The sequence below is a fragment of the Equus przewalskii genome, chromosome 2 (genome assembly GCF_037783145.1).
Source record: "Equus przewalskii isolate Varuska chromosome 2, EquPr2, whole genome shotgun sequence".
In the NCBI taxonomy this organism is placed as follows: Eukaryota; Metazoa; Chordata; class Mammalia; order Perissodactyla; family Equidae; genus Equus; species Equus przewalskii.
In genome coordinates this window covers 118,138,902-118,210,990 of record NC_091832.1, presented here as the reverse complement: position 1 = coordinate 118,210,990, position 72,089 = coordinate 118,138,902, and the positions used below count along the sequence as shown (strand labels likewise).

General features: G+C 37.4%; 1 long non-coding RNA gene across 1 annotated transcript; it reads right to left on the bottom strand.

Moving 5' to 3' along the window:
* Positions 1-67,167: 67,167 nt before the first annotated feature.
* Positions 67,168-70,252, bottom strand: LOC139081855 (uncharacterized). The gene is made up of 3 exons (XR_011537300.1): positions 70,200-70,252; positions 67,946-68,124; positions 67,168-67,565 (listed from the first exon to the last, which is right to left on the bottom strand). It is a non-coding gene; the product is annotated as an uncharacterized lncRNA (long non-coding RNA).
* Between the last annotated feature and the right edge of the window lie 1,837 nt (positions 70,253-72,089).

The following is a 72,089-nucleotide window of genomic DNA, read 5'->3' as shown; positions in this document are numbered from 1 at the left end:
TCATTGGCTCATTGTGAAGATGAAGTAAGTTAACACCTGTAGTATTTGGAACAGTGTTTGGCACAAAGCGGAGCTCAAAAATACAATTTTATAATATTACTAGGAAGGGCAAAATTCCTATGAGGGAAAATGGGCCAAAAAGCATTCGTTGCTCAAATGCTGTTTTATAATCCCACTGAGCTCTTCAGGTTTCAGCAGTGTGATTGCTAATCCTGGCTCAACAGTGACATTTGAGGATTTAGAATAGAAAATGAGTGGCCTACATCTAATGTTGTGATTTGTGATTGGCCAAGTCAAAACAAATATAAAAGCTTTCCTACATGGTTTTGCCTCTTCTGGACATTGCATGTAAATGGAATCACACAATACGTGACCTTTTGTGTCCGAGCCCTTTCACTAAGCATAATGTTTTCAAGGTTCATCATGCTATAACCTTTAGCACTGTCATTCACTTTCATGGCTAAATAATATTCCACTTTATGAATATACCAAATTTTTCTTATCCATTCATTAATTGATGAGTATTTCAGTTGTCTCCACTTTTAGGTTATTGTAAATAATTAGGTTGCTGTAAACATTGGTGAGTATTTTGCTGTCATACTTTTGGGTATAAATCTGGAAGTGGAATTGCTGGGTAATATGATAACTCTGTTTAACTTTTTGAGGAACTTCCAAAATATTTTCCAAAGTGGTTGCAGTATTTTACATTTCCACCTCAGTTTGTGAGGATTCCAATTTTTCCACATCGTCCAAAAAGAAAACAAACAAACAAACAAAACTTGCTATTATCCATCTCTTTGATTCTAGTCATCCTAGCAGATGTGAAACGATATCTAATCCTAGTTTGGATTCGCCTTTCCCTGATGGCTAATGATGTTGAGCATCTTTTCATATGCTTATTGGCAATTTGAATATATTCTTGAGAAGAGGCATCTATTCAAATCTGAGGCCTGTTTTTAAGTTGGGTTGTTTGTGTTTTTACTGCTGAATTGTAAGAGTTGTTTCTAAATTCTGGATACCTGGTACCTTATCACATATATGAATTGCAAATATTTTCTCCCGTTCTGTAAGTTGTCTTTCTACTTTCTTGATAATGTCGTTTGAAGCAAAAAAGTTTTCAATTTTAATGAAGTCCAATTTTACTGTTTTTTTTCTTTCTGCTTGTGCTTTTGGTATACTTTCCAAGAAACTATTGCCTAATCCAAGTGTGTTAAAATTTATACTTCCATTTTCTTGTAGTAATTTAATACTTTTAGCTCTTACATTTAGGTCTTTGACCCAATTTGTGTTAATTTTTATTTGGGATATCCAGTTGTCCCTGTACTTTTTGTTGAAGAAACTATTCTTTACCCATTCAGTTGTCGTGGCATCCTTAATGAAAATCAACTGTATGTGAGAATTTATTTCTGGACTCTCAATTATATTCAAATGATCTGTCTATTTTTATACCAGTATTGATTACTGTATTGATTAGACACTGTATTGATTACTGTGGCTTTAAGCTAAGTTTTAAAATAGAAAAATATGAGTCCTCCAACATTCTTCTTCTTTTTCAAGATTATTTTGGGTAATCTGGTACTCTTATATTTCATATAAATTTTAGGATCACCTTGTAAAATTCTGCAAAAAAGGGCATCTGGGACTTTGATCGGGGTTGTATAGAATCTGTGGACCAATTTGGAGAGTATTACCGTCTTAACAATATAAAGTCTTCAAATCCACAAACACAAAATGCCTTTCCATTTATTTAGGTCTTCTATAGTTTCTTTCAGTGAAGTTTTATAGTTTTCAGTGTACAGGTTTAACGCTTCTTTTATTAAATTTACTCCTGAGTATTTTTTTGTTTTGATTCTCTTGTAAATGGAATTTTAATTTATTTTTTATTTTTTAAATTAATTTTATTTTTTTATTACAGTAACATTGGTTTATAATATCATATAAATTCTGGGTGCACATCATTATATTTTGATTTCTGTGTAGATTACATCATGTTCACCATGCAAAGACTAATTACAATCCATCACCATACACGTGTGCCTAATCGACCCTTTTGCCATCGCCCCTCCCCCTTTTCCTTCTGGTAACAGCCAATCCAATCGCTGTCTCTATGTGTGTGTTTGTTGTTTTTATCTTATATTTATAAGTGAGATCATAAGGTATTTGACTTTCTCCCTCTGACTTATTTCGCTTAGCATAATACCCTCAATGGCCAGATTTCGTCTGTTTTTATGGCTGAGTAGTATTCCATTGTGTATTTATACCACATCTTCTTTATCCATTCATCCCTTGATGGGCACCTAGGTTGCTTCCAAGTCTAGGCTGTTGTGAATAATACTGCAATGAACATAGGGGTGCATGTATCTTTATGCATTTGTGTTTTCATGTTCTTTGGATAAATACCCACCAGTGGAATAGGTGGATTGTATAGTAGTTCTATTCTTAATTCTCTGAGGATTCTCCATACCGTTTTCCATAGTGGTTGCACCAGTTTGCACTCCCACCAGCAGTGTACGAGGGTTCCCTTCTCTCCACATCCTCTCTAACACTTGTCGTTTCCTGTCTTGTTAATTATAGCCATTCTGATGGGAGTGAGGTGATATCTCATTCTAGTTTTGGTTTGCATTTCCCTGACAGTTAATGATGTTGAACATCCTTTCATGTGCCTATTGGCCATCTGTATGTCTTCTTTGGAGAAATGTCTGTTCTGATCTTTTGCCCATTTTTTAATTGAGTTGTTAGTTTTTTTGTTGTTGAGATGTATGAGTTCTTTGTATATTTTGAATATTAACCCCTTATCAGATATATGGTTTGCAAATATCTTCTCCCAATTGTTAGGTTGTCTTTTCGTTTTGTTGATGGTTTCCTTTGCTGTGCAGAAGCTTTTTAGTTGGATTTGGTCCCATCTGCTTATTTTTTCTATTGCTTCCCTTGCCTGGTCAGATATGGTACTTGAAAGTATGCTAAGACCAACATCAAGGAATATACTGCCTATATTTTCTTCTAGAGGTTTCATGGTTTCAGGTCTTACATTCAAGTCTTTAATCCATTTTGAGTTAATTTTTGTGTAAGGCGTGACGTAATGGTCTACTTTCATTCTTTTGCATGTGGCTGTCTAGTTTTCCTAACACCATTTATTGAACAGCTTTTCCTTTCTCCATTGTATGTTCTTGGCTCCTTTGTCAAAACTTAGCTGTCCATAGATGTGTGAGTTTTTTTCTGGGCTTTCAATTCTGTCCCATTGATCTGTGTGTCTGTTCTCGTGACAATACCATGCTGTTTTGATTAATATAGCTTTGTAGTATGTTTTGAAGTCAGGGAGTGCGATACCTCCAGCTTTGTTCTTTTTTCTCTGGATTCTTTTGCCTATTCGTGGTCTTTTATTGTTCCATATAAATTTTAGGATTTTTTCTTCTATTTCTGTGAAAAATGTCATTGGAACTTTGATAGGGATTGCATTGAAACTGTAGACTGCTTTAGGAAGTATGGACATTTTAACTATGTTAATTCTTCCCATCCAAGAGCATGGAATATCTTTCCATTTCTTTGTGTCTTTTTCAAGTTCTTTCAACAATGTTTTATAGTTTTCAGTGTACAGGTCTTTCACTTCTTTGGTTAAGTTTATTCCTAGGTGTTTTATTCTTTTTGTTGCAATTGTAAGTGGGATTGTATTCTTGATTTCTCTTTCTGCTACTTTGTTGTTAGTATAGAAATGCAACTGATTTTTCTGTGTTGATTTTGTGTCCTGCAACTTTACTGTACTCATTTATTGTTTCTGAAAGTTTTCTGGTGGATTCTTTAGGGTTTTCTATCTATAAAATCATGTCATCTGCAAATAGTGACAATTTCACTTCTTTCTTTCCTTCCAATCTGGATCCATTTTATTTCTTTTTATTGACTTATTTCTCTGGCTAGGACTTCTAATACTATATTAAATAAGACTGGTGAAAGTGGGCATCCTTGTCTGGTTCCTGTTCTTGGAGGGATAGCTTTCAGTTTTTCTCCATTGAGAATGATATTAGCTGTGGGTCTGTCATATATGGGCTTTATTATGTTGAAGTATTTTCCTTATATACTCATTTTATTTAGAATTTTTATCATAAATCAATGCTGAATCTCATCAAAGGCTTTCTCTGCATCTATTGAGATGATCATGGGATTTTTATTCTTCATTTTGTTAATGTGGTGAATCATGTTGGTTGATTTGCAGATGTTGAACCATCTCTGCATCCCTGGAATAAATCCTACTTGATCATGCTGTATGATCTTTTTAATGGATTGTTGTATTCGATTTGCTAGTATTTTATTGAGGATTCTCACATTGATGTTCATCAGTGGTATTGAATTTTAATTTTATTTTTTTGTGTTGTCCTTGTCTGGTTTTGGTATCAGGGTAATGTTGGCTTCATAGAATGAATTACGAAGCTTCCCCTCCTCTGAAATTTCTTGGATGAGTTTGAGAAGAATAAGTATTAAGTCTTCTTTGAATGTTTGGTAGAATTCACGAGGGAAGCCATCTGCTCCTGGACTTTTATTTTTTGGGACGTTTTTGATTACCCTTTCCATCTCCTTAACAGGTGATTGGTCTATTCAAATTCTCTATTTCTTCTTGATTTAGTTTTGGAAGGTTGTATGAGTCTAAGAATTTATCCATTTCTCCTAGATTATCCAATTTGTTGGTGTATAGCTTTGTGTAGTATTCTCGTATAATCTTCTGTATTTCTGAGGTGTCTGTTGTAATTTCTCCTCTTTCATTTCTGATTTTATTTATTTGAGCCTTCTTTCTTTTTTTCTTGGTGAGTCTAGCTAAAGGTTTGTCAATTTTGTTTATCTTTGCAAAGTACCAGCTCTTGGTTTTATTGATTTTTTCTATTTTTTTCTAGTTCCTATTTCATTTATTCCTGCTCTGATTTTTATTATTTCCTTCCTTCTACTGATTTTGGGCTTTGTTTGTTCTTCTTCTTTTCCAGTTCCTTTAAGTGCAGATTTAGATTGTTTATTTGAGATTTTTCTTGTTTTTTTGATGTAGGCCTGTAATTGCTATAAACTTCCCTCTTAGAACTACCTTTGCTATATCCCATAAATTTTGTCATGTGCTATTTTCACTTTTATTTGTCTCCAGGTATTTTTTGATTTCTCCTTTGATTTCTTCATTGACCCAATCGTTGTTTAGCAGCGTTTTGTTTAATCTCCACATTTTTGTGGCTTTTCTGATTTTCTTCCTGTAGTTGATTTCTAGTTTCATACTGTTGTGGTCAGAAAAGATGTGCTATTATTTCAATCTTCTTAAATTTATTGAGATTTGTCTTGTGGCCTAATATGTCATCAATCTTGGAGAATGCTCCATGTGCATTAAAAATTAATATGTATTCTGTGGTTTTTGGATAGAATGTTCTGTATATATCTACTAAGTCCATCTGGTCTAATGTGTCATTTAAGGCCAGTGTTTCCTTGTTCATCTTCTGTTTGGACGATCTATCCATTGGTATAAGTGGAGTGTTAAAGTCCCCTACTATTATTGTGTTACTGTCTGTTTCTCCTTTTACATCTGTTAATAATTTCTTTATATATTTAGGTGCTCCTACGTTGGATGCATAGATATTTGCAAGTGTTATATCCTGTTGGTGGATTGTTCCCTTTATCATTATGCAGTGCCCATCCTTGTCTCTTGTTGCAGTTTTTGTTTTAAAGTCTATTTTGTCTCGTATAAGTATTGCTACTGCAGCTTTCTTTTCATTGCCGTTTTCATAGAGTATCTTTCTCCATCCCTTCACTTTCATTTTGTGAGTGTCTTTAGTTCTGAAGTATGTCTCTTGTATGCAGCATATATATGGATCTTGTTTTTTTATCCAATGGGCCACCTCATGACTTTTGACTGGAGCATTTAGTGTATTGACATTTAAAGTAGCTATTGATAAGAATGTACTTATTGCATTTTGTTACTTTTTTTCTGGGTGTTTTAGTAGTTCTTCTCTGTTCCTTTATTCTTCTCTTGCTCTCTTCCCCTGTGTTTTGATGGCTTTCTTTAGTAGTATGTTTAGGGTCCTTTCTCTTAACTTTTTGTGTATATAGGTTTCTGGTTTGTGATTATCATGATGTTCATATATAATAACCTATGTATATAACAATCTATATTAGGCTCATGGTTTCTTTAATTTGACCTTGTAAAAGGTCTACTCTTTGTCTCCCCTGCTCCTACATTTTATGTTTTCAACATCAACCTTTTGTGTGTGTGTGTGTATCCATTACCCTCTTATCATAGAAATAGATAATTTTAATACTTTTGTCTTTTGACTTTCATATTACCTTCATGCTTGGTTGATCTGCCACCTTTACTGTATATTTGCTTTTACCAGTTGTTTATCTCTTTGGATAATTTCCTTATTGCTGTTTGTGGTCTTTTCTTTTCCACTTAAATAAGTCCCTTTAGCATTTCTTGTAAGGCTGGTTTCTTACTGATGACCTCCATTAGTTTTCTCTTGTCTGGGAAACTCTTTATCTTTCCTTCCATTCCAAATGATAACTTTCCTGGGTAGACTATTCTTGGCTGTAGGTTTTTCCTTTCAGAACTTTAAATATATTGTGCCACTCTCTTCTAGCCTGTAGGTTTCTGCCCAGAGGTCAGCTAATAGCCTTATGGGGGTTCTGTTGAATGTCACTTGTTGCCTTTCTCTTGCAGCTTTTAGGATTCTCTCTACCTTTAATTCTTGACATTTTAATTATAATGTGTCTTGGTGTGGGCCTCTTTGGGTTCATCTTATTTGGTGCTCTCTGTGCTTCCTGTACTTGGACGTCTGTTTCCTTCCTTAGGTTAGGAAAGGTTTCAGTTATTATTTCTTCGAATAGATTCTATGCACCTTTGTCTCTCTCTTCTCCTTCTGGGTCACCTAGAATGCAGATGTTAGTGCACTTGAAGTTGTACCAGAGATTCCTCAGACTGTCCTCATTCTTTTTAATTCCTTTTTCTTTTATCTGTTCAGCTTGGGTGATTTCCTCTAGTCTTTTGTCCAGCTTGCTGATCCATTCTTCTGTATCATCTTCTCTGCTATTGAGTGCCTCTTGTGAATTTTTGTTTTCCTGTATTGTGTTTTTCATTTATGCTTGGTTCTTTTTTATATTTTCCAATTCTTTGTTGAAGTTCTCACTGAATTCATCCAGTCTTCTCCTAAGATCAGTGAGCATCCTTATGACTATTAGTTTCTACTCTTTGTCAGATAGATTGTTTATCTCTTTTTCATTTAGTTCTTTTTCTGGGGTTTTGTCCTGTTGCCTTACTTGGAATGTATTCCTTTGTTTCCTCATTTTGCCTTTCTATCTGTGCTTATATCTATGTATCAGGTGGGTCAGCTAAGTTATATCTTTCTTCCATCCCCTAACTTTAAATATTTTCATGTCTTTGAATGTAAAGTGAATCTCTTCTAGGATTCATATGTTTGGACTGTGGGGCTTTTTGTTTGTTTGTTTTTGTTTTTATTTTTATTATATTCAGCATTCTCTGTCTGTTGATTTTCATCTTTAATCCATTTGTATTTTATGTAGTTGCTGATAAGGTAGGATTTATTCTGCCATTTTGTTAGTTATTTTCTATATGTCTTTATGTCCCTCTATTCCTCTGTTACTGCCTTCTTTTCTGTTAAATATTTTCTAGGGTATCATTTTAATTTCCTGTAATTTACTATATATTTTGAATCATTTTCTTGGTGGTTTCCCTAATGGTTATTATAATTAGCATCTTAATTTATAAATATCAATTTAATTTCATTAATATACAAAAACTTTGTTCCTGTATAAGTCTGTTACCTCCCCCCATGTGCTACATTGTCATAAAGATTTCATCTTTATAAATTATGTACCTGTCAACACAAAATTCCAATTACTAAAATTGGGAATGAAAAAGGTAACATTACTATTGACCTAACAGAAATATAAAAAACAATTATAAGTGAAGATAGGAATAATGGTATGCAAAAAGATTAGATAACCTAGATGTCCTAGATGAAATGGACAGATTCCTATAAAGACACAAACTACCAAAACTAATTCAAGGAGAAATAGAAAATTTAAATAAGACTATAGCCAATAAAGAGATTGAATCAGTAATCAAAACCCTCCCAACAAAGGAAAGCTCATGGCCAGATGGCTTCACTGATATATTCCACATAATGTTTAAAGAAGAATTAATACCAATCCTTCAGAAACTCTTAAGAAATAAAAGAGGAGTGAAAACTTAGCTCATTCTATGAAGCTAGTATTACTCTGATACTAGAATTAGACAAAGACATCAAAAGAAAAGAAAGTTACAGACAAATATCACTTATATAGACACCAAATCCACAACGTAATATTAGCAATCAAAATCTCTCAACATGTACAAGGGATAACACCTTGTCACCAAGTTTGAATCAGCCCAGAAATGCTGGATTGGTTCAACATAGAAAGTCAATGAATGTATACACCACATTAATAAAATAAAATTTAAAAACATAGTCATCCCAACAGGTACAGAAAAAAGCATTTGACATAATCCAACAGCTTTTCAGGACAAAAACATTAAAAAAAAAAGAAGAATAGAAGGCAACTTCTCCAACCTAATAAAGAGCATCTATGGAAAACACACAGCTAACAGACATCAAGATAGAAGACAGAAGTTTTCCCTTTAAGATCAGGAACAGGACAAGGACGTCTGTGTTTGCCACTTCTAATCAGCACAATACTAGAGGATCTAGCCAGCAAAATTAGGCAAGAAAAAGAAAAGACTTCCCTATTGGAGAGGAAAAAGTAAAACTATTGCTTATTGCAAATAACATAAGCATGCTAAATAGAAAATCCTCGGGGATCTACCAAAAAATTATTGGAGCCAATTAACAAGTTTAATTAAGTTTTAAAATACTAGATCAATAAGCGAAAAGCAATTGTATTTCTCTGGCAATGTCTTCATTTCTTTGTCTTTTGACAATTTGATTACAAGGTGTCTAGGTGTGGATATTTTTGGCTTTATCACACTTGGAGTTTCTATAGCATCTTAAATGTGTAAATTAGTGATTTTCATCAAATTTGAGTTTTTAGCTGTCATGTTTTCAAAAAATTTTTCCCCCTTTCTCTTTCTTCTTTCCTTCTATGATTCTCATTTTGCTTTTGTTGGCACGCTGGGTGGTACCTGAGGCACTGTTCCTTTTTTGTTTGTTCTTTTTCTTTCTGCTCCTCTGATGCAGCAATCTCAGTTGACCTCACTTCAAGTTTGTTCATTCTTTCTTCTGCTGACTCAAGTCTCCTATTGAGCTCCTTCAGTAAAATTTTTATTCCAGTAATTTTCATTGAAAATTCCATTTGGTTCTTTTCTAAAAATACTTTTAGTCTCCTTTTTGAATTCTCTATTTGGTGAGACATTATTTTCATACTTTTCTTCAGTTCTTTACACATAGTTATCTTCAGTTCTTCAAACACACTTAAAATAGCTGCTTTAAAGTCTTTGTCCAGTAAGTCTGATAGCTGGGTTTCCTCAGGGACAGTTTCAATTGACTTCTTTTTTTCCTGTGTATGGGGCATACTTTTTTATTTCTTTGCATATCTCATCAATTTTTATTGAAAAGTAGGCATTTAAAATAGTGTTATGTGGTAACTCTGAAATCAGATACCAAACACACATCCAGAATTTGTCATTGTTGTTGTTGTAGCTGTTTGTTTATTTAGTGACTTTTCTGAACTAATTTAGTAAAGTGTGTATATTTTATTGTTTGTAGCCACTGAAGTATTTACTCAGTGATCAGCATATGACCAGCTTATAACTGGACAGAGATTTAATTAAATGCCTGGAACTAAAACATCTTCCAGCTTTTGCTGAGGAGCTCTCTGTGCATGTTTGGGTATTCCTTTAATGTTCCAGGATTCAGTTTGCAGCTCTGCCTTAGCCTTCACTTATTGCTTGTGCAGAACCTCAAGCTCAGCCACATGTGAGACCTTAAGATTGTCTCAGACTTTTTCTGAGGATATCCACAACCCTAGGCACACATAGCTCTGCACATGTGGTTGGCCTTCCAGACTCCCAAGAATACACTGAAGTTTTCAAAGACCCCTGTAGACATCTCATTTCAAGATTTTCCTTTTTTTCTGATTTTCTGATTTTCCAGATTTGGGGGCCTAAGGAAAATCCTTTTATAATTGACAGTCAAACTGTCACTGCTTATAACTTACTCAAGTTAAGAAAATTTCATAAATACAGAGAGTTAAGACAAAATAAAAAATCATTAGATAGGGTAAAACATCTGTAGCAAACTGATTACTGAAGAGAAAGAAAAAAATTAATTAAAATTTAATAGAACAAAATATTTCCTGAAAGATAAAAAAGGGAATCTTAGATAATTTACTGCATTTTAGAAAAAAAAATGGATAAAGAATTATCAACACATATACTTATGTTGATGAAATTTTTATTTGGAATGATAAAGATTTATAAATAAGCAGGCAGAAGTTGAATGTCACTTGCAAAGGATCAAATAAAAATCAGGTTGTCTCAGATTCCATCACAATTTTAGGTGCTAGAATAAAGCGTAGCTATTGAATGGAATATAGAGTGGGTGAGTGGGTGAGTGAGTGTAAAAATAGACATTCTCTATTATGCTGTTCACAGAAAAAGAAATAGACATTCTCAAATATCACAAATAAAATTGGAAATAACAGTGATAAACTGACAGTCCATAAAAATTATATTAATTAAATAAACTGTAAGTAATTATGATAAATTGTTACAAAATAAAGTATGACAGTTTAAATTTTTAAAAGGAAAGAAAATTCACAAAATATAAATATGCCAATATGTACATAAATATTGTTAACATGCCATAAGCATTTACATTAAAATGTTAATATGCCAAAAAAACCTTCCAGAAAGCTCTACGTGCTCAGTAAATGTAATTTTTTATTGGTAGATGGCAGTATATCTAATTTCATTTTGGTTGCTGAAAGTATATATATATGTATTTGTATTAGTTTCCTATTATTGCTGTGATAATTACTACAAATTTAGTGTCTTGAAACAACACAGATACATTGTCTTAAACTCCCATGGGTCATAAGTTCGACACGGATCTCACTGGGCTGAGATCAAGGTGTCAGCAGAGCGATTCCTTCTGAAATCTCTAGGAAAGGATCCGGTTCCCTGCCTTTTCCAGCTCCTAAAGGCTGCTGGCTTTCTTTGGCTCATTCCTTCCTTCCTCCACCCTCAAAGCCAACCCCACTAGGCTGAGTTCTTCTCATGCTGTCATTGCTTCGGCTTTTTCTCTTCTGCCTCCTTCTTTCTCATATAGGGACCCTTGAGATGACATGGGACCCACCCATATAATCCATGTTAATATTTCCATTTTACGTTCAGTTGACTTGTGACCTTATTCCATCTGCAACCATAAATCCCCCTTTGTCATGCAACCTAACGTATTCCCAGTTTCTCAGGACTAAGACAAGGACATTTTTGGCGTGCCATTATTTTGCCTGCCACAGCGTGCCTCCTAGTTCTCAAAGGTTTACATCCCAAAGTCCCCCAAAGTCTCAGCTGATTACAGCAGCAAATCAAGTCCAAAACTGCATCCAGTCTCATCAGTTCAAAAATTCCAACTCTCATTTCAACCACGTATGAGTGAGCCTCTGGGTACAATTCATCCTGAGTCACAACTCTCTCCATCTGTGGACTTGTGAAAGTCAAGCAACAATTTATTTGCTCCCAAAAGCCTGGGACAGGCTTGGGCACTAGTTATAAACATTCTGGTTCAGAAAGGGAAAAACTAGAAGGAGAAATCACCTCTTTCAAGCAATTTCAAAATCCAGCTAGGCGAACTCTATTTGATTTCAAGGACTGGAATTCATTCTCTGCTCTAAGCTCAGATGATCCTCTGAGTCATCCTTCCTTATTCTTGAAATGCCATGCATGTTCACAGCTGAATTTTATTTTTCTGTTTCCCACCTGTAGAATTTTGATGGTCTGACAGCCTTCTTTCATTCCGTACTCTATCAATCCCTTTCAGTTCACGTTGGCAGAGTTTCTGCTGACATATGAAACTTGTGGATCTCCTATGTGTATCACATGGGTTCACTCCGTTAGATAAGAGGCTCCTGATAATCTTGAAAAAGATTATCTTTGATGTCTTTCCTAGATAATCCCATATGTATCTTTGTCTTCTGCTGAGATGATTCAATGGACATCTGAATCACATGCTTAATTCTTTCAAAGAGGCTTTTGTGTGATTGAATGTACTGACCTTTTGATCTTTCTCATCCTCCTGAGGTATTAGCAAAAGGTTGACCAGCCACACCCTCAGTTTATATTCTAGAGCACACTTTCCTGACAGTGAGAAAATCTCTCAATTTTAGTGTTTATGTGATCTGAACAGGCTGAGTACTTCCTAAATCACCAAGTTCCAGTTCCTTTTTTCCTGTTGCATTTTACTATAAGCAGAAAGAAGAAACTTGGCCACACCTACAATGCTTTGCTTGGTAAGTCCCTCATCTAAATGTACAATTTCATCATTTAAAGTTCTGCTGCCATGTAACTGTAGGACATAATTTTGCTAAACTTTCTACCACTATGTAACAAGGATCCTCTTTCTCCCGTTTCCAATAACGTGTTCTTTATTTACTTATGATCCCTCCCTAGCACTACCTTTAACATGCATATTTCTACCAACAGTCTGTTCATGATACTTTAAGTATTCTCAAAAGTAATACGTTTTCCCTACCACACTTCTCGCTTCTCTCTTTCTTCTGATCCCTCCCTAACAGAGTTTTTAAATCCATGTATCTACTAAGAATCTGTTCAAGGGAATCCAAATTTTTTTATTATGCTCCTCAAAATTCTTCCAGCCTCTGCTGCCATCCAATTCCAAAGACGTGTCTACATCTATAAGTTTTTGTTACAGCAGTACCCCACTTCCAAGTACCAAATCTGATTAGTTTCCCATTACTGCTGTGATAAATCACAAACTTAGTGGCTTTAAACAACACAAATTCATTGTCTTAAAATTCTCCAGATCAGAAGTCCAAAACAAATCTCACTCGGCCAAGAGCAAGGTGTTGGCAGAGGCTCGAGAAGAGAGTCTATTTCCTTGCCTTTTCCAGCTTCTAGAGGCTGCCCACTTTCCTTGGCTCATTCTCTCTTTCTCTCTTCCAAGCCAGTAATAACAGGCTGAGTCCTTTTCACACTCATCTCTCTGGTTCTTTCTTCTGCTTCCCGCTTCCACTTATAAAGTCTCTTGAGATTATGTTGGGCCCACTCAAATAATCCAAAATAATCTCCCTATAAGATCATCTGATTAACAACCTTAATTTCATCTGCAACCATAATTCCTCTTTGCCATGTAGCCTAACAGTCACAGGTCCTGGGATGATGGATGGACATCTTTGGAGAGCCTTTATACTGCCTACCACAGTTTTATAAATATCTCGTAAGCATTGGTAGACTAAACATATGTTATATACTAGAACAATATTGAGAGAGAATTACACCGGCTTAACCCTGTGTTTGGGGTTGGGGGATAACAAGGTAAATCATCCCTTTCCTAACCTAGTCAATAAAAATAAAAATAGGAAGCACAGGTAATATTAGGAATGAGAAAGGGAAGATTACTGTTGGAGATTAAAAGAATTATAAGGCAATACTTTCTAGAGTAATATAAATTTAAAATTTTAAGTGAAATAAATAATTTCTTTCGATAATACATAAGGAAGGCTATGATCTGGGTTACTGCCTTGAAACCCGAAGCAGGTCAGAAGACATGTAAGAAATAAAATATGGAAATAACTAGATTACGTAATTGTATTGAGAATACAAATTTCCTTTTACTGTAAGAGGATGCACCAAATGTCTTTGCTTAAACCTAGAGTTGTATAAAAGGTATCAAGTTTGTGCTTCTTAGATCTTTGGTTTGCAAATTCCTAACCCAGCATGGCCTAGTGAGATGTTTAAATATGCTCAAAATGTACCAAAATCTAAACAATGTGATGCTAAAATAGCCTCCAGACTTGGGTGTCAAAGGGCAAAACGGAGGATGCTATTGAGACATGGGGATTAAAATAGGGTTGTGTGAAAGTCTGCATACTAAATGGTAGATATTTAGTCACTTCCTCCAATCTTCCTCCTGGAATGCTGTTGGTGTGGCTTTTGCCAATGAGGAATATGTTTTCTACAAGAGAAGTTAACCACACAGAAAAATCACTGGATAATAAAACACGGAACTCCCATAAGAAAATAGCCAGCTTGCTACCTGATTACCCTGTAATGAATCCCAAGAGTTGACAGGGTCTACCTTCTTATTACAAAGCTTCCAACCAGCTTGTACTGACAAGCTTAAATATGAAGCGATAGTCATATTTGAGGAAAGTCTCCAAGAAGAAAGTGAAAAACAAACAAGGCAAAACAAACAAACAAAAACAAAGAGAGAAGCGAAATATTGGGTTGTAGAAGAAACAAAGCTGCTGGTGGAACACACACACGCAGATGAGCCGTGCCGTACAAGTGAGGCTACCAAAGAGGTAAGACAAGGTATTCATCTGAAAGCAAACTGAGAAAGGATCACTCCTACAGAGAGAATGAACTCTTAGAAGTTAAAAATATTATTGTCAAATAAAAAATGTAGTATGTTTTGGAATAATAATTTAAAAGTGTCCCCAGAAAATAACATAAGACAAAAAGATTTTTATTAATAAGACAGAAAATATAAGAGACCTGGAGGATCAATCCAATAGATCCATTATGTAATAAGAGTTCAAGAAAAAGGAAAGAGATAAAAATGTTAAGAAGTAACACATGGAGCTTTCTCGGAATAGATACAAGTCATTTTATTAAAGGGATCTGGTAAATAAAAACAATGCATGAAAATAGATTCATATTATATGTGAAAGATTCAAGAAAAAAATGTCTGGTATTATACAAATTAGTCATTAGAAAGGCAATTTCTTTTTGTGTGTGTGTGAGGAAAATTGGCCCTGGGCTGACAATTAACTGCTTAAAAATTCTGAGAAAACAGATTTGAATAAACAGCTAAATTAACAATAAAGTTAGAAGGTAGAATAAACATATTTTCAGAAAGCAAAGAGTCACAAAATTGACCTCCCATCCGCCTTTTCTTTGGAAGTCGTATAATAATGTGTTCAGCAGAACAAAGGGTGCAAACAAAAAGAAGAATTAGAATTCAAGAAAGAAGTGTTCCGCCACAGGATGTCTGGGGAAGCAGTTCTCAGCGTGGCAGCTGTGTTGCTCCTGGGTGATCACGTGGTTCCTTCTTATACCAGTCACTGTGCCTGGGTTAAGGGCAATGGTTTGATTGGCCAGACTTGCCCAATAGCTCCACCTCATCCCTCACCTGAGTCAAGTCTGGGGCTGAACTCAAATCTCCGAATTCTGAGAGGGAGAGGTGGGACAGCAGAATCCCAGTTTGCTGGAGAAGGCAGGATAGGAATACAATCGCCAGATGAGTCATGCCATGGTTATAGCATCTTTTTGAAATTTCCTATTTTGGTTGAAAATTGTAATATCACACTATTATAGAGCAAATAGAACTATTTTTTTATATGATAGATATAGATTTCATGTATCAGCAATGATGTGTCTTGTTTATAACCCTTATTTTGCGTTTCTGGAATTTGGAGAGTGGAGGTGAGGCGTTAGTGCCTCAGCACCCTCCATCCAGTCATGATGATAAACACCATTGTGGAAAAGGGGACGTGGAGCAAGAAGAAATATCTGCTATAGCTTTTGTAACAACTGCTTTACAGCCTTTTATTGTTTATAAAAGGTTGCTTCCCAGCCTTGACTTCATCTTTCTTGTCTTGTGGGATTCCTCAGTGTGTGAGTGCTGGGAGCCACAGTCCTGCCCAGACTCTCTCTGCCCACCCCCACCCCCCCAATAGCAGAGGAGAAATCCTTCCTCTCCTATCAAGGAGGCAGCCGGAGCCCCATGGTGGCTTCAGCAGTGGCACCCTATTTTAACGACTTTGAACCATGGATGAGTGTAGAGAAGACAAGTGGAAGCTGAGATTTGATCCGTCGCTGTTTGGTCTGTGGTCAGTGGTGGGATGTGGAAATAATGAGGACACAGTCCTTTTGACTAGGTCAGTTGTGCTACACTGCTTCATTTGGATTCATCTTGTTTGCTTAGTCTGATTTTCCAGTCTTCATATAGACTCAGGATTGAGCTAATTTCCTTGACAACTCCATTTCCCCCACACAGTAGGTTTCTGTTCCTTGCAGCTAAGAAGTCTGATGTACACTGATGTTATTGCTTAATCCTTGCTATCTTTTATCGCCAGAATTCAAATGCTACAGCTCCCTAAATAAATCCTTAAAGTTTTATACATTTTAGAGGAACATGGAAGGTCCAAAAAATTACTAAGGAAAAGACTTCTTTAGCTTCCCATCCTTTGAATTGATCAAACAAAGGTAGTTCAACTGGAGTTATCACTGAATTCATTTTAGTAATTCAGAATTTAAATTCCTATTATTTTTTAGAAAATGCTATATGATAATATAAAATAAAATTGCCTTCATAAGACAATGTTAAAACATTAATACTGCATTCAAGTACAGAATGTCAGAATATTTGAAATATTCTTTTTGTCAATTTATAAGTATTTGCTCATTTGAGTTTTTATTAAGTCAGTTCTATCCCTTGTTAATACAAGATGATCCTTGGCAAATAATCTAGAGTTTTTTTTATAGACCCTTGGGGCCACCACATGGGCGGTTATCTTAACAGACTCTCTTAGGAGCGAAAGAAAGGGGAGAAATTGATAACAACAACACAGGGGAGGTACCCAAAGCTCTGATTTGTTGAAAAAGCATTTTCTGCCATTAATGTACAGTGTTAGCGGAATGAAGTGAAGAAAGCCAAAATTTAGTGGATCAAACATACCTTTGAAACTTCTCTGAGTAGAAGTGCTGCAAAGGAAAATTTAGTCACAAGCTTCTTGGTTAAAATGCACCGACAGGACATTCTTTAAATTCATTAATAGTGTGTTTATGCCTGAAAACTTCAAAATATCAATAGATACTGAAAACTCTATCGATAACATGGGTTTGGGATTTTGGTGAAAGTATGTCTTTAAAGGCAGCGTGAGGGATGAGTGAGGGATCTGGACATCCACCAAACCCCGACCCTTCGTGACCTTGGAGATCCCACCGAAGTTTCAACGTCCACAACAGGAATAATAACAGTACCTATAAAAGTATAAACACTTGTAAAGCTGGGCATGCAGTAACTGCTCATCAAATCTGAATTACTACTATTCATGAGCTTGATAATATATCATGCCCAACTTAACTGTCTATATAGATTTTTGTATGATCCGTGTATATTTCTAAAATCTATGCATGATGTCTTTCATCCCTATTCTTCCTCATTCTGTTTTTGTTTAAGTTCTGTTTCCTAATATTCTCCAATAAGTTATGAACAAAGATTTTTATATTAACGGCATTGTTTTACAATTGCATGGAGAATTTTCTTTCTTAAAATTGGCAAATTCTAGGAGAGAGAAATGCAAAAGATTTTCTCTGTCAAGCATTCTTCACAGTTATCCTTGTGTCTGAAGCGTAGGCAGGCATTAAAATGATTTTATTGAGTACGTGAAGTAAAAAGTGTTGGAAAAGAACACTTTAATTGTTCATACAGTGTAATACATTACACAGAAAAAAAATCCCTAAAAAGGAGGAAATGGAAGCAATTACAATATTTGCATAAGTTGAAAATGTTTGTATGGTCTTAACGAATCACAATTCCCCCAGAAAGACTAAGAATGGGAATAGTATGGACGGAAATGACAAATTTTAGTCAACTGTTGAAAGTTAATGTTCTGCTTCTTGCCTCTTTCTCACTCTTCAAGTGACAGCCTTTGGGCAAACATGGATGTGTCTGTACCTAGGAATCTACTTATTTTCAGTTACAACTTCTGGTATGTAATTTTCTCTGGGAATGTTACCAAAACAGAATTTCTTTTATTGGCTCACACTATTTGAAGAGCTCATTTAGTATAGCAAAAATAATGGTTTTCCCATTTATTTTTTTGCATTTATTAATCATAGGTTTTCCCATACGGAGCACAGGATGCAAGCGGGGGAAAGGGGAGTTGTAGTAATCAATCACGAATGATGTGGAATAAAGCGAGGATTCAGGGGACAGAAAATTACTGATTGAATCTCATCTGTTGACTGAGGTGACCAAAGTTACACACACACACACACGTGCGCGCGTGCACACACACGGTTCAGCATTGGCTTGTTAATGGCCGGTCCACTTGTGTAAGTTCACTAGTAGAGACAATTGCTTCGTCCCTTGCATGGCTTTGTCTGCAGTTGTGGCTGTGGACACTTCAAGTTTCTGTGGGCTCTCCTACTGGTTTACAATGTTACCAGGGTGTTTTTCTACCAGCAGAACATTGGCCGTAAACGTCTATTAGTCAAAATAACTGCGGCAGTTTTATAAGGCCTGTGAGTGCATATTTCCCAGTCTGCTTCTCCTTAAATTACTAAGAATGCAAAAATAACCAATAGTTTGACCTCTAAAATCACGAATTGGATAGGCTTACCATTAAAGTATATTGTAAATGTGTTTCCCATTATTTAGCTCATTTAGCATGTTCAGCGGCAAGCATTCAAATGTTGTTTTTTTTTTTTACTTCACAAAAGGCATTAGATGACTTTTTCAAGCCATAAAGGGATGTTTAAAAGACTAGAATACGATTGGAATATTGCTAATAGGTTGTCATTAACCATCTGCATAAAAGATAAAGCATATAAAAGATGCAATAAGCTCAGAAATTGGTTTGTGTTAATCATTTTGATAGTCCTCATTGTGGAAAGTTAGCTTAACTTGTTCAATTTGGAAATTATATGACTATATCACATCCGTAGAGTGAAAAAGGAGGAACTAGAATTAAGATTTCCAATGTAAGAATTATTGCCCTACAGGTTGAAGAAATGACCATTAATAAATAAAAATTATTTCAAATCTGACATGAACTTCAAGTTCATCTGTTTCATATTAATATCAGAATATTGCATGTTTATTTGTAAAAGATGCATTTTATCTTCAGTTTCATTTACCTGAAAAATATTTTTACAGCCTAAGGAAATACATTTTAAAAAGTAGTCTTTGGTGTTAATTTCTATGTATGCTTTGGGTTTTCTCTGCTGTAGCTGAAAAGACTAAAATGTTGTAAAGAGTGTGGAATAAAGTATCTGGTGTCTGAGTTACAGGATCTGGTCACCAAGCAGTGATGTCATATCACAGATATCTTTGGCAGGCCTCTTACGTGGATCACAAAGTTAAAGTAACCCATCACAATTAATTGCTATCAACTGGAATTCAAAGGTGCTGACTCACTGGAAAGATGACCAGGCGGAATAGCATCGATTCACATGTCCTTGTCACACAGAGTTGGGGTCTGGTCTACATTCAAGCATTTCATTCAATATATTGTGATGGGGAGAGATTTTAAAGGGCATGTCTGTTCAGTTTCAGCTTGCAGAAAATGTAAAGTTTACTTACACGAATGCTGTAATCTATAATTCACTTATCCCATGATGTAGATTTAAAGAATTAACACATGAGGAGAATGTACTTGTTTATTACAATTTTCAAAGAAAACAGTCCTCTGTGTAAAAGACAGTTGACTTTTATTTTTACATTGCTATTTCTGGATCATTCATGGATTTCTTAAAGTATAAGCTGATCTCTTTCCCTGGGTTCTTGAATACCCCGTGTCACATCCCTCAGACTAAGCTTCTCTGTGCGGGATCTTTCCCACGTGCCCCGTCATTTTGATATTTTTATCTGCCTTAAAAACAACGCGAGAGCAGAGATCTAATTACTGTACAAGGAGCTTACACTTGAGAGGAAAGCACTACAGAGGTAGAAAACGCTATTATTACAAGATTAAGCCCTGAATTTAAAGTAAGGAAGCCTTTTCCCCTTTCTTTTCATCTTGGGAAATGTGAAGTGGCTTATAATAAGCCGAAGGAAATGAAAGCATTGATGAGAGAGAGGGCCTTGCAGGTGGCTGATAACGGCCAAGACGGCCTGCAGCGTAGTGATGTGCCACACGTGGTGCTGCAAACCCATATTTTGTTTCAGAAAGCATGACATAAAGGTACAAATGTGTTCCATTAAAATCAGATTCCAAATGTGTTTCATTAAACCAAGATTCTTCCAGCTATCCAGATGATGGGTTGTTCTTCGGAGATAGAAAATTGGGCCACGTAAAGTTTCTCAACGAACAGGTGAAAGTTGTCTGTTCGTTCGAATTGGCTGTTGCCGTTTGTACAGAGCACCTCTTTTTAAAGGGTAGTACTAGTGCGTAAGGACCTCAGCAATAAAGTTATGGCAACTGTTACTGCTTAAATAACCGAGCCCTATTGGCCAAAAAGAGGCTTAGAAAGGAGTAGTGGGTTTAGCAGCTTTCTACTCTGCAGTCCTCGATTTTGTTCCATCAAAAACAAAACCACCAACATGAGCGAGAGCAGGACGAAGCAGTCACTATAATGCTGTTCTCACAATGAAACGAAGCACCAATTCTGTGTTCTGAAATGAATGTTTTGTTGCTCTTATGCTAAAAGAACCCTGATATTATTCTTTGTTTTTAAAGCAATTTTGATCTAAAATATACAGCTTCTCTCTCTCTTTTTGAATATATATTTGGTCGTGGTTGTGTAAGAAGCACTTTTTGAGTTTCTTAGTTCACCTAAAATGTATGTTATTCTTTTCACTCCCTCCCCAGTACACACACACACTTTCCTTCACGCAAGTGGATTAGTTAATGAGGTAAACAAATAGCCCACTTGAGTCCCAAAGGGTTTCCCAATACTTCATGTGCCACCTGGTTTAGGATAACATGAAAATGAGTTGGAAAATATCTGGATAGGTTTCTCTTTTGCATTATTAACTGTGCAGAAATCCTTCACAAATTACTACCTGTCTAGCTATTTTGTGGTGCCAAGGCACTCTTTGATTAGATTAGAAGGTAACGACTAGTTTAATCTTCTCATGGAACATTTTAGTTTGTTTCTTTCACGTTTTTATTTCCAGGTCTTAGATGAAAAACACTATGTTCCTTACACTTCAAAGTCAATACCTTCAGTAACTAGAAATTATCATAACCATAAGGAAGTTTAGTCCTAAGGTCATCACTCTATTTCCATTCCTGGTACTTTGAAATGACATTTGAAGATATAAGGCATACTGATTAGAAATTAGGGCTTTCAACTGGTGGTTTCACAAAGCACAGGCAAGAGGACTGTGAGAGGTTCCTTAACTCCTTTAAGACTCAGTTTTCTTCACTGTAAGATGGAAAGAATGGTACCTACCTCATAGTATTATGATGAAAATTAAATGGGGTAATTCATAAAGCACCGAACAGTGGAGTTAGCTCCATCTTGAGGGAAGATGTGTGAAGTGAGGGACAGTCTGTGAGCAGAAAAGGAAAGACTTGGTCTCCTCACAGAACATATATCTTGGGAACTGCACACCAATTGCTACACCTGCTGTCTCTGCTCAGGTGGGTGTAATTAATAAATCATGCCATTGAAAGCCAGGTCACCTCCCTTGGACCACTGATTACACCCCTGCGTGGAGGACACAGCCTGGAGTGAACACTGGGACTCACTTTGCTGTTAGCACTTGCGTGAGCTGGCTCATTACTTGAATTGTGCTCCTTGTTCTGTCTCTGAGAGGACTGAGCTCCGGGAGAGAACACCAAAGCGATCGCCAACACCAAACGCAGTGAGTGCATAATGAACAGATATTTCTTTATTGATATGGTGCTTGTTTATCTTGCATGGTTCAGGGCCTTTCATGTTGAGAAGAGGGATGGAAGAAGTGACCTTGGAAATTCCTACAGGCATCTCACATTTCCACAGGGAGGAGGAATTCAAAGTCGAGTGCTTTTGTTGGTTGGGTCCACAAGAAAATAAAGAGCCAAAATAAGTCCTAAATCAGGAAACAGATATTCTGTGTTCCAGCTTGACTACAAACTCCCAGTGTGCAAGTAAGTTAATCTATCTGAGCCTCAGCTTTTTATATATAAACTCAAAATTATGGATTAGTTTATTTTTAAGTTCCCATCTGGGTCCAAAATTACAGCAAACCTTAGCTGTGGCACAGCTGAAAATACCAGTAACTAAGCCAGGTCCTGTTAATGGCCGGCCAGTTCATCTTCCAAAAGGACTTTGAGACAAGATGGTTCTTCCCATTAGAAGAAGAAATGAAGTTTAATGCAGATGGACCCAGCCCTCTCAATGGTTTGGCATACTGGCCAATGTTCCATCAAAACCTGTGTTCCAACCATATCACACATTGGAGACAATTTTACCTGCTACCAGTCGCTTTATCTGAAATTGTTTGATCGTATACAATGAATCAAAGTGACACTCGACAACTCAGAGTTTAGTGACAATGTCAGTGTTTACATATTTTACTGAATTTTTATCTGTAAAAAAATCTGGAAATCTCATGAAAGAGGGTTTTCTCTTTGTCGGTTTTTCAAGTACATAAAACTGCAATAAAACAAAGTCAACGGAAAACAGCCTTTGGCTGGAAACTTTTCTCTGCTTCCTAATTTTAGTTAGCTCAAAAGCTTGTCTTACACAATTGTGGAAATAGTGACTCTGGCGTTAGCCTAATCGAGGACTGGAGAAAGACTAGCGTGAATGCAATATGTTAGGCAGGCCTTGTTTTCGAACTTTCCTGTAGGTTTGGGTTTCAGTTCATCTTAGTGATGAAAACTCCAGTATGGTTAGACTTGAAGTGATCTGATTTATCAACCAGATTAGAATTCAAGTTATCTGTCCCTAAAAGTTATGTGCATTTGCCCTTATGCCTTTTCTCCAAAATGTGAGAAAAATAGAGAGTAAATTTCATGTAGGAACATGTATCAAAATTGAAATTACTTAAAATTTTCAACTGTCTAAATGATCCCCATTATTATAAAGTTATATGCTGGTGTAATCAAATACTTTTAGGGGACCAAAAAACAGTGTTTTTCTCTGAGGAATTGGTAAGATGCAGTGTGGTCACATTAATATAAGTTCATTTCATCCCTAAAAGAAAAAAATCAAGGAAATAATAACAGGTGCTGGGCTAGGTAACAGTCTCCTGTGATTATAAAAATAACAGCAAAGGGTTTAAATGGGAAAAATCTCAGAGCTGGAAGTGTTGGAAGAGCAGATTGGAGATTAGAATTAGAATCCACATGGGAAAGAAGGAGGCAAACTCTTTACCATAAATCATCTAGATACTTAATATGAAATCAAACATGAACCTGAACATGTGTCATATAATCTGGCTAAATACACCTGGGCTTTATTACGATGGTGTGAGCCAAAGACCGCAGTGTTTTAGACAAGCTTGAGCAGATCCTCTGCTGAAGAGAAAAACAAACGTACTATGTGTCTTGTTCTCAGAAAATGAAACCTCCAAACCCCAACACACAGACTTCAAGTAATTAATGGACTAAACTTTGACACACACGTTTGGAAATGAGTACAATGTGATGTTTATCAGCACACGTTTTAGAGAGATACAGGCTCGGGTTCAAATTCTGACATTTCCACTTACTAGCTGTATGACTTTAAGCAGATTACTGAACTCCTGATTCACTTTCTTCATCTGTAGGATGGGCGCTATTATAGTCCAATGTTATAGGGTTGTTGTGCAAAATACACACAATGTGTGCAAAATGCTTAGTACAATGCCTACACAGAGTAAGATCTTAGTAAATGAGGCTGCTTTTATTTTTATTATGAATTGAGTGTTAACTTGGTTCTATTTAGATCTTTTAATTCATAGAAACTCAGTTAAGTTAAAAGAAACAGAACCATACTTGCTCTCAGCTGTCACTTCACACATCCTAACAAACACAACCCTACAACTCTAAGAAGTTTTCAAGATAATTTTGGTAAATTTTATTTTACTATTCGTTCATATTTATAAAAGAGTTACAACTAACTCAAATATGGCCTTTGTCCAGATTTACCAGTTACATTTTTGCCCCATGTGTTTTATTATATTCTCTCTCTCTCTCCGTGCACGCACATACTCGAACACATACATTTTCTGTTTATTCCAAAACATTTGAAAGTAAGTTGGAGAGAGTATGCTGTTTTACTCTAAATATTTCAGTGCATATGTCCTAACAATATGGTCACTCCCTTACATAAATTCAGTTTAGCTATCAAAATCAGGAAATATAACTTTGAGACAATACTGTTATCCAACCCACAGTCCATATTCAAATTTGATTAATTATTTCAGTTATATCCTTTATAGCTACTTTTTCCATCCCAGGATCCAATCTAGGATCATGTATTATATTTTGTTTTCATGTCTCTTTAGTCTCTTTTAATCTGGAACAGTTCCTCAGCTTTTTCTTTCTATGCTTCTTTTTCTTTTTTTTTTTCTTTTTAATTTTTCTTGAAAAGTACAGGCCAGTTATTTTATAGAATGTCCCTCAATTTTTTTTCTGGCTTTTTTCATGATTACATTTAGCTTATGGGTATTTTGACAGGAATTCCACTGAAGTCATTTTATATCCTTCTCTTATTAGGAGCATCTTATTAGGAGCCACATGATATCAGTTTATCGAGTTCTGATGATGTTAGGTTATTGATGATGATGAACTGGGTTAAGATGGAGAACTACGGTGTCTCAATTGTGATTGATGGGGGAAACCTTGATGCTAGAAAAAATTAATTGCTGAAAATTCCCCAAATTTGATGAAAATTATAACCCCATAGATCAAGGAATTTCAACACACTTAAAGCAAGCTTAATGTACAGAAATCATACCAAGGCAAATGATAATAAAATTTATGAAAATGAGCTTTGAAGAGAAAATTGTAAAAATGGCCAGAGAAAAATGATACCTGATGCACAGAGCTAAAAAAGGTAAGAATGACTCCAGGCTTCTCACTGATGAGAAACCGCGCGGCCAGAAGACACTGCAGTGACATTTTAAATGCTGAAAGAAATGAATTATCGACGAGGAACTCCCAGTGAGAATAGCCAGGGAATCAAGGGGAAAATATCCTTCACGAATGAAGGCAAACTATTTTTCAGAAATGGAGTAGTTGAGAGAATCTGTTGTTGACCGACCCGCACAAAAAGAAATACAAAAGGGAGTTCTGCAGGCTAAAGGAAGATGATACCAGATGGAAACTTCGATCTACAAAAATGAAAAAAGAATGCTGGAAATGGTAACCATTTTGGTAAATATAAAATATCTTTTATTTCTCATTTGTAAATTTCTCAAAAAGTAATAACTGTTTAAATTAGAAGGTGTTTGGAGGTTAATAACTTATGTAGAAGTATAAAGTGCGAAAGCAGTAGCAATAATAATGGGTAAATGGAATGTCCTGTGTTTCAGTCCTGGCACTATATGTGAAAAAGCATAGCAATATTATTTCAAGGTAGACTGTGGTAAGTTACACATGCATATGATAACCCCTGGAGGAACCACTAAGATTTAAGAAAGTTGAATTAATACTAGAAAATAATGGAATAATGAAAAATACTCATCTAATCCCAAAGAAGTCAGAAAAAGGGAATATAGAACAAATGGAAAAATAGACCACAAATATTAAGATAGTACATGGAAACTCAATTATGTTGATAATTACATTAGATGTAAGTGGCAAACACTCCAACAAAAGGTCAATGGGTCAAACTGGACAAAAAAGCAAGACCCAGCTATATACCATCTATAAGACCTACTTTAAATCTAAAGACAAATGTGTTGAAAGCTTGGAAAAATGTGTACCATGGAGCATTAATCGTAACAAAACCAAAAGACCATTTTACTATCACACTTCAGAACAAGAAATAGTACCAGAGATAAAGAAAAGTATTTCATAAAAATAAGTCGATCGATTAAACAAGAAGACATAACAATCCTAAATGTTTACGCTTATAATGTTTCACGTTACATGAAAAACTGACAGATCTGAAAGGAGAAACAGAAAAATCTGCAATTATGTTCACACTACTCTCTCAACAGCTTGTAGAATGAATAGACAGAAAATGAATAAGGATAAGAAGTTTGAACAAATTATCTACAATTTGACCTAACTGATATTAATAAAACACTCCACTCCATAGCAGAGTGAGCATTTTTTCAAGTGCAAATGAACATTCACCAAATATATTACAAGCTAAGCCATAAGACAAGTTTCAATAAATTGAAAAGAATTGAAACATACAGAATATCTTCTCTGACCACAAGGGAATTAAGTTAGAAATTAATAATTGAAAGATATCTGGAAATTCCCAAAGATTAGGAAATTAAATGATATCTTGCTAAATAGTCTATGGTTTAAAGAAATTGCAAAGGAAATTATGGTATATTTTGAACTGGGTGAAAATGAAAACAATATAATAAGCATATCAAAATATGTGAAATATAGCTAAATCAATGCTTAGAGGAACATTTATAACTTAAATTTCTTATGTTAGAAAAAGTAAATGATCTTATATCAGTGATGTAAACTTTCAATGTAAGAAGCTAAAAAAAGAATAAATTAAAACCAACATAAGTAGAAGAAAGGACATAATAAATATAGGATCAGAAGTCAATTAAATAGAAAAGCAACAAACATTACAGCAAATCAACTATCAATAAAATTGTTAATCCTGTAGCTATACTGATGAAGAAAAAGAAGACACAAATCTCCAATATCAGAGATTAAAGAAGGGATGTCACAAAGATTCTACGTTATAAAGGATAATGAAAGAATATTATGAAGAATTTTATGTCAATGAATTTATCACTTAGATATAATGGACAAATTCCTTGAAAGACTAACAAAATTGACTCAAGAAAAAAAATCTGAAAGGCCTATATCTACTACAGAGGTGTGTAACTAAAATCTTTCCCACAAAGCAAACTCCAGGCCCAAACGACTTTATTGGTGAAATTTAGTAACCATTTAATGAAGAAATAATACCTCCCAAAGGAGGAAGGGAGCACTTACCAATTCATTTCATGTGTCTGCACAACCCTGAGACCAACATCGGAAAAGAGAACTACAGACTGGTATTCCTCATGAATATATATGGCAAAAGTATTACTGAAAAAATATTCACAAATCAAATCATGTCCAAGTGACATTTATTCCCAGGATGCAAGGTTGGTTTAACAATTGAAAACCACCCTATGTATTTTACCATATAAGGAAATCCATGTGATCACAATAGATAGGGAAAAAGCACTGGGCAAAATTCAACACCCATTCACTATAAAAACTGAGAACAGAGGGAACTTAGACTGCCCTAAGGTGTCTATAAAACATCTACAGCTAATATCGAGTGGCTTTGACTCCCTCAAAGGATGTTACTGTATTAGAGGATCAGCACTGGATTCTTTTGCTGGCAGGTTGTACACTGCTCAGTGACAGCAACTGAATGCTTTGCTGAGCGGGAGCCCATGCTCCATATCATCCCTCTCTGCTAGCAGGGTTACTCTGTGTATGACCTCGCTACTGAAGTGCTGGGTTGGCTGAGGGTAGAGTCTGGCTGACATCTTCTGGTGGAGCCATTCTGTTGACTTGGTAGTTCATTCACTTCCACGATGGTCTCTAGTGGACGTTCAACTGCAGTACAAAGGTCCTCATACTTTGTTCCTTCGCCCGTAGACTCAGCTACATGCCTCTTTCCCAAACATCTTCATCTCTGACTTTCCAGTCTTTCTACTTTCGTGGCCAGCCATCCAGGCCGCCTACCATTGCCTAGTAGTCCTTGTAAAGACAGAGCTCACTTTGTGTGGTATCATAACAACTATGCAAGCTGAGACCATGCAAAGCTGTCTGAACAGTCAACAAGAATTATTATGATTGCTCTGTGTCCTCTGAAACTATTAAAAGACAGTAAAAACTCTCTTACTGCTGGTTATAAATATATATGAAAATGAAAAAGTTGTAAAACTAATATTTATTTAGTATGCTGTAACTTACAACATTGGAAACATTGAGAATTAAACTGTTTAATTTATTTTTTATGCATTTAATTTTTTCCCAGCTTTACTGAGGTATAATTGACAGATAAACTTATATATATTTAAAGTGTACAAAGTGATGATTTGATATACGTATAACATTGAGAAATATTTACCAAAATCAAGTTAATTAACACGTCCATCATCTCACATAATTTTTGTGTGTGTGTGGTGTGAATGCTTAAGCTCTACCCTCTTAGAAAATTTTAAGTATACCGTAAAGTATTATTAACTGCAGTCACTATGCTGTACGTTACATCTTTAGAAGTTATTCATTTTATAACTGAAAGTGTTATATTTCTTTGCAAAAATTTTTAAGAGTAGTTTGAACATTGCTTGCCTTCTTTTTGTCATATAACTTATTATATGGAGCAAGAATTTTTTCTATGCCTCGCCTTCCAACATTTTGTCCTTTAATGTCATGAAATGCTTCCAAGAATTTCTTTAATGGGAAGTTCTTTTTACGGGGGTCACTTCTTGAGGATATCTTCATCCTTTTCATCACAACCACTTTCCTCATTTATGTTCACAAGTTCCCCTTCACTGAGTTTCTCTGGCTGCATATCTGGAGTCTGCCAATGGGTGACAGTGTCAACATTTCCATGGCCAACTCTTCCTTCCACAATTCAATTTAAGTTTGATTCAAATTCTGCAAAGTTATTTCCACAGGGCAGTAAAAGTTTCTACCATACTGCACACAATTTAAAGTAGAAATAAACACTCTATTTCAACCATAAATGCCTTCTGTTCCTAGTGAAACTTAAAGTGGGTGTTGAAGTGAATTTTATTTTTTATATTAATCTGACTTTTTCAATATGGTTCACATTGTAGCTTCATGCAGATTTATGTGTCAGCCTATCTTCACTTTGCTATTGCCATTTTCAAATCTTCTAATCCCATCTAATTTCACATGGAGTGTTACACTTTTCATTTCATTTTTTTTTTTTTTTTTTTTTTTTTTTTTGCTGAGGACGACTTGCGCTGAGCTAATGTCTGTGCCAATCTTCCTCTGTTTTGTATGTGGGTCGCTGCCACAGCATGGCCACTGATGAGTAGTGTAGGTCCTCGCCTGGGAACCAAACACAGGCTCCAAAGTGAAATGCACCAGACTCAACCACTAAGCCATGGGGCCAGTCCCTTACACTTTTCATTTCTTTGCTGCACTTTCATCTTTGTTGATCAATTCCTTTTTTTAATTGTCCATTTTAGTAAAATGTCACATGGGTTTATCACTGGGAAACAAGGTGGAAACACAAATGCATCTTTGCTTTCTGTGCTTGAACTGAAAACAGCCTGCAGAGGCCAGTCTCTGCCATGTTTGGAGAGAGGTGGTGCGTTTGGTCACTGATCGTCATGCGCACCTGTTATCTGCGTAGTGACCTGTGGACTGAGGAGTTAGCAGCAAAGTTGGTACTGGATGGAATTACTCACAGTTAACCTGCCATGGTAACTAGGGTCTGAACCATGTTGTTGGAGGACTCGTGTCATTTAACCAAACCATGGTAACTGCAGTCGATGCCTTTGGAACCCGTGCAAAGTGCGGACTGTCTGCATACCCCTACATCAGGGCACCTCTCTCTCCACCCCCAGTGGATGACCAAGTTCACTTCCCAGAGCTCTGCCCCAGGGAGATTTCATTTCTACTCTCTATTTCAGAGCCATCAGGCAATGGGGCTGCAGTGCCACAGCCGTTAATTTCCAACTTGCCACCACCAACCAAAGTGACTTATCCTTGAAACAAGCTTGGGCTTCCTCCTTCTCCAATTGGTGATGGGGAACTTCACAAAGCCATAGGTGTGAGACCAAGGAGAGGTGTGGATATAGACTTGATGGAGACATGGAGGTCTGGGCCACCTGTTGCTGCTTGGGCCTAATCCGGGAAATAATGCTTGATTCGGAGGCCCCGAGTTAGAAATAGGCAAAGCTCTTTGACACAATTTACAAAAAAGAGAACACAAATGAGAAATACAAATGAACATGCGAAGGGCTGAAATGTTGTGATCACGCAGTTTTGGGGTGCGGGATTATAGGCCCCTCCTTGCTGAGTTCTTAATCCAGATCTCTATGTACCGGCTTCATGACCTTTGGCAAGATGCTTAATGCCTCCAGGCCTCCTTTTCTTCATTTGTAAAATGGAGATAATAAAGTGTTGCCCCCTAATATCCTCTAACCCTGTCTTCTATGGTAAGTGAATTTTCAGCGGGGCACTGAATTGATACAGTTGGTTTTCCCAGTATGACTTGCAAGTGTGTGTGTGTGTGTGTGTGTGTGTGATTGTGACTAATATGTAGCCAAAGGAGACTAATCAAGACTGGCATGTGACAGATTTGGTCAGCTTTCCTGAGAAATAGATGAAGTTGACCTCTTGCCTCCCTTCATCTTTAGCCATTCTTCCATCCCGTGGCTGGGAAGTTGCCTGTGTCCGTCTTTGACCACGAGGATGAGGGTTGCTCCCTGGGCATGGCAGAGCAAAGAGCTGGGAGGGCCTTGGGTTCTTGCAGACTTTTTGGAGTAGAGCCAGCACTTCACCAACCTTTGCCCTCTTACCTTCAGCCCTGCTCATGTGAGAGCACTGAACTTTTTTTCAGCTACTGGTAGTTTGGGTTTTCCCTCACTGCAGCCAAATCTAATTCAGACTCATGTACATACCTCATCTATTGTGAGTTATTACATGGAAAGCATTTGTACAGTCTTTAATGTGTGTGAAGCACTCAGAACTGTGCCTGACAGGTTATTTAACTTTAGCTATTATTGATAACCAAATAAATTCATATTTAAACCATGAGAAACCAATTTTTCATCTCTTATCTGGGGTAACAAAATAGCTTATAATACCCAATAGTAGAAATGATCCTATGGGATGTTTAATTTTAAACTTGGTTCATCAAAGTATAAATTATCCATATTTTCTGGGTACAAATAATATTTTTTATGGATAAAACTTTATAAGGAGCAGACCTTGTGACCGAATCAAATGAAATTAACCTATGAAAGGTAAAGAGAGTTATGTAATAGAGAAATGGAAGCAAAATTTAAATCTTATTAAATTAATGTATATATATATATATATATGTTAAAAAAAACAAATAGTACAAGTCTTGAGAGAAAAGAGCAATTTCTTGCTCATTCCTCTTCCTCCCAAGTTTTCCTTTTAAATTTTTTAATTTTATTCTCTTTGCCGCTACATTCTAAATAGTATGCTTAATGCTATTCCTTGAATTTTAAACTTTTAATATTATCTACTTTGTGCTTGTTAAAGTGGACTAGAATTTAGTACACACCCACCCACACACACACACACACACACACAAATGCGTGCTTCTCCCTTACCTTCCAATCTGCCACAATTTCTCATTGTATCAACAGTCAGTGTTTACATCATTAGGATTAAGTAAGCAGTTTTTGTAGCTGAGCCACGTTACACACTATTATTATATTTCCTTTCTTTTGTTTTTCTTGGACTTAGAAATTATCTTGTGTTTTATTTGTTCAACTCTCTGTGTGACTAGGACTAATTCTTCTTAAAGTTTCCTACAGGACAGCCAAAGCCCCTCAGTACTGTCGCACGCATCGGTTACGCTCTCAGTTGCATTTCTGGCTCCATCCTGGAGCCTCCGTCCATCACTCCACTGCGGCCGGTTGTTCTCCTGGCCAGTCCCACAGCTTCCCCGTCTCTACCCATATCCTGGCAGTTGTCTTTGCCTTGCTTCTGTGATTTCTGGATTCCATACATTGCTGTTTCTTAATTTACACCATCATTTTAGTGATAGGCCATGTCCACTAGCTTCCTGAGAAAAGGTCCTTGGCATATAAATGTTTGGAGATTTTGTAACATGAAAATATGTTTTTCCATCACCTGATTTGATTTGTAGTTTGAAGGCATATAGAATTCTAGGTCAGAAATCATTTTCCCTGAGCATTTTGAAGCATGGCTGCTTTGCTCCAAGATCACTGTGGAGATGTCTGATGCCGTTTGATGACATCAGCCTTCATAGGTGACCATTTTTTTCTTTTGGAAACTTTCAGAATTTTCCTTTTATCTCTATTTATTTTTCACTTTTAATTCCTGGTGCTGGGCGTTCATTGGATCCATTCAGTCTGGAAACTCATGTTCTCCAGTTCAAGGAGCACTTCCTTCCTTCTATATTTTCTACAATAATCCACTTCCTTCCACTTGCTCTCATTCTTTCCTTAAAGAGCTCCTGTTGAGTTTTGGGCCTCTGGATTAATAATCCCATATTTTTTTTTGTTTCACTCTTGATCTCTTTGTCTTTTTGTTCTAACTTCCAGGAAATTTCTTTAACTTTATCATCCAACCCTGTTACAGTTACCTACTGTTGTGTAGCAAACGACCCCAAACATAGTGCCTTCTAACAACTATTTTATTATATTTCCTGATTTTGTGGGCCAAGAATTTAGGTAGCATTTAGTTGCTCTAAGTGATGTTGACGGAGGTTACTTGGTGACATTTAGCTGGGCGATGGGCTGGTCTAAAATAGTTTTAGCCCCATGTTGGAGCCTTGGCAGGAAGCCAACTGTCGACCAGTGTGCCTGCCTGTAGCCTCTTCAACATGGTGGTATCAGGGTGGTCAAATATCTGACATGGTGACTGTGGGTGTGCAGAGATTACATGCCTTGTCTTCAGTGAAAGTTGTAGGGATCACTCCTTATGACCTAACCGCAGAAGTCCCAAATGTCCCTTCCAGTGTATTCTATATACTGGCCCAGCAAGGTCAACCCTTCCACCTCTCAGTGAAAGCAAAAGCAGAGAATTTGAGGGTATTTTTAATCTGCCACACCCTTGAGAGAGAGATAGATATAATATGCATATATATTTAATTACTAAGAATTCTTTCTCGTTCTCTGATCTGATTGTCTTTCTTTGTCTTTTCAGGGAGGCAATATCTTCTTTTTTCCTCCCTCTATGTGTACACTAGTTATATTTTTAAGTCTTATTTTCCTTTGTCCCTCTTTCCTTCTTTATTCTTTTGAAGTTTTCCTCTATTTAATTGCTTTATTCCTTCGCTCTCATGTGGAGGATTTCCTAATAGGCCTGGCCATCTTGGCTGCCCTTTGATGTTAAGAAGGAGGCCTTAAAAAAGCTGGTTGGGAACTGTCTGTGGGCGGAAGAGTTTTGTTGGCTTACGTACGGCAATAGAGCTGAGTCCATCTGTTTCGTGAGCAGATCCACAAATGCAAGTCCCCTCTCTTTAGCCAGTCAGTTTCTCCTGTGAATAACGTTACGGGGGATGAGGTCTGCCACTGACTGGGGACCAGAAATGGGGAAGGCGGTTGTGAGCTGACTCCTCCCACGTCTGTAGGGTCTCCGCAGATTGTCTCCTGCTTCTGGGTTCCGTGGGCACGTGTGCTCAGCCCAGTCATTCACATCCCTCACAGAGGCTCTCTTGTGGGTTTTCCCCAGGGAGCGAATCTCAGTTTGCTTCTGTAGTCCGTGAGGGTTTTAGGGGTGCAGGTGAAAGGGTATCTGGGGTCTACCCTCTCCCATTTTAACCCATTCTTCTGTCACTTCTGTGTCTTTATTATTACCCTCTGTGACACCAGAAAATATAGGGTTATTAATGCAGAGGCCCAATATTCAACAAGAACTCTTTAAGGAAAGATTGAGAGCAAATGGAAGAAAGTAGATTACTGTAGAAAATATACAAGGAAGTTTTCCCTGAACTGGAGAACATGAATTTCTAGACTGAATGGATCCAAGGAGTGTCCAGCACAAGAAATTGAAAATTTAAAATAAATAGGAATAAAAGAAAATTCTGAAAGTTTCTGGAAGAAAACAAAGATGGCCTATGAAGGACTGATGTCATCAAATGGCATCAGACATCTCCACAGTGACATAGAGCAAAGCAGCAATGCTTTCAGAATTCCCAGGGAAAATGGTCTCCAGCCTAGAATTCTGCACACCTTCAAACTACAAATCAAACCTGATGATAGAAAAACACGTTTCCATTTCATAAAATCTTGAAGCTTGCCTCTTGATATTCCCCCCTGTGGGCATTTAGAGTTCACCTTATTATTCTCTGCCAAGTCAGCTACCCTACTATCAGCCCGCTTTGCAGCTTCCAAAAGTTTGATGATTTTTCTCTGGTATTTCCTCTCTTATCCTCCATGCTCTTGTGGGTTTGTTCCTTAAAAAATTTACTTGCCACATTTTTAATGCAGTTTTGGGAGGTATTGGATATAAACACATGTGTTTAGTCTGCCATGCCTAGTAAAGAGTCTCAAATATCATTTTAACCTTTTCTCTTCTTTGTACTAGAGCTGCCATGAGGAAAATTTAACCGCTTGCTTATAGTTGAGACTGATTGATAAGAGGAAGAAGATATTTTGATTTTCTATATTGAACATGTTTAGTGAAGATGCTAACATTAAGAGATAAAGAGGATAGAGGATCTTAAAGAGTCATCACCCAAATACACTTGAAATAATTACAAAGAATTTAACTTTTCTAAAAATAGGCTACTTGTTACCAATTTTTTTCTTGGAGAACATTCAGATTGATTTGTATTAGAAAGCTGTGCATGCTCATTTATCAGATTCTTCCAACCACATTTGTAGGAGGAATAACACTGGTGCTTCTGATAAATACAGAATGGAAATGAAATGATTATAGTCACACAGTTACATTTTTCCCACTTGGAACTCTTCTCTTGTCCTTGCCTCTCAAGGCAACACTCTTGCCAAGGCAGGACTTTGTGGCCATTTGCTTAGGCTCTGCTCCTACTCTTCCATTTCTTTTCACCATCCCAACAACTCTTACTTTGCTGTATTCTACGAGAGTGATTTCAGGCCCTTCCCAAAAGACAAGAGTTACTGATTGCGTCGCTGCTTAGCACATGAATCTTAATCACCCCAAACTTGTCTGGCCAAACTACTTCAGGCATGCATATAAGCCATGCAAGATGGTGAGAAGCAGTCTAGGCCAAGGAAAGGGCTCATGGAGGAGCGTCCTCAGGAAAACAGTCCGTAGGACAAAAAGGGAATAGATGAGAATGTGAGCGGTAGATTGTCACCAGGGGACAATAGGTGGGGGTGAGAGAGACAGGTCTTTGGGCTGTTGGCCAAGTAAACTTTGAATTTTAATCGACAGTGTTTTTTTCCCATTATAATAATGTGATTATTTAAGCTGTAATTTAATTGAATGTAAACAGTTCAAGTTCAGCTCAGTTATACCTAAAAGCTCATTTTGCAATCTGGTTTTATTTCAGATCTACAGGTTTGTTTTTTCGGTTGAAGAAGCTTACATGTACTTCTAGCAAGACCCAAATACCCATTCATTGTCTCTTCTTTAGTAAGGAATTTCGGATTTTATTCAAGGTGGCAGTGTGCCTGGCTAAAAGATTATATTTCTCATTCTCCCTCTACCCATGAGTCAGGCCATATGATTATGTGCTGGCAAGTTACATTTAAATGGAATTGTTTTATGGGACTTCTTGAAGTTTCATGTTCCACTTGCCAGCCAGGAAAGCATATGTGATGGCTGAAGTAGCGTAGAGGCAGGGCACTATCCAAGGGATGTGGGGTGCAGAGATGGAGGTGGTTGGGCCCCTGACAACCTCAGGGCCTCTGAGTCCCAGCTCTTTAGGTGCTGACCTCGGGGCTTACTTTGTTTAAACCACTCTGTTTTGATGTAGTTACAGTCAGCTAGGCTTAGTTCTAATGGATACAAAAGACAACCCATAGCATTCTTTGAAAACTTGACTGAGGACTGCAGAATCTTAAAACATTTATTTATACCCTATGAAATGTCACCTAAACTAATAAATCATTTTCTTATGAAAAAAAGTTTAATAAGAACATTTTTTAGTTTTCCTCTTGAAGCAGAGAGCCTAGTATAGAGTAGGCATTGAATAAATATTTGTTAAGTGAATGATCACATAATTTAAAAATTAATTATTGAGAGGCTCCATATACCTGTCAGTATAAGCATACAGAGATAAGACTGTCTCTGGCACAGTGACGTTCCTAATTTTATGAGAGATGCAAACAACTAGCACTTATGCAGATGGAAGGAATTAGGTCTCGCAGCAGAGGCACATACAAAGCACGGGATGGTGGGAAGTAAAGAGACAGATGCCTGGAGTGGGACTTAGATCTTGACCAAAACGCCGAGTGACAAAGCACGGAAAGTCGGTTGGGCAAGATTGTGAAACCATGCTGAGGAGTTTTGGTTTTGCTGTTGAGCTAATTGAAAGACATTCAATTAATTTTTAGGAGGAGAATTCTGATGGCCAAATTTACAAATTTACCGGAGAGCAGAGGCTGAAGGCCAGGAGGGAGTCCAGCTAGAAGCAAGTCTCCGATTTCCCCACTCTCAGCAGGGAGGGGAGAAGACGAGTCTCGCCTCTGTGAGTCCCATCGGGTAGAAGTCAAGGCAAGAGGGGAGGTTTTCAAAAGGATTGGAAGGTGAGAGTCTGGTGGGTGGAGAAAGTGCTGGAAAAGTACTCATGGCTGGACAAGGACATAGAGGAACTACTGTTATGGACCAGGCCCCAACGTGAGTCTATTTGGAGATGGAGCCTTTAAAGAGATAATTAGAGTTAAATGAGGTCACAAGGGTGGGTACTAATGTGCTAGGACTGGTGGCTTTATAAGAAAAGGAATTGACCAGAGATCCTTCTCTCTGTGAGCAAAGAGGGAAGAGGCCGTGAGAGGACACAGCAAGAAGGCTGCAAGCCAGGAAGAGAACATGACCCGAAACCAACCCTGAAAGCACTCTGATCTTGGACTTGTAGTCTCCACATTTGAGATAAAATAAGTTTCTGTTGATTATGCCGTGCAGTTTGTGGGATGCTGTGATGGTGGACTGAGCAGACTAAGACCATCACATGGGTGGACCAAACAGACTAGAACCTGAGGGAGATGCCTGCCCTGCTTCTAGGGAAGAGGTGAAGGCTTCTCCCCACACTGTGTGCCAGCCTCCTCATCCCTCTGTGTGAGGGAGACACTGGTCAGACTGAGCACAAAGAGTGGGCCACATTTATGAAGTTTCCTGATCTGTACAACAGCAACAACAATGGTACCAACCTCACAATTTTGCGATGAGAAGTTAACAAGTAAAGATAAATAAGCAAAAATCAATTGTTCAATAATATTAGCTATTTTTATGTTTACAAACAATTTGTGCCAGTCCCAAATTTGTATTCTGCATTCTGCCAAACTAAAGACCTGAATCTATGACTTGTGGAAAGAAATCTGGGAATTGTTGACATTGTAGGTGTGTGTATAGGCATAAATTAGTGTTACTCTGAATTCTATATGATAATAGATTAAATTATGGCAAGACTCAAGCCGTTAAAAGCCAAAACACCCACCACTGTGCTCTTTTCTTCCCATAGTGAGTTGCCACGAAAGGTAGAACTGTCAAAACAGACTCACAGGAATCCTAGGTCTTGCCCAACACCAAACTACGAATGAGTCAAAAGACACAGGCAAGAAGCAGGCACACATGGAGTATTCCTTTCCTGAGGGGCTGAGCCTTTAAAACCAGCTTCCTAATTGTCCCTTTTCCCACACTGGGAGAAGCAAACAAACAATAGCAATGTGTGGCATGCATGTGTACTCATCCACTTAGGTTTCGAGCTTCCAGTTTTTATATGTGTTTAGTCATTCAGGGGCAAAGATGTTACAGACTAATTTCCATTCTCTAGCCAGCTATATACCATGATTGCATAAATTCCAGATTTATTTATAGGAATTGGTATAGATAGGCACATCCTGCTCAAAGCATCTTTTAGATAAGAACTCCATAGAAGTGAACTCTGCTGTTAGCCTGTTACCAGGAAGTTTGGTAGATAGATGTCAAGATTTCCCCCAGCCTGCTGTTGACTCTTCTCCATCCTATGTGGCTTCCTGCTGGAAGGTGAGGTAGCAAAGAGTATTTAAGATTCTGGCCTCTACATCTGCCTCGCCTGGATTCAAATCCTGACTTTGCTATCCTTGGCCTGTATACTTGGCAAGTTACTTAAGCAATTGTTGCCTCAACCTTTTATCGGCACAACGGGCATAAGAATAATAGAATTTTCTCCAATGAGATTACTGTGCGGATTTAATGAGTTAATAACTGTAAAATACTTAGAGCAGTGCCTGGCATCTAGAGAGTTCTCAGGAATATTAGCTACCAGATTGGAATGTCACTGTGATTCTAGGAAGAGGCTCTGTGACTTGGACCTGTTTTTTTGTTGTATCGACCATCACACTTTCTGCTAGCTCCTTCTCTTCTGCTTATCAATGTGCCATAAGCTCTCCATCCTAAAGGGACACCTTCCTGCCCTCTTACAGGTCCCGCCTCACCATATCCCTCCTCACAGGATAAGGAAAGGAAATGTTCCTCAAATAAAGCAGGATACCACTTGATTGGTTGAAGAGAGGATAGTAAAATATGATTAGGGATTGGTCACTTCTCTGGTTTGCCTCACAAGAGATGGCACCGTTCTCAAAGAGTTATGGGATGAGTTGCATAAAGCTCTAGTAAGCTCAAGGTCACAGAGAGACAGTTACATGCTAGGCTTGAAGCTTGTAAAATGTTTCTTTAATGATGTTAATGTCTTTTATTCTGTCACCTCTTCACCATCCCCCCTCGTCCAGGCTTAATTAAGGTCCTCATCTACTCAATGCTTAGAATTGCTTCCTAAGTAGATTCTGCGTCTCACATCTCACTACTTCTGCTCTTCCACACCGTTAATTTGCTCCCCAGATCCCTCAAAATTAGCCAGGTAAATTAATGATCTGTTCAAGTCACTCTCCTGCTTGGAAATGATCTCTGACTCCAAATTTCCTACCAGACAAAGTCAAACTCTTTTACATGCATTCAGGGCTTTTCAAATGTGATCCCAAACCCACTATCCAGTGGTATCTTTCACCATCCATGGTGGCCTATTCAGCTCCCCAGACACCTGGATCTCGCCCTGGTCCCTGAAGACATCCTGCGGTCTTTTGTGAGTTTGTTTTAATTTCGTAAGTCCGTGACATTGATCACTCTTTTTCCTCTACTCCTCGGATCGAACTCTGATCTTTAATTTCTGGTTTAGGGAACTTCCCTGATCTCCTAGTTAGTCAGACTGTTTCTGTCTCCGCAATTTCTCTTGGCACATAGTTCTTAGCAGGGGAAGGTGGAAGGGGGTGAGAATTTCTTGAGGGATTTCTTCAGAGTGCACAATGTTCCCAGGCTTCACTGCTCTCTGGGAATTGATGACAAAGTCTTCTGACTGGCACACTTCTTATAGCAGTTCAAGTATATCATTGTTATTCATCCATAGGCTTGTTTCCCATGAGAGACTGTCTTCTCAAGAAAAGAAACTATTTTAGTCCCACGCATCCCCTACACACAAGAAAGAGGCAGTACAATTATTTTTTAAATATAAACTCAGTTTATCAATTTTTAGATTAAAGCTCTGTTTCCAAACATACCTGGGAAAGTTCCTTCCATCATGAGGGAGACTAATACCTAAATTCGCTGTGCATTTAAGTTATTCTGGAAGTTATGCTCTATGAATTTCAAAAGAGCATTTGTTTCACTTCCCTCTTGTTTGTATCATAACAGTTCACTCCACAAATCCCCTTTCACGGAAAGCTTTATAGAGAAATGTAGAAAATATTGTTTATGTGTATGTAAAATATGCTTCATTTGCATCTTACTCATAATAAGTTTATTTTAAATGTACTATTCAGGGAGTACATTTACACTCAGAAAATATATTTGATTTCCTCAATGGTGCAAAACTATAATCTATTAAAATATGATTTCCATTCTGCTGAAAAGCAAAATAGAAGAAAAATGAGAGCCCTCTGGTGGCAATACTCTAAGTTCCATGTATCATCTATAGTATTTTCCTGCTAGGATTTTCTAAAGATTAAACAAACGTTCTATTTCTAAACAGATCAGTAACAACAAGTAAGATGAACTTTAAAAAGTTATTTCTACTCCTTGAGTATAATTGAAGTACATTAATTTTCCACAGAAAATGTCAGATTCTAAGCAACTTTCCTACTAAAATAAAATCAATTCAAATCACAAAACTCACAAAACAAGCAGGCCAGAATTAAAAAAGTAAAATAAACTCATCCTCTCAAGTTGAGTTTAAATGAAACAGATTCATCAAATTAAAACCAAGAAAAGTGATTAAATTAGGAGGTTTGAAGTGAAGATTATGCACTGGATAAATGCATTATTTTTTTCCTTTTTTCCTAATTGAGGTGGAATTCTCAAATCATGAAATTAAGCATTTTAAAGTGAACAATTCAGTGGCATTTGGTGCATTCACAATGCTGCGTACCGCCACCTCTAGCTGGTTCCAGAGCGTTGTTAGTGCCCACAACAAAACTGCACCCGTGAAGCAGGTACTCCTCCATCCTTCCCCCACCCAGTGCCTGGCAGGCGCCCTCTGCTTTTTGTTTCTATGGCTGCGCCTATTCTGAACACTTCATAGAACTGGAATCGTGCAAGTATGACCTTTTCTGTCTGGCTTCTTTTGCTTAGCGTGATGCTTTTGAGATTCACTCACATTGTGGCATGTATCATCACTTCCTTTCTATGGCTGAAAAATGTTCCATTTTACATATGTAGCAACTTTTTGTCCCTTCATCTGTTGGTAGACGTTCAGGTTGTGTCTGCCTTTTGGTTAGTGGGAGTAGTACTATGTGAGTATTCCTTTAAGTGCCTGTTTTCAGTTCTCCGGGGCAGACACTTAAGAGGGGAATTGCTGGCTCGTATGGTAATTATATGTTTAACTTTTTGAGGAACCACCAAACTTCCACAGCAGTGGCACCATTTTACGTTCCTACCAACAAGCTTTGAGGTTTCCAATTTCTCCACGTCCTAATACTAGTTATTGTCTGTCCTGGGATTATAGACATCCTAGTGGGTGCTAAGTGGTATCTTATTGTGGTTTTGATTACATTTCTCTGATGGCTGGTGACGCTGAGCATCTTGTCATGTGCCTGTTTGCTATTTGTATACCTTCTTTGGAGAAATGTTTATTCAAGTACTTGAGTTTGCCTTTTATTGTTGAGTTGAAACAGTCTTTGTTCTTGGGACTAGACTTTCAGCAGATCTGTGATTCAAAAATATTTTCTCCCATTCTGTAGGTTGTCTTTTCCCTTTCTTGATAATGTATTTTGATGCACAAAGGTTTTGAATTTTGATGAAGTCTAATTTATGTATTTTTTCTTTTGTTGCTCATGTTTTTGGTGTAATGTCTAAGAATCCATTGCCAAATTAAAGGTGATGATTTGCCTGCATGTTTTCTTCTAGGAGTTTTATTGTTTTACTTCTTATATTTAGGTCTTTGATGCATTTTGAATTAATTTTTGTACATGGTGTGAGGTAGCAATCCAGCTTCATTCTTTTACATGTAGCTATGCGGTTGTCCCAACACCATTTGTTGGATAGACTCTTCTCTCTCATTGAATGGTCTTGGCATTCTTGGCAAAAAGTGATTAGCAGAGATGTATGGGCTAATTTTGGACTCTTAATTGTGTCTACGTGTTTATCCTTATGCCAGTACCACACTGTTTTGATAACTACAACTTTGTAGGAAGTTTTGCAATTGGGAAATGTGAAAACTCAGACTTTGTTCTTTTACAAAATCATTTTGCCAACTTATGGTGCTCTGCATTCCATTTGAATTTCAGAAATGGCTTTTCTATTTTGGCAAGTAAGTCCATTAAAATTTTGAAAGGATCTGTAGACCACTTTAGGTAGTATTGCCATCTTAAATAATATTAAATCTTTCATTCTATGAGAACGAGATGTCTTTCCATTTATCGTGGACTTCCTTAATTTCTTCGTAGTTTTAGCAATGTTTTATAGTTTTCGGTGTACAACTTATGACCTCATTGGTTAATTGTTTTCCTAATTTCCTTTTTGGGTTATTCATTGCTGTCATGGAGAAATACAACTGATTTTAGTGTGTTGATTGTGTACCCTGCAACTTTGTCGAATTTGTTAATTAGCTCTAGTTGGTTTCTTTTGTACATAACTAGCGCATAAATGTTTTTAAATCTTTGGAAAAAATTAGTATATAATTATGGAGTTTAATATTAATTTTACTATGCTGTAGGGCAATATATTTCAAATAATCATGCATTACTGTTATAATCAGAAAAAAACCCAAATGCTAATTCAATTGTATTTCATCTAATATTGTGATTGTTAGTGACCAGCGGAGTACCTTGCACATACTAACTTTTCAATTATTTCTTAATCCAGGCTATATTTACACAAGGCTAAGGACCCTCAGTTTTAGTCATTAAGTTAAATTTAAAATTAGTTTTAAATTTAAATTTAAATCTACAAATGTCTGTTCCTGTATATGCAAGTCTGGCATGGCGTGGGAAAATTTTCACATAAAATTTAAAAGGACCAATCCGTAAATCCTGTACACTATCATGAAGTTCCACTAATGAAAATGGGAAAACGATGTCCAGGCAGTCGGCTGCTGGAGTGACACCTGTGGTTCAGAGCCTGAGTCTGCGGGGAGACCTTGAGGAAGTAAGGGGTGAGCAGTCTCGAGGAGAGCTCTGGGACCGGGGAGAGTAACTTTCAGGAGAGAGAATAGATACAAAGAGACAATGCTGGGCGCAGCATGAAGCACAGTAAGGGCAAGCAAGAAAGACATGACCATTCCTCTGCCTCTCAGACCATGCCATGCAGTTTCAACATCACGGAAGATCAGTGGATATTGAACCATGAGTCAACAGTAAAACAAACTCAAAGTGATCCTTTAACCAGTTAGCTCCAGATTGTCTCTGTATCCTTGGAGGATGACTATTTTTCAGGAACCCCAGCAACTTAATTTCAGGTGTGTGGTCATTATAGATGGGGAAGTTCTGGAAGGTACTCTGACGTTTCTCAGGAAATCCAAATTGTGTCCTGTTGTAGGCACAGTGATTGAATTCACCGATTTCAAAGTGAGAGCAGAGCCCGCACTGGCACCTGGAGGAGAAATATGCTGTGACTTGTGGTTTCCCCGCTGTGTCTGTTTCTTACTGGTACTAAAACGGTTTCTTGAAGAAACTTGATTCTTGAAACGTAGTCTCTGTATTGTAGCCTCCAGCTTTGTTCTTTTTCAAGATTGTTTTGGCTATTTGGGATGTTTTGTGGTTCCATGTGAATTTTACAATGGTTTTTTCTATTTCTGTAAAACGTGGCATTGGAATTTTGATAGGGATTGCACTGAATCTGTTGATTGCTTTGGGCAGTATGGACATTTTCAGTATACTAAGTCCTCTGATCCATGAGCACAGGATTTGTGCTCCTTGTTTGTGTCTTCAATTTCTTTCAGCAGTGTTTTGTAGTTTTCAGTGTACAAGTACTTCTCTTCCTTAGTTATGTTTGTTCCTAAGTATTTTTTCCTTTTGATGCTGTTATAAATGGGATTTTTTTCTTAATTTCCTTTTCAGATAGTTTGTTATTAGTGCAACTGATTCTTGTATATTGATTTTATATCCTGCCACTTCACTGATTTTGTTTAGCAGTTCAGACAGTTTTTGTGGAGTCTTTAGGATTTTCTATACATAAAATCATTTCATTTGCAAGCAGGGACAATTTTTTTTTTCTTAAATATTGGCAACTGACCTAAAATCTGTTGCTAATCTTTTGTTCCTTTTTTTGTCTTCTTCTTCCCAAACCCCCCAGGACATAGTTGTATATTCTAGTTGTAGGTCCTTGTGATTGTGCTGTGTGGGATGCTGCCTCAGCGTGGCCTGATGAGCGGTGCCACGTTGCGCACAGGATCCGAACTGGCAAAACCCTGGGCCCCCAAAGCGGAGTGGATGAACTTAACCACTGGGCCATGGGCCGGCCCCCAGGGACAATTTTATTTCTTCTTTTCCAATTTGGATGCCTTTTTTTTTCTTGACTAATTTCTCTGGGTAGTGACAGTCACACAATAAAATATAGAACTCCCAACTTAGGAAAATGTAACAAGCAAAACAGCTAAGTTTATGCTTACTATCATACATAATGAAATTAAAAATGTAGTTAAAACAGTTTTTATATAAGTTTATGACATTTTCTTTGGATAAAAGATAGCACAGTTCTTTAACTTCTTTATAAAGAATATTGAAATTCAACATTTCAGTTACAACTAGTCAAGATATTCATTCAGAAAGGTTTTTTAAATAGCAACTTTCTCTTCACAGATGCTATGTCCATTTTCTTCATAATCTTCTCTTATTACCACTGTATCTCCAGGATCCGTTTTCCACATTTCCAGGTATAAGTAATTGGATTTTTAAGCAGCACAAGAAGAATATCATGATCTCCCAGAGTGAGACATCAAATTTCTGATATACCCATCCACGGAATCTCGGGAAATGTGAATTATCCCCTGACAAAATGATGCTCTTAAAAAGTGTGGCAGCCTTTTTTTGTATGCATTCTGAATAGAATAGATCATAGTTTCTGGAGTTCTAATTTCTTGAATGTCTATGTTAAAGAGATTAAAGAGTATTTCTGGAACAGCAAATCTCCCACTGACCTCATGAAATATTTGTTTCCCAAATTTGTATTTTTCCTCTTAGGATTGTATCTCCCCTGTTAGTGTCTCAAAAATTAGAAAAATGACCTCTTTCCAGATGCCTTGTTATGGACTGAATTGTGTCCCCCCAGATTCATAGGCTGAAGCCTAATCTGCAGTGTGACTTTAAGGTCTTTAAGGAGGTAATTAAGGTTAGATGAGGTTGCAAGTGTAGGGCCCTAATCCAGTAGGACTGGTGTCTTTACAAGAGAAGGAGGAGACACCAAAGAGCTCTCTCTCTGTGCACATAGAGGAGAGGTGGTGTGAGGAAATAATGACAAGGTGGCTGTCTGTGCACGGGGAAGAAAGCCTCACCAGAAACCAACCCTGCCAGCACCTTATCTTACTTTCAGCCTCCAGAACGGTAAGAAAATAAATTTCTGTTGTTTAAACCACATAGTTTGTGGTGTTTTGTTATGGCAGCCCTAGCAGACTAAGACAGAATCTGAAATCTGCATTAGTCAAGGTGCTCCAAAGAAACAGAACCAGTAGGAAGTATATATGTATACAAAGAAGAAAACTTATTATAAGGAATTGGCTCATGTGATTATGGATCCTGGAGAATCCAAAATCCTAGGTGTGAACCGGCAGGCTGGAGACCCAGGAGAGGCCATGGTACAGATGAATTCTGAAGGCAGTCCGGTGGAGAATTCCCTCTTGATTGAGGAGGCCAGACTTTTTGTTCTACTCGGAACTTCAACTGATGGATGAGTCCCACCTACAGTGTGGAGGGCAACTGCTTACTCACAGTTCACTGTTTTAAATGTTAATTTCATCCAAGAATGCCCTCCAAGTTAACACATAGAATTAAGTATCACCAAGGGCATTTTTAAGTTATACTGAAATTATGGATACATAGTCTAAAGTTACTGCATTGCCTTCTCTTTTAAATTTTGCAATATCTCCTTCCAATTCTGAAATGTCATCATTTCTATAAAAATCCTGAGACGTACAATACACATCTTCTTTTACTTGGTTAATCACATGTTTCACCATGATATGTGGCTGCCTGAGGGCAATTCTCTCTTCTTGATGATTGGTTAAGAGCTTTTCTCCCACATTTATTTGAATAGCTTGTTTTTCTTCCCTTTTTACTTGTATAAAACGAAACAATGTCTATAAGGAAATGGACATCAATGGAATAGGCATACAGCATAATTCAGATGTTATGTCAGAAATACCTATGTGCTCTGAGAGACCTAGCATTTAACCCAATACTGTTTGAAACTGGTACTTTTCAAATAGCATTTCATTCATTGTGACATGATATCGTTAAAATACAGTTTAATGACAACAATATTAGAATCTAAAAAATCAACTCCAATATGTAACTTGATACATTTCTTTTTGAAAAAGATAATTCATTCGCCAAGAAACCATTCTCACAAGGAAGAATTTAAGTCAAGACAGATGTTTTATTTCATCTATCTGGTTAGCCATAAAAATATTAATATATGCTGTTTTTTTGGCTGAACTGACAGTTCTGAATAATCAAATTATTTCGTGTCTATATTGGGTTTTAGCCTCATGGGATCTGTTGTCTACATCTTAGGTCGTTTGTAGTCTTAGTTGCTCTTTATCTCTTTTATTCCTGCTATGTGCGTGTGCCAATAGCCATGCCCACAATTTTTTTCTGAGCGAGACAATCTCTATCTTTATTTAATTACCATTAATTTAAGATTATCACCTGACCTGGGAGAACCATGCTCTTACTTTCTTTTGCTTGAGCCACTTCATCCAATTGAAGGGGTTTACTCAGTGCCACCCCAATGATTCAAAGATTTTAATAAAAAGTGTTGTCTTAACTCAGACTGCTATAAAAATATACTGTGAACTTGGTAGTTTGTCAACCACAGATATTTATTTCTCACAGTTCTGGCGGCTGGAAGTCCGAGATCATAGTGCCAGCAGGACTGGGTTCTGGTGAGTGCCTCTTCCAGGTTGCAGATGGCTGAATTCTCGTTGCATCTTTACAAGGTGGAAAAAGAGTGAGCTGGTTCTCTGGTCTTCTGACAAGGGCACTGATCCCATTCCTGAGACTCCACTATCATGACGTAATCACCTTGCAGAGGCCTGGCCTCCAAACACCGTCACACTGGGGATTAGATTTCCACGTATGAGTTTTGGGGAACACAAGCATTCAGTCTGTTACAAGCGTGAATACCGAAATCTGGATGCGGTTCTTGCCCCCAGGATGGGTTTTAATTGGCCTTTATTGCTGGAGGCCTTTTCCGTTTTATTTCACTTGTGAAAGATGGGAAACATTTGCATCTTTTATCCCAGAAACTGTTGGAATATTTGGAATATCCTGGTTTTCTTTTATTCTTGCAAACTGGCAATTTCTCTCTGAGCTCATACCTTCCATGTGTCACCTTATTTGTATGCAGCCAAGGCACTCTGATGGTATTTCCTAATCTCTCTATCTGAACCACAAACTGAATCTACACATTGCCTGCCTTCCAAGTTGTCACAGGTGACACTTCCACCTAATACTTTGCCACAGGATAATATAGATTGTCATCATTCTGAACTCCTATAGAAATTTCCTTGGTACCTATTGCCCAGCATCAAAATCAATGACATGGCTTAGGATTTTTTCCTTAGAACCCATTTCTGGCACCTATTTCTGTATCAGTCAATACAGCTAAATCAAATTGTGATAACATCTTAGTGATATACCAAAAAAAAAATCTGTTTCTTGTTGTGTTATGTATCCATTTCGTGTCAACTGCACATATTCTTCACTCCAGGAACAAGCTAACAGAACTGTGCTGTATCTGGAGCATGCTGAGCTCATAGCAGATGGATAAGAGCAATATTAGCCTTTCTTAAGCTGTTTATATAAGTTATATTCTCACATTCATAGGTATATAGTTTTATAGATGAAATAAAGATATTAGAATTTTCCAAATCTTTTGTCAAGTGCATTTTTCCTGTTTTATGATGCTTCATGTTTTTACTTGCAGACCAAAGGTGGCTTATTTGACCACAGAAATTGTTTAGAAAAAAGTTTACCAGATTATCATACCATTTATATATAAGTATGGCCCACTGACCTGCCAGTAGAGAATTCCAAAATTGTGTAAGCTTGAAATAGCTGGTTTTATTTATTTTGGTCATCATAGATAGAGAACTTGATATGAACAGGGAGAAAGAAAGGTTTTAAATATTTATTTCGTCCACAAACAGTGTTTTCATGCCCAATTTCTCTCATATGATTCCTCAGGAGACTTTATGTTATGATCTTTAAACCTCAGGCGCTCTGCCTGATGTGCAAGGGGAGTGATTAAGATGCCCCAAAGTTTAGCATTTGTGGAATAGTCGGAAGAACTTGTAGGAGGGAATGCAGATGTAGATTATTTTAACACCATCTTTTGAATAGGTTAGAAAAGTTATGTTTAAATTATTTACCAAGTAACCGCCTTAAGTCCAAGTCTCTTGACAACTAATTCATTCTAACAGACCAACTACTCAAACCCTTAGTGACCCATAAAACTGTACATCCTTACACAGATTTCTAGATAGCTGAATGCATTTAAATTGAATGGTGTGTGTGTGTGTAGGGGAAACACTACTGATTTATTCAGAAAAGGGTAAGTATTCTTGTTCAAACAGACAGATGGATTCAGTAGCTGCCAATAAGACACTATACTTAGTTCTCATTTGTGAATTACAGTTGGTTTAATGGAATTGAATAACTGAAGGGCTTTTTAAAAGACAATTTACATTTTTATGAAGATATTCACATATTCTAAAATTTATATAGCTATTTAGGGGGCAAACCTCGGGATTATGTGAATTATGCACCTGTCTTAAAGTGACTGTTTCAAGAAGAGCTGATTGAGCTGAAAATAAACTATGGCCACCAAGAAAACACATTATCCTGGGAATTTTTGAGATTAGTATATTTAATCTGGAATTACCCCAAAATTTATGCCAATGTGGCTAATTTTTTTTTTCCTGAGGGAGATTGGCCCTGGGCTAACATCTGTCCCCCATCTCCCTCTGTTTTTTTGTTTTTCTCCCCAAAGCCCCAGCACACATTTGTATATTCTAGTTGTAGGTCATTCTAGTTCTTCTATGTGGGACGCCCCCTCAGCGTGGCTTAATGAGTGGTACTAGGTCCACACCCATGATCCAAACTGGCAAACCCCAGGCTGCTGAAGCAGAGCACACGAACTTAACCACTTGGCTATGGGACTGGCCCCAATGTGGCTAAATTTTAAATAGTGATGAGAATACTAATATTCTATATTGCCTTAGGAACTTTTCCTTACAAAAATCCCAGCTTCATCATGATTTACACGTGAGACTTTTACGAATCTGGTATTAGTCATTTTACTTTATAGAAAAATGTTCTTGCGTGCCCTTCTCAAATGATGACAAGTGGCTTAGTTAGGATTTCTCTGAAAGAAGAACCTGGGACAAGGATTAGGGCACAGGAATTATATTTGAGAGGTGATCACAGAAGAAGGAGAGAGGAAGTAAGAAGATGGAACCAGGGCTGGAAGAGAATCGGTATAAGAGTGTGTTCAAGGTCACTATTGTGAATAATGGGGCTCAGTTATTCCAGGATCCCTTGAGAAGCAACCAGAATGCCTTCAGAAATTTTCCATCTGAAGGATGGGACGCTGAAGCATTTATAAACCGGCTCCTTTTTCCTATTATTGAGGGTGGCCCCAGAGGTATTAACTCTCGCATCCTTTTTGCATTTATAAGCAGGTTACGTGAGCTCTTGCAGCTGCAGAGAAGACCCTGAAGACCCTAAGGCAGAAAGAGAAAGGCACACTGTGCATGTTGAGGCGGAAAGGGTCACTTGTATAGTACTGTAAACCACATCTGTTGGCCGAGGTTGGCCAAAGGGCTGCCATGTGGGATGTTGGAAGCATTTACTACCATTTCTGCCTTGTTTTGCTCAGATCCATTCAAAACACCCTGCCACTGAGTTTTCAAGGTGGTGACTGGCATAACCTCTATGCACCACCAGCACTGAAGACAGATGATAACTGACTGACTGACATCTGCCAAATGAGTCATCCTGTCCACTTAGTTTTTGAGTGCCAACTCTGTAGTGGACGTTCTCTGTGGGCACTGACATAGACACACATGTCTGCATGCTTTAGATGCATCCCATGCCTCTTCCCAAGACTTCTATGTCCTTAATTTTCAAATGTTCCTTCTTGAAAGCACATGACCAAACAACCAAGCCATTGACCACTGCCAACAGTTTGTTTATAACCTTTCTCTGCACAAGTGTTTGACTGAGTTTACTGCTCACAGCCCTGCCCACTTGGAGGACTTCTTTCCATTCAGGACCATTCATTCATGAATTGAAATGCCATGTGGCAGCACTGGCTTACACCAATATATCCCGCTAACACATCTGTGAATCACATCTGAATTTCTGTTCTCCTCCATTAGCAAGTCGTAGAACAAACTACAGCCACCAAGAGTCTGTAGAAATGAGATGAAGGAGAGGCATTGGCTCAACAGAAACAGGTGAAATGTGGGTCTGGGCCATCTGTTCACGAAACTTACCTGTGCTCGTTATCAAGATCTGCTTGGACCTGATCGAGATATCTTTCCATTATATGATGGTTTGCTGTTTCAGCCACAAAACGAAGTGCTGGCAGATTTGATAATACCCAGTTCATGACAGGCTGCTATGTTCCTTTGATCTCCTATTAGTACTCATTCACTCTCTACGAAGGCCCAGCTTTTCAAATGGTCTATAATTCTTTGCTGTAAAAGGAATGGTCTTACTTCTAAAGTCATAGTAGTCTAGGTTTGGATTTTTCCAAACACAGCTAAAGACCCTTAATTTGAGCAGAATCAAAACTGCCAACATCACTGGACCATAAATTCCTGCTAATCAAAAAGCCTTGCTTGCCATTCTGGTAATTTGTTCAAGCAGTTAGGTCCACTGTGCCTCTAACAATTAAGTGCCACCACCTGACCTCTGCTGTTTCAATATCTGATCTTCTCTGTTGACACAAGAACATACACATAGCATCATAGTGCAGAGGACAGCAAATCCTGAACTCCTCAGAGGTGCCAGTGCACCCTGACCGGCACATTCTTACGACCTTAATGTAAGTATGTCCCCTAGGTCTTCTAGGAACACGGCAGGGAGAAGTTTCTCTACTTGCATGCAATAAATCCATCTTAACATTCTCCCATAACCTTTATTCTAACAGTGCCGACTTGTTGAGTCTTTTGACCCCTTCCACAATACTCTGACGAGGGATTTCCAACATTCTACTTCATTTCCTTTAGGCTCACAGACTAACAGAATTTGGATAGGCAAAGATAAATGGCATTTGACTCCCTAATTATGCAAGTGTCACCACTTATTAGATGGATGCCTTTGAGCATATATCTTAATCTTTTGTGCTTTACCTGTAAAATGTAGATAATAGTGGCACCTACCATAATGAGTTAGATTTAGAACGTGCAAAGCATTTAGGGCAATGCCCGGAACTTAATGCATATGCCAGTAGTGTTATTTCCTGCTATTAATATTACTGTTGAAAATAATTCATAACACTTTGATTCTTTCTTGATTTAAAATTTTTTACCAGCTTACATTATTATTTCATTGTTTCTTATTTCTCAATAATAAAATATGCCAACCTGGAGCATCTTTTCAACCCCACGTGCCCACAGCCCATGGCATTCCATTTCAGTGATGCGCACAGTTCACCTGCGCAAGCCCTCCGCCACCTCTCCTCTTCGGTTCCCACTTCAGGGTAATGGCAACAGTTCGGTGGGACTTCCACTGAAAATAAGCTCTGTGCTTTTGTGTGACGTGAGAATTACTTGGTGGAAACGAAGTTATATCTTCATCCACCTACCTTTACCAATTACTAAGTCAAACCTTTGATGACATGCATTGAGCCAAACATTTTATGATTAAAGTAATTCTCAATGCCTCAGAATATTGCTTCACTGACACTGTACGGTTTAGAGACTAAATCAACAATTGAGATATTTTCATTAACTCTTTCGAAGTTAATAGTCATACTTTGTGCCAACCTCTAAGTTTAATTTGAACATGGCTAAAGACTAAAGTTGCTTCAAAAATATTTTGAATACTAGGTTTATCTATAATTTCATAGCCTCTCCAGGTGAATGCTTTGAAGAAGAAAATATGAATTTGGGTATATAGATGCTAAAAAAGTTGTGTGAATGTAGTTAGTTTATTACTGAGGAGCTAAACGACTTGGAAAAGTGCAATGAAACCTTGAACTCCTTCACTCCTCTTCAAACACACATGCATACACCTGTGCACAGCCTCTCCAGTACAAACTCTCCCACATGGACAGTGCGAGACGGCAAACTCTCTGAGAGCCCAGAGGGGTCGTGCTGACTCATCTGTGTACCCCCCTGCCCCTGCAGTTACTGGTAATTACTCAAGAAAGTGGCAGTTACTCAGTAAATACTCACTGAATACTGAATAAGTTTTCAGGAGACTGGAAAAAGCAAGGATGCAGGCAAAGCTGCATTACTAAAAAGTATTGTAAATTTGGTGATTTTGGTCCCTTTTTGATTCTACTGAATTTATACTACTGTTTTTCATTTGCTAATGCACTTCATTTTGAGGGACAATGTCAAAATTTGTGATTCTTTGATGTTTTCAGGCTAAAAAGAGACTTCAAGAGTATATAGGGTTGCTTTTTTGTTTTATAGTGAAGAATGAGGGAGACCCCAGAGAGGTCAACTGACATGCCCAGGCTCCCACAGCAGCTCAGCATTGTCTCAGCAAGGGCTGGAATCCAGGATTCCTGTTCCTTGATTTCTCTATTTAAAAGGGGCTTCTAATATATTTGTGGACATGAGGACAAAATACATAAACATAGTAGGAAACAGTATTAAACCATAGATAATAAAATAGCAGAGAATGTACTGCTGTGTGCGTGCATTGAAAGAATTTTTGTTAAGTGATAAATAGGAGTAGGTGCTGCAGAAGAGCTGGAGCTCCTCATAGAGGAGCTGATACTTGGAATGGGCCTATTAGGTACATTTAGAAGAAAGATTGTAAATTTCTAGAGTGTGTGTTAAGCTTGAAAAAGAATGCAAGGTCTGAAATGGGCAGAATGTGTTTGAGAAAGAGTTCAGAGACTGATCTTGGACAAAGAAGAAGAAAATCAACTTTTCCAATATCCCAGTCATAGAAATACATGCAAATACCAATAATTAGATTTCCTCTTTTTTTAATTTTAATTTTCTGAAGAACATATCTTCAAATAGTTTATATAGATGGAAATTTCTCTCCCACGTATCTCCCCAGTCTACCTGGCACTTCCTCTCTGATGTATTCCTCCAGAGTTTTTTCACATAAATCAAAGCAGCACAAATAACTCTTCTTGCGTCCGCTTCCCTTTAATGAGAGGAGAATTCTAGACATAGCTCTGCGCTTGCGTGTGTTTTACTTAACGGAGCCTTGGAGAGCCTTTAGAACTCCTTCCTCTTCTCTGGTTCCAGTGTGTTGTCAACAGTGTTTCCTTCCTTGGCTCTTACCTTGGTAGTATCAAATGTGCTGATATTTCTTCTGCATGATGTGTTGGCTTTGAAGAATATCCTTTGATTCCCAAAAACTCAACAAATTTGTTCTACCTGCCACCTTTTTCTCCTCTTTCTCTCCCAATTTTCGTTATTTTTATCTTTTGAGCAGAGTGTTGGCATAAAACATTTATGATCTGTCCTGTTATACTAATCTCTTGGGTCTTAGTTCTGCAGTTAAATATATTAAATGCTCATCCCAGTTCTTTGCCTTATTTTTGCAATTATTTCTTGGTTAGCTTACATTTACCCCTAAGAAGTTTCCTTGAGAAGAGATCAGGAAAAATATTTTGTGCATTCTTACATTTTCAAAACTGTCTGTGATCTTCGGATGCTTGTTTGAGGAATTGGGCCATGTGTGTTCTTCGTCTTCTTTGCTCATCTTCTATGTTTACTATTTCCCCTCTAGTCCTTAGTAGCTCTTTATTTTCAGCTTTTTCAAAATTCTTTTTTCTCATTTCCATCCTCTGTGGCCCTTACAGTGTTTTCAGCTCTGTCTGTTCTTCCTCTCTCTCATTCAAATATCATCATTATTTCCACTGTGATTGTGTTTTCTTCTATTTCTTTCCTGAGTTTTATGGCTTACCTCTTCATCTTTTGATTGATCCTGTTGACGTCACACCTCTTCCCTGAGTTTTTCTAATTTTAACTCTCTTTCAGAGGAAATTGTGCTGTTTAAATTTTGAGTCAGAAAATGTACTATTTTCATCTTCTCCAGGCAACATTTTTCTGGTAAGTGTTCCTCATCTATTGGTCAGTTTGGGGACACACTGGGCCTCTCTGAGGTTCTTCTCTATACTTCCTCTTGCATATTTTTGCCTGATATCAACTGTTTTGGCAGCCCTCCTATGTACTTTGTAGAATACACACACACACACACACACACACTCAGTTTTGTCAAAAGTGTAGTTTGCAGATTTTCTTTCATTTTCTTGTTGATTTTTTACACATTCAAGCAGGAGAGGAAGAAACTGCCTTATATAGCCATGTTCTTGCTGGATGTCCCAAATGTTGATTTCTCTCTTATTATTTCTGAATTCTGATGTGAAAATGTGACTGTTCCATTGAGTTCATTAGAACGGAAATTAAATCATAATATAAGTATAAATACAGTACCATGAAAAACGACCTGAATAATCTATTCATTATGCTAGATAATCTTAGAGTAGGAGACCGCCTATAAACAGGAGATTTTAAAGGCTATTTTTCATGTTGAAAGTATAACAGGTAGCTATGCTGAGGATTAATGGAATGATGCACATATCTTAGAAGTTCACATTTTTAGTACGTTTTTGTTAATGAGAATGGTAGAAATGATTAATTCCTTGTTCTGATTCACGAAGTAGCCCAGAAGACCAAAATAGCCAATTTCGTTATTTCAATGATTGTTTACACTGATGCAGCCTCTCTATGAATCCCAGTTGTTGACCACATGTGCAGTGATCTTTCTAAACAAAATACTTTTCTTCGCAACTATTTAAAAACATGTGCAACCAAGACCTTTTTGTCAGTGTTAGGGGCTATCAACACCAGTTATCTTCAGTGTTTTTCTAAAAAAAAAAGTCAGATTATGGCATTAAGTGTAGGAGAAGCCAAAGCCATGAAGTTTGCTGTACTCTGGAGCTCCTGACTTGTTTACACACAATAGTCGTCTGCTACATGGTTGGAATACCAGTCAACCACAGAGACATTATTTTCTAATTAGCAAGCAATCCAATAACTGGAGGTGGAAAAACATTTGGTAGATCCAAGTATAAGATTGCTCAAAGTTTAACAAGAAAGAGAAAGGGACTCAATAATTCCATAAATGATTACTTTCTCCCATGATTTTGCATTGTCTTGCACCTGCCTTAATGTTGAGATCCTTCTTTCACATGGTTTTAGTTTAAATTTATATGAATTAACCAAAGTGGCCAAGAAATTACATTCTTTTGTTTCCTTAGCCTCTCTCTATTTAGGGAGAAAATAGTTAGATGCTCAAAGAGGATGGTTAAAGAGAACTTTTGACTAAAACAGAGAGCAGATGCCATACATTTTCAAAAGCTGTATCATTTGTTTCCATTGACTCCAGTTAATTAATTAAACTTTCCCAAGAGAAAATCTGGTAAATATCCTGAAATCAAGGGAAAACCACATGTGAGAAGGAGGCAAATTACACTAAACGACACTGGAATGTGGTAGAGTGGGAAGTTATCATTTAAAAAAGCTGGGAGATAATGAAAAAACATGAATAAGTTATTGCAAAAAATGCACGTTTATGAAGGAAGTTTTCCTGGAGAAAGAAAGTTAACTAGTCTTAATCATAGGAGACATATGACTATACTAGTTTGTGGTTATTTTTCTTAATGTACTTCATATTGTAGGAAATTACATATAGTATACCTGTATTCTTTAGCCAGAGTTATTTATGTGACTAACCTAAATTTTGAGGATTAAGCATAAAACAGAGACCTTTTCTCCTTCTCAGTCTAACAGATACATCATAGATAAACATCTAATTATTACGTGTTTTAAAGAACTCGTGGTGGGCAAGTCATTGGAAGGAGAAAAATACTTATTTTTATATGAAAGGCATGAAATAGAAACTTTGCAAATAGAATCTCATTACACTAACAATATATGAAGTTTAAAATCGCATCTGCCGTGTAGCCCCAGATGTATCATCCCTCAGCTTCCCTGTATAACACCTACAAAATCACAAAGACAAAGACTCATGTTTGCTAAGTTAAGATAAGCCAGACACAGAAAGAAAAATACTGCATGATCTCACTTATCTGTGGAATCTAAAAAAGCTGAATTCATTGAAGCAGAGAGTTGAACAGTGGCTTCTGGGGGTGGGGAGGTGGGGGAGGTGGGGGAAGTGGGGCGACATCAGTCAAAGGGGACAAAGTTGCAGTTGTGTAGGAAGCATACATTCTAGAGATCTGATGCCCAGCATGGTGACTACAGTTAGTAATATATTGTACACTGGAAATTTCATGAGAGAGTGGATCTCAGGTGCTCTCACCACAAAACACAAAAACAAACTAATAAAGACCAAGATGAAGAATGCCAGGACCTCATTAACATATCGACTAACTATCAGGCAGATGAGGCCAGGGTAAGAACAATGCACCCTGATCTCAAGGCACGTGTGGGTATCTCCTCTTGCAGCTGAGACCCACAGAAGATGGGTGACTCTATATCTCTAACACAGCCAGCCCCCAGACAATTCAAAGACCTAGGGGAGCCTTCCCAATGGTAGGTAGATACTCCTTGTTGAGGAGGCCAGAATCCTGGTTCTTTCTGTCTGTAATCCCTGTCTCCAGACTCTTCTGTCTTGTTTTTACATTCACACAGAAGTGGCAACTCCAAGCAACTGGACAGAAAAGAGAGGAAATGCAATGGCATTGTGTAAACTGCATGGTCTTAGAGTGAGCAGATAAGAAGAATGTTGGTTACCAGACTGCTGGGAATATTATTTTCTCATTTTATCAAAAATTCACAGTACCAGAGAACCAGGTTGTGGGCCTAGAAGACAACAGTATGTCTATATGGCAGACCTTTCTGCCCCAAACTGGAAATTAGACTGAGAAGTATGAACATGAGCCTGCACTTCTGTTGATCTGAGAAGGTCACCTTTCAACAAAGTCAGAATTGCTACCACTTCTACAGTGCATCGTATATACCAGATGTTGTTCTAAGCTCTTTATATAAATTAATTCTTTTAAGTTCCTGGACACCCTATGAGGGAGACATTGTTAGAGTTATTACCTAAACTTTACAGAGGAGAAAACTGAAGCATAGAAAAGTCAAGTTTGATGAGGATTATTTTAGACTGGTTACTTTTAAAAACTGCAGACAGGAAGGAGGCTGTGAGGAGTAGAATTTACTCACCCTTTGTTAAGAGACGTTTACATTGTAAAGGAAATCTCCATCTGTAAAGGTGTCTCCCTCTCTGTACCAGGAAGGGGGATGACCTTATCTCTAGAAACTCTTAAAAAATGCCAAAGGCAAGGACTTAAATCTGCATCTTGTTTACTGTACTTGTGTGGTAATCTCCCATGATGACTCCCCCTCCACCCCCAACATCCTCCTTTGTCTTTAGCTAAAAATATTTAAGGTGGTGGCTTCAGCCATTTACTTAATCTGGTTTGATTCTTATCTAAAAATTATAGGACCACTCAATAACCAGACCCCACCTGCACTGATAACATTTTAACAACCTTTTTTTACGTATTCTTTCCTTTGTCTTGTAAAGAGATAACTCACATACCTATGCCTTAAATTTAGCCCTACCCTCAACCCATGTTTGCAGCAGCTCTTTACTGCCCACTGTCCTGTCCCCATGCTATTCCATACTATTCTCTGAATAGAAGAGCACTACTGCCAGACCTTGAGAGTCCAAGAAATCTTTCTTTTGACTCCTCGGCTCGCTGACCCCGCATCAAAATTCACAAAGCTAGAAAGTGGTGAAATTGAGATTCAAAGCTAGGCTTCTGGATCCAGTGTCTGCCCTCCCAGTCAGGATGCAACACAGAAAGAGAGAAACATCCAAGTGGGTCCTGTCCAGACTACCTCAGAGATCTACCACTTCAAAATTTGTGAAGAAATAAATCATCATTGGAATCAAGGAAAAACATATCCCAGAACATGAAAAAAAATATTCTGATGAAGCAGAGGAACAGCCGCCTCTGAAAATTATCACCTATGAAATCCAGAAGAAATGTCAAGAAATTATATGAAATATTTAATACTGTGTCGGAAGAGAGTGGAAAACCTAAAACTACTAAGTGGAGACAAAAAGATAAGATAATGGGATGAGGTGAAAAGGGTGTCAGAGATTAGAAAAGATTTCAAGAAGATCTGACTCAATATCAGATTTCAAATCCACAACACACTGTGCATTGATACAGTGTGCAATTTAACCAGTAATGAATAGGATAAACTGGAGAGAGTTTGCAAGAGGAATGAGTTGAAAATTGATACTCCTGGAGGAAATATTAGACCAAAGGGAAAAGAAACAGTAATCAAAGATACGTAGTAGAGACTTTTTCCTGAGATGGAAAAAAATACCTGACCAATATTGAGCTTTATCTGGAACTCTCTATGTTCCAAACAAAATAAATTAAAAGAGATGTATGCTAGAGTCTTGAAATAAGGGTAAAATATGCCTGTCTGTTTTGTGAGCTCAATGGTAAAGAACTGAGGGGAATTATCAGTTTCTCATTGGTTTGATAGAACTCATGCCTAAAATTATATGGGCCCGAACCCAATGCCTAGATGGTGGTGGTTCCTTGACAGTATTTTCTATTTCTTTTATGGTTTGACAGCCTATTCCTTCCTTCCTTGTTCAATGTTGGTCATTTATATCTTCTAGGGAAATGCTAATCTAAATTTTCGAGTTTTACAGCTTCGTTACATATTTTACTGTAGTTTTAAACTTTCTCCTCCATATTGTGGTCATGTTTCCCTTCTCATTCCTACTGTTATGCCTGCGGTTGTGTCTTTTCATCTGCTGGCTGCTCCACAGACTTGTTTATGTCATAGATCTTCTCAAAGAACCAGCTTTTAAATACAATTAGCAGTTCTGCTGTACTGCTGTTTTCTTGTCTTTTAGCTTCTGTTCTTATTTTTACTATTTCCTCAGGAGTTTCTTAAGCTTGGCTTTTGTAGGGTGGAGTACTTTTACTAATTTCTTGAGTTGAGTGTTGAATTTGTTCTCATTCCCTCTTGATTAATACTAAAAACATTTAAGGCTACAATTTTTCCTCTCTTTGGCTGTATCCCATAACTTGTAGTGCAGTTACGGTATCTAACTAGTCTGCAATTGCCATTTTTATTTCCTCAATGATACAGGACTTATTTAATGGAGTGTGCTATTAGATTTCCAAATAGACAAGTATTCTGGTTGCTTATTTTTCTTTTAACTCTTCCTATTATTTCCTAATCTTATTTCACTGTGGATAGAGAATGTAGCTTTTGCAATTTCTGTTTCTGGGAATTTTGAAAGAAATTCTTTCTTGCCTAATGTATAATCAATTTTAAAGTTTCCATGGGAATTGAAGGAGGGGTTTCTTTGTAAGAGTGAAAGTATAACATATGAAGGAATTAAATCAATTTTATTTATTGCATCATTAATTTTGCACATATCCCGTGTAATAGATATTCTTGGTTACAGATGAGTAAAATTAGTTTCTAATTTTCTGTTTTTGATTTCTAGTATCTTTCCCAACCTGACAGAGACTGATCAAAGTAAGCACTTTCAAAAATCAAAGATCAATTTACTAGGAGATTATATATAAATATTTATGAATATAAACATTTATATTCACACATATATATACATGTATAGCAGGTTTTGAACCATTTCATCATATGATTATAACAATTTTTTTAACATAAGTTGATACAAATATATATTGTAGCATTTATTAACATAAATGTTACCCTGTCATATTAGTGCTTTCAATGCAAATCTTACTTTGATATTAAAATTGCATCCTCTGCTTTACTTTTTCTTTCAGTTTACTTAACCTTTATTTTACTTTTACTGTTAAATGTGTCTGTTTGAAATCACATTTGAATAATTTCCCTCCCCTCTTTTTCCCTTTTAATAAAGCACTTTGTTCCATGTACATTTATTTCTAACACTCCATGTTTCCAGCTGGCCCGGTGGCGCAGCAATTAAGTTCGCACGTTCCACTTCTTGGCGGCCCGGGGTTCGCTGGTTTGGATCCTGGGTGCAACATGGCACCGCTTGGCAAGTCATGCTGTGGTAGGCGTCCCATGTATAAAGTAGAGGAAGATGGGCATGGATGTTAGCTCAGGGCCAGTCTTCCTCAGCAAAAAGAGGAGGATTGGCAGTAGTTAGCTCAGGGCTAATCTTCCTCAGAAAAAAATAAATAAATAAAACTCCATGTTTCCAAACAGGATTTTTAAATCGATCATAATATTAATAGTGATGCCAAATTAAAACATTTTTCATGGACAAATAACTAAGTAAACTTTGAATACTATGATGACTTCTTAGAAATTCAAATTTCACATAGGAATATTAAAGTCTCTAGTAAATTTTGAATAAAGAAATCTGTTTAAACCTTATTAATTCAGCTGACAATCTAAGTTTTTATAATGCTGAGAGATATATTTTTGCATAGAAAGAGCCATTTATAATTAATTATGCTTTAAAATAATACTCATTTATACCAATAAAATTCTTAAACTTCATATTTTTTAGGTCATTAGGTTCAACTTAGAAATCTTGCTATGCTATTACATGTCTTATAAAATAATACCAATCACCATCATTTTTTTAAAAAAAATTATGTTCTACTAAATCAAGTTGAACACATTAAACTCTTGAGTCATCAGATCCAGTTACAAAATTAATTAAATTCCTTATACATTTTAAATGGCATTTCAAATATTCGATATATTCAGAATTATTTTTAATCATCTATTTGACAGAATAAATATATAATTCTAACATGCTCATAACTTTAAAAGTAACGTAAACATTACAAATTAAATATAAATAAATCTAATGAATTTCTCTTAATTATTTTAATATGTGGCAAACAAAATTCTGTATGTTTTTCAGCTCAAAATCCCAAGACAAAAATGTCTGATTTCTTAAATATAAAAATGAGTTTAAATAACAAATACACAAAAATATTTGTAAACATATAGCAAAAGTAAGACTATTATGAGTTTAATTAACTTCATCATCTCTATAGTTGGTTATTTTTTAAAAAATTAATCGATTTTATATTGTAGAGCAGTTTCAAGTTTATAGGAAAATTGAGCAGAAAGTAAAGAGAGCTCCCTTCTAGCCCCTTTCCTCCTGTCACCCCACCCACACAGTCTTGCCTATTTCTATCTTGCACTGATGGGGTATATTTGCTACAATCGATGAATGAATAGTGATACATTACTGTTAAGTAAAGTCCGTAGTTCACATTAGAGTTCACTCTTTGTTTTGTACAGTTCTATGGGTTTTGACAAATGCATCATGTCATGTATCAACCATTACTGTATCATACAGAATCATTTAGCTGCAGTAAACATCCTCTGTGCTCTAGCTATTCATTTCCTCGCCCCCTCCAATCCCTGGTAACCACCGAACTTTTGACTGTCTCAATAGTTCTGCCCTTTCCAAAATGTTGTATGGTTGGAATCATATAGTATGTAGCCTTTCCAGATTGGCTTCTTCCACTGGACAACATGCATCTTAGCTTCCTCCAGGTCTTTTTGTAGCTTGATAGCTCATTTCTTTTTAGTGCTCAATGACATTCCACTGTATGGATGTACCACAGTTTGTTTATTCATTCATCTATTCCAAGTTCTGACAATTATGAATAAAACTTCTATAAACATCTGTGTGCAGGTTTTTTCCATAGACACACATTTTCAACTCCTTTGGGTAAATACCAAGGAGCATGATTGCTGGATCATACGGTGAGAGTATGTTTAGCTTTGAAAGAAATTACCAAACCTTCTTCAAAGTGGCTGTACCATTTTGCATCCCCATCAGCAATGAATGAGAGTTCCTGTTGCTCCACCTTCCTGTCAGTATTTGGTGTTGTCAGTGTTCCTGATTTTGGCCATCCTAATAGGTGTGTAGTGGTATCCCCTGGTTGTTTTAATTTGCAATTCCCTAATGACATATGATGTTGTGCACCTTTTTATATGCTTATTTGCCATCTGATAATATATCTTCTTTGGTGAGGTGTCTTTTCAGGTCTTTTGCTCATTTTTAAATGAGTCGTTCATTTTCTTATTCTTGAATTTTAAGAGTTCTTTGTATATTTTGGATACAAGTTCATTATTGTGTGTGTGTTTTCCAAATATTTTCTCCCAGTCTGTGGTTTATCTTTCACATAAAAAAAGAAAAATCTTGCCCAAACTGGCAGTTACTTATCTACCAAGAGATGCTGATTTATCATCTCAAATTAACTGACATTACTGGGTTGAAAAATCAAGACACCCTGTTTGTAGATGGAATGCTACTGGTTGTGATGCTCTATTCATATTAATAATAGCAGTAATCACAGTAACAATGAAAGCACTTGACACCTTCTGTGTTGTGCCAGGCACCGTGCTGAGTGCTTTACACAAAGCATCTCATTTACTCTCCAGAGCGACCTTCTGTAGTCCTTACTACTATCATTCTTATTTAACAAGTGGCATTGCAGCGGGGGGACTCTGCAGCTCTTCCACAACACAAGGTTTGTGCAGTTCACGGTACTATGTGGGGAAAGCTGAGTACCTCATACCCACCTTGGAACCAATCCAAAGGCTCCAGATAGGCAGAGTAGGTGAAACTCCCCCCCTTTGTCTGAACTTTGAAAAATCACGGTGTTTACCTCTTGACAGCTGGGTGCTTAAATAAGGGTAGATATGGTTTCTAATTGTCCTTTACAGTGTTTTTACAAAGGTTGCATTCTCATTTAGCTTGGAAATAAAAAGCTTCTGAGTAAATAGAAGATACTTGGTTAAACATAAAATGGTGGAATTAAAGGAAATAGACATTCCTAGCTCTAAAATTACTAAAGCATTATCAAATGACTGAATTTCAGGCGCTGAACATCCCGCTCAAAAAGCTTCTGGCTGATTTCAAAGAGAAGCCATTTAGCTTCCTTTGGTAATCAATTTAATTAAGAAACAGTAACTGATTCAGATTGACTCAAAAGTGAAAAGGGCATCCACGGTTGCAGCCACAGTTAGACGTGATGAGGTGCATGACTGTCGATGGCCACAGTGGCTCAGCACAGTGTTAGCTTCCGGACCTGAAGGAGGGCTTAAAGTCCAAAGCCGATTTTGCAGAAGAAAGTATTGTAAGATCTTAGGACAAATGTGAGTTATTGTCATGAAGGTAAACAACCCGTGTTTATTGTGCGCGTTTTACTGCCAGTGCAGTGACGAGGGGCGTGCCCTCTGGAGGTGGGCAGCCTTTGGGTTGGAGCACTTGGTTTCCGTTTATAATCTGTGTTGTCTTAGACAAGTCACTTCACCATCCTCACCTGCTTCCTGATCACTAGGATGGGGGTAAAACTAACATACAATGGTGTAATTATAAACACTAAATGCTATAAAACATGGGGAATACATTTAAAATGCTTCCAAGTGCAGGGCAGATACCTCAAAATAGCAGCTATGGTTATGTGGTCCATTCCCTTCCAGCATCACGACTCCCAGTTTGCGGATCTTACCTGACCAAGGGAGGCGATATTTCCTTACAAACCAGCAAGTAGCTAAAATATAAGAAATGTGTTGCTGTTCTAATGTTAAAACAAGCCTACTCGACCATTTGGTACTTTTGATAACTTATTTTTTTCAACTTGTCCTGCTTTAACAATTGATTCATTAAAAAAAGTATTGATTGCCCACACTATGGCGTTCACCACTCTTCATACTGGGGTAACAAAAATAAATAAGATACTGTCCTTCCACCCTTGCAAATGTTCTCTGTGACATGTTCTATTGGGAATTAAGTTAGAATCCGTTTTGTGTGGAGACTTTTATTACTATTCCTCATGAGATAATCAGAAATTTTTTGGCAGGGGCAAAGGGGTGGTGTTGACAGGAACAGGGATTACAAAATTAAGAGAGAGATTTAACTGTTTTAGAAATATTATGATTGCTTATTTCGTTTATTTTCCAAAAGTTTTTACAGGACTTTTCTATTGTTACTGATTAGGAAATGGAAATCTAAGATGATCTTTTTTTTTTTTTTGTAAATGGAATAATTGTCATTTACTGACTTTACACTTCCATGCCTTGTTCTAAGAGAGAAGACACTTACTTTCAAAGTGTGATTTTGGAGAAGTTATTAAGAAGTTTTCTGAATCAATCGGATTCTTAAGACTTCTTCCTCTCTTTTCCTTTATTGCCTTTATCACCCAATGCAGCTGTTGAACTAAATGCCAAAGGAATATGGCCCTTTCTGGGAGAAACATAGCTTAACATTCCTTAATTTTCAGAACTATGGGCACGGAGCGTTTGAGCCCTATCGGTCCAAATCTGAACTTCTACCTCACTACGGTGTCGTAATCTGTGACCGGGAGCCAGAGGCAAGCATTAAAAACCTAAAAGGATTTCATTTTAAATTTGGAACTTGATATTTTAAAAGCTGAAAATGCCGCAGAGTTTAAAGTAATTTTCTCAATGCTTCTAAATCTTGATTGAAGATTAACTCACAGAGGATGCCCATGTGCCAAATGACTCTCAAGCTACCTTGGTATGCATTCATTTCTCAGGCCTTAAAATCCAGCCACAAGGCATATGTGAAAGAAACCTCTCCAAATGACCCCAAGTTAAAAAGAAAAATTGCTTAATTCAGGGAATGTATGCCAAAAGTAATTTACACCTCTAAGGAAATTTGATCAACAAGGAAAACCTTTAAAAAAATAAGATGACTACAGTGATGTTCTCAGAAAGTGACACTAAACATATGCCATAGTGTGTCTCCCTGTGAAAGAACCATGATGGGAGAAGATAACTGGAGAAATGAAGACCGAGAAGCAGCTGGGGAACTGCACTGTGGGGCCCACAGATGGCCTGCCTGAGGTTCTCCGTGACCTGGAAGCAGCAGGGATCCACCTGGGCATGTTGAGGGGCAAGAACAGCCCCTCAGGTAGCTGTGGAACAGGCTTGCTCAACTTTCTCGCCCCTGTCGGGTAGCCAGAGAGTCCTAAAGACACCTGGGGTTTAGGAGCATGATTCGGAAGTTCGCCAGCAGTGCTGTCCTCCTAGTCACTGCTTGACCTTTACAGCTATTGCCAAGTGGCTTCTTGCGTTAAAAAGATAAGAATGTATAGAACTGCCTTCAAGTCTTGGTTTCTACATTTATTAAACGTGTCAATTTTGGCCCATCACATAATCTCTCTGAGGTCCAATTTCCTAATCTGTAAAGTGAACGTGTGCCCAACCTCATAGCTTTTTATGATGGCCGTGTGAGGCTGTCAGATTTTTGAGAATCAAGCCTTGTGCCCTTGTTCGCAGCTCTTTCTCCAGTGCCTAATCCAGTGCTCATCACAGAGTAGACGCTGAATAAATATTTGCTGAATAAGTGAAATGAAAATAAAACAGAGTATTTGAGCATGATTTACAAGAACTTAAAATCCCATATACATGCTAATTGTTATCATTCTTCATCCAAACTAACACACAAAATCATATCATTATTCTTTCACCATGTTTAAATTGATTTCCTGTAATTTCATATATGAAAGGGTTTTTTGAAAAGTGGTGAAATATTTTCATGTAAATCCCAGTCATCAGTCTACAAAGAAAAATACGACAGCAGTCAATGCTCCTGATTTGAGTGATGGTGTTGGTCAGTTGGGGGCAGGGAAACATTTTCTCTCGTGGCTCATTGTGTAACTAAATGTGCTACGATGATTATCTGGTTTCCTCAGAAGACTCTGGCATTGGCCTGACTCCAAATACTGAGTGAACATAGCTCACCAAATCCTGCAAGGCTAGCGTCTCTGTTCACGACAGATTCTTTGTTCTCAAGGACACATCACAAGGAAAGCTAGCTAAGAGATCATCTGCTGGTTGCAAAAATGTCTTTTAAAAAAAAGCCACTAACCAGAATTTCCTGTTTCGTTAATATAAAATCAAGGCTGAGAAGACCCTAGGGTCTTTAATTAATGATCATCTCACAGACTATCCTATATTTAAAAAATTTAGAAGTAATCTTGTTTTGTTTTCCATTTTTCAATATCATTCAGGAATCCCTGATATAGCCAAAGTCTTTCAGCATGAACATTAATACTTACGTCCTGCTGGAAAAATTTAGAAGCATTGTAATATGTTTTTCTCTAATTTTATGTTTTTCGTACCCTATGCATTCCTTTTTCATTCATTCAACAATGTGAGTATCATCTGGAGGCCCAAATCATTCTTTTTAACTTCCTTCATTTTAATATGATATTAGATCCTGTGTCTTTATTTTGTAAGAGTTCAGATGTCCCCCTCTGTTTCCAAAAATTTTTATATTATTTGATTTTTACTTGCATCTGACAAACTGCTTACTTACATTCAGTTCACCTTAACAAAATATTTTTCAGGAAGACTCTTATGGGCCTTGTAAAACAGATCAAAAGGCATGTAAACAGAGAATACCTATATCTGATTTCATCCCTAAAACTTGTTTCTGCTCTAAGGAAATAAACTCAAGAAAATATCTTGGCCCACATAAAGTAATTCAAATACGTAATCTAATAGTTCATACCTCTTCTGACATGTATATGCATGTGATTATATGTGTGATGTCTTCTTTTTTCATGCACAGTGAGTTCTATAGCAGGAGTTGTCTTTTTATTCAATCAGTATAGTGCTTTATAACCTGTGAATACATAAGAAAAATTTAATTTATTCTGCTTTATTTACCCCCTAATTCTCAGTGTTTATTTTTTCTGTTCATTCAATGGTTCATGAACTTTAAACCTCTTCTCTTTTTTGACAAAATATATAGAACGTATTTACCATCTGTTTGTCCTAAAATTTTATACTAGCACATTTTGTGATTAAATTCCTGTTATCAAACATATCATACATATGGTACATAATTAACAATTTGGACCTAATAGACAATTGCATGTTCTTTGTCAGCCCACAATTTTTCCACTAACTGCAAGAAACAGAATGGACTGTTGTTAGGTATGTATATGAAGTCAGTAATTTCATATCAGATTTTTATTTTTTGACTTGCATTTTAATTATTTATATGTATTTTATAAAAGCTTCTATTTCTGTCATGACAAATTATAGGAGGAGAGAGAGATTTTATTTCACTTCAGCCAAGATTATATTTAGACAGGATATTTTCTATATGTAATGCAAATATTTTCCTAGTCTAAATATAATATTTAAAAATAATTCCTATTTATAGGCAATGACTGCTTTGTTTTAATATGTTATTCTTCTAGAAAAATAGGACGTAAATAGAGACTCAGCTCGCGAGCTTGAGACGCATGACTGAAATCTAGATCACTAATTACGTGGCGGAGTTTTCTGTCGTGTGAGAAGCATTTTGTTAGTTAAGAGAAACATTTACTATTAAGAAAGGACAAAATTAGCCTTTAATTTTTTCTTTCAGTTTATGGGATATTCTTGAAGTGTAAATCAAAAGGAGAAGAGAAGGACCGGCCCGGTGGCATTGTGGTTAAGTTCACGTGCTCTGCTTCGGTGGCCAGGGGTTTGCCACTTCGGATCCCGGGCGCAGACCTACACACTGCTCATCAGGCCATGCTGTGGTGGCGTCCCACATATAAAACAGAGGAAGATTGGCACAGATGTTAGCTCAGGGCCAGTCTTCCTCAGCAAAAAGAGGAGGATTGTTTGCAGATGTTAGCAAAGGGCTAATCCTTCTCACGAGAAAAAATGAGAGCGAGAAGAGAAACTTTGGTATATGAGAGCTACATACTTGGACAAAATGGGAGCAGTCTTCTGGGAGAGTCTTCTAAAAACGGAAAGAAAAAAATAGATGTCAAGAAGGAAAACAGTTAGGTGATCATAGAAAAGTTAAGACAAGAGGACAGAAAGAGGGCAACCAAGGAGTGGAAGGAATGATGGAGAAGGAGGAGTAAGAAGGACAAACACCTTGGCGTGCTGAGGCCTGTGCGCAGTGAAGACGTCAGGAGCCTCACAGCCTGGTCTTGGCAGAAGAGCTTTGACTGGCTACCCTCATCCCATTTACAGATGCAGCTTGAGTTCTGATATCCCCAGGAATTAGGAGTTAGTGAGATCAGGGTTATCGCTCCCCAGAGAGATAGCACTGGAGACCAGAGAAATTAAAGAGAAGGCTGCCTAGGGGCTGGGCTTCCACGAGGCACTGCATACCTGCAGATGAGTTTACCAGTCGGCTCTTCAGAAACAGGGACCTTGTATTTATAGTGATGCAGCTGGAGGCACAGGTGCCTGGGGACTACGCGGGCTGCGGGAATGGAAGGTCACGCTGACAACAAGTTGGCTTGGAACAGCACTGTTTTACAGTTAATCCAGACTGTCATGGACCTCTCCTGTTGGAATGAAAATGGCAGAATCAACTGACGTGGGGGAAGAGGCAGTGTGCTTTAAGCTTTAACACTCATGGCACAAGGCTTCGATTCCACTAGTCTCCGTGTGTCCAAAAACCACTTTGTGGTAACTCAGCATGCCAGAAGTCTCCAAGTCCACTGGAGCTTTCCTACACTTAATAGCCAAGAGTGAGCTATTAACTTAGGATCATAACTAAAATTAATATGGGGTATGGATAAGCAAGACTCTGGGGGAGTCATTATCTGTCTTCCAGATGCAGGGGGCGAGGAGAGTATGGGAGTAACAGTGCATCTGAAAATATTCATATTCTCTTGGCCCCTGTCCAGATCCTGACTAATAATTTTGAAATGCTGAGGACAGAAGTTAAACAGGCATCTAGATCCGTGTCCACTAGGGAGCCCTTGATCAGCTAGCAGCGGGCCAGCAGTTAGAAAAGCCCTGAGTCTTGAAGCCAGGCCAAGAAAATGAAACCCAGTAGGTTTGGGCCTATTGTAGGTACTAATGGAGAGTCAGAGTCCAGATGGGGGTGAAGGCCAAGTCTAAGAAGGGAGAAGGGATTGGGAAGTGAGGCAACCATGAGAGCAAGTTGCATAAACGTAAGGAAGGTCCTTCTTGTTCATGGCTCAGGAACCATAAAGAGCAAGGGCACGACAAGAGCCTTGTGTGTTTCTGATTCTCCCGCCTCAAGGCTGAAAGGGAATGATGCTGAGAAGGGAGAGGATATAAAAGCAGTGGGTCAGGATAATAGCTCATTGGAGTCAACTTTATAAATACTCAGGCATTTGAAAAGGTAATCAATATGTTATCATTTAATTAGCATTCTACTTGCAGTGTGAACTAAGGCCACTCTCTTGGGTTTTTTAAACATTTCCTGAATGGTCTCTATATTATTTGTAGTTTATTTTCCCAAAGGACTTTTTGCTCTTTAACTTTAATATCCAGAAAGTCTTCAAAGAAAATATCAGAATGTGTTGCTTTCTCTTAACGCTTTACCATTTTTCCTATTACAAGGAAGTATTTTGAGAAGATTAGGCCATAAAAAACAGAGCTAACTTTAACATCTAAACTTAACATTAAGTAAAATTCATTGCATATTATACAGTAATATCTATACACTATAATGTAAATATTAGGTAGAAATAATAGTTCATGTCGTTGGAATGTTTACAGCCTACCCCACATATATTAACTGCTCCACATATATTAATTCATGTAACCCTCACAACAACTTTTTAATTTTTTTTAACAACTTTTGAAGTAAATACTACCATTATACATAGTTTACAGAAAGGAAACTGAAACCTGAAGAGATGACGTCACTTGTCCAGGGTTGCCCTTTGTAGACTTCCAAGCCAGCATTCAAACCCATGAGGATGCTCAGGGCCTGTCCAAGGTCACCCTACTGTCATTGGAGGGGAAGAACGCACATTCACACACATCTGAAAACATAAAGCTTCACCCAAGGATGGAAGTGAGGTGGAACCAGCACAATAAAATGGTGCTAAGAGGCCTATTTGGAGTGATATTCCCTTGAGAAAAAAAAGTTTTAATATCAACAGACTCCCGAAAGCCGTAAATGCCTGCTCATCAGAATCTGAGCCACCAAATAAGGAAACAAATCCAGGAGCCACAAAGTAGAAACCAATTACATTAACTAGCCATCATTCACCAACTAGTCTGTCACCAAGGACTTGTATTTAAAGAGGATTCTTTCTATGGCCTCAGGAATAAATGATGCTCCAACTTTTTTTTTCTTTTTTTTGTCCTAAATATCAAATCTTGAAAATATCTCCTTGAATTTCCTGTTCTTTCAAGGAAGACTTGAAGGAAGGAACTTTCCATCTTTAGCTGTGCCACTCAGCAATCCATTTTGCTTTGTCCCTCTTCTGGGCTCTCAGCTACACTTACTAGGACTCCTAATAAATATCATATTCTCTGAGGCAAAACTTCATCAAAGCTGGCATAAGAGTCCTTGCCTCTCAACTGAGAAGCAAGCTATGAAATATTACAGATTAACAATTAAAATAATAATTCGGGCAAGCATTTTGCCCATTACCTGCATGACTATTGTTATCCTCAACTTCACATTGCTATGGGCCCCCGATCGCCAAAAACATTTCATCTGGGACTAAATTTAAACCATGCATCAGAGTCAGCTGAGGACAACCGGTGGGCCCTGGTGCCAGCTCTCCAACAAGGAAAGTGAAGGTGGCAAAGGAACACAGCAGAAACGGCTTGGCAGGAAGAGAATGGAAGCTAAAAATATACAGGGGTGAAAGAGGGAAATGAGTCTTGGGTACATGGCAAAAAAAAAAAAAAAAAGCAGAACATTTGAGAATAATTTAGAAGAGATTTTTAAATATAGAAGATCCAGAGAGAGATTGTTTTAGTTCATAAAGATGTTACAGGGTCTGGATTTCCTACTCCATTAAGATAATTTAGGTGAATTGAAAAAAGAAGTGGGAAGAGAGATAATTTGGTGAAAGGAAAATGGAAAAGGAGCAATTGAATGTATGAAGTAGAGAAAATAAGAATTTTATGCCAAAATCCACATGAAAAATTGGTGTGGATATATTTCATGAATGTTTCTTACCTATGCTGTCTCAAACTGGATAAACGTTTGGGAAATAGCCCTTATTCCTGAACATTTACAATAAGATAAAGTGCATTGCAATTGATTAGAAATTTTATTCACATCAAGTTGGCATTAATTTTTTGCTGTTTAAATGGTATAACCTTCATTAGCTATAATTTGTTATCCTTCAATGAATTCAACCTTTTTTTACATTATTGTAGAGGTTGAATTAATAAATCAATTTTTAACTAGAATATTCTTAAAATTTTAAATACTCAAAAGTAAGTTATATATATATTTAAAACCAAGAAAATATATATGAGGAAGAAGAGCAGAAACAGAACGAGAGTGAATGATTTCTAATACCCTGGAATATATGTTTCTCAATTTTCTATCTATTCATATGGATGTGATACAGATTTTACAAAAATCAGATTGTGCTTTAAATTCTATATAGCAACCTACTTTTTTCACATAATGTATTTTGCACATTTGGCTGTGCAAATATATATGCTTCTATGATATTATTTTCAGGGGCTTTGTGGCATTCCAGTCAATGCTAGACGTTTCTGCCAACCACGTAAAAGTTTAGTTTTTCCAATTTTTGCTATTATATAAAACAGAGAACATCTGTCATAGCTAAACTTTTGCACATATTCCTAGTTGTTGCCTTATTATAAGTTTCTCTGAAGAGAAGTGAATGCAAAACGGGCCTACAGACAAATTTCCCTCCAGAAAATTTTTAGTCATCTATTATCCCACTAATAATATATGGAAACACCCATTTGTATATGGAAGGGAGTGAAACATTGGGAGTCAGAGGGCAAACAGTGGTGGTGGTGGTGGCTAAGCCTACTGGGACCTCAAATATCCCGTTGTTCATGAATTCACACCCTGTGTCATCTCCTCGCCTTGAGTATGTGGGGGCCCCATGACTTGCTTCTTCCTCATCAAGAGAATGTGGCAAAGGTGATAGGAGGTCACTCCCTTAATTGTTACAATATATTATATAAGACTTCATCTTTCCAGTAGACTAGAGACTCTCTGTTGCTGGTTTTGAAGAAGCAAGCTGCCATGAAATAAGTGGCAATGTTGGAGAAGCTCACATAGTAAGGAACGGGAGGTGGACTTGGAATCTGAAGGTGACTTTCAACAAGAAACCAAAACCCTCAGTGCTGCAGCTGCAAGGAAATGAATTCTGCTGACAGCCTGGGGGAGTTTGGAAGATCTTTCCCTAGTTAAGCCCCCAATGAACCCACTGCCCTGGCTGACAGTGGGATAGCAGCCTGGCAAGGCCCTGAGTGAGAATCCAGCTAAACAGTGCCCAGACTCTGACCTACAGACACTGTGTAAAAACAAATGTGTGTTGTT